Genomic DNA, 71,870 nt, shown 5'->3' on the forward strand with positions numbered 1-71,870 from the left:
AGGGTCGTTGTCCTGTTGGAAGGTGAACCTTCTCCCCAGTCTGAGAACCTGCTCCTGAGCACTCAGGATTTCATCAAGGATCTCTCTGTACTTTGCTCCGTTCATCTTTCCCTTGATCCTGACTAGTCTCCCAGTCCCTGCCGCTGAAAAACATCCCCACAGCATGATGCTGCCACCACCATGCTTCACCGTAGGGATGGTGCCAGGTTTCCTCCAGATGTGACACTTAACATTCAAGCAAAATAGTTCAATCTTGGTTTCATCAAACCAGAGAATCTTGTTTCTCATGGTCTGAGAGTCCTTTAGGTGCCTTTTGGCAAACTCCAAGCAGGCTGTCATGTGCCTTTTACTGAGGAGTGGCTTCCGTCTGGCCACTCTACCATAAAGGTCTGCTTGGTGGAGTGCTGCAGAGATGGTTGTCCTTCTAGCTCCACAGAGGAACTCTAAAGCTCTGTCAGAGTGACCATCAGGTTCTTGGTCACCTCCCTGACCAAGGCCCTTCTCCCCCGATTGCTCAGTTTGGCTGGGCGGCCAGCTCTAGGATGAGTCTTGGTGGTTCCAAACTTCTTCCATTTAAGAATGATGGAGGCCACTGGGATCTTGGGGACCTTCAATGCTGGAGAAATGTTTTGGTACCCTTCCCCAGATCTGTGCCTCGACACAATCCTGTCTCGGAGCTCTACGGACAATTCCTTCGACCTCATGGCTTGGTTTTTGCTCTGACATGTACTGCCAACTGTGGGACCTTATATAGACAGGTGTGTGCCTTTCCAAATCATGTCCAATCGATTGAATTTACCACAGGTGGACTCCAATCAAGTTGTAGAAACATCTCAAGGATGATCAATGGAAACAGGATGCACCTGAATACACCTCAATTTCGAGTCTCATAGTAAAGGGTCTGAATACTTATGTGAATAAGTTATTTCTGATTTTTATTGTTAATAAATGTGCAAACATTTCTAAAAACCTGTTTTCACTTTGTCATTATGGGGTATTGTGATGTCATTATGGGGTATTGTGATGTCATATGGGGTATTGTGATGTCATTATGGGGTATTGTGATGTCATATGGGGTATTGTGATGTCATTATGGGGTATTGTGATGTCATTATGGGGTATTGTGATGTCATTATGGGGTATTGTGATGTCATTATGGGGTATTGTGATGTCATTATGGGGTATTGTGATGTCATATGGGGTATTGTGATGTCATTATGGGGTATTGTGATGTCATTATGAGGTATTGTGATGTCATTATGGGGTATTGTGTGTAGATTGAGCAGGGAAAAAGTATTCAATCCATTTTAGAATGAAGCTGTAATATAACAAAATGTGGAAAAAGTGAAGGGGTCTGAATACTCTCCGAATGTAAGTATTCACAACCCTGAGTCAATGAGTCAATACTTTGCAGAAGCGACTTTGGCAGCGATTACAGCTGTGAGTCTTTCTGGGTAAATCTCTAAGAGTGATTACAGCTGTGAGTCTTTCTGGGTAAGTCTCTAAGAGCTTTCTACATCTGGATTTTGCAACATTTTCCCATTATTCTTTTCAAAATTCTTCAAGCTCTGTCAAATTGGTTCTTGATCATTGATAGTATTCAGGTCTTGCCATAGATTTTCAAGTAGATTTAACTTAGTGTGGGAGAAGTGGAAAAATTGTTATCGATCAATAATGGCAAACCGCATTGACAATTTAGATTGAAAGCTACTGAGGATGGTAGCTGACTCTGCAGCCACTCCTATCTGTCATATTTTTAATCTGAGCCTAGAGGAAAGTTTTTGTCCTCAGGCCTGGAGGGAAGCCAAAGTAATTCCACTACCCAAGAGTGGTAAAGCGGCCTTTACTGGTTCTAACAGCAGACCAATCAGCTGGCTGCCAGCTCTTCGCAAACTGTTGGAAAACAAATGCAAAGCTATTCCTCTGTAAACAAATTAACAACAGCTTGCTGATAGAGAAGGGCACTCAACATGCACTGCGCTAACACATATGACTGATGATTGGTTGAAAGAAATTGATAAGAACTTTGTGGGTGCTGTACTGTTACATTTCAGTGCATCCTTTGATATTATTGACCATAACTTGTTGTTGAAAAAACATATGTTATGGCTTTTCAACCTCCGCCATAATGTGGATTCATAGCTATCTATCTAATAGAACACGGAGGGTTTTCTTTAATGGAAGCTTCTCTAATGTCAAACATGTAGAGAGTGGTGTACCGCAGGGCAGCTCTCAAGGCCCTCTACTCTTTTCTAATGTCAAACATGTAGAGAGTGGTGTACCGCAGGGCAGCTCTCAAGGCCCTCTACTCTTTTCACCAATGACCTGCCACTGGCATTTAACAAAGCATGTGTGTCCATGCATGCTGATGATTCAATCATATACACCTCAGTAACCACAGCTAATGAAGTCACTGAAACTCTTAACAAAGACTTGCAGTTTGTTTTCGGAATGGGTGGTTTTAGACTTCAGCAGAATCTGGTAGTGAATGGTGTGGCTGTTGAACAAGTTGAGACTAAAATGACTTGGCGTTACCTTAGATTATAAACTGTCATGGTCAAACAAATATAGATTCAATGGTTGTAAAGATGGGGAGATGTATACCTGTAATAAAGAGATGCTCAGATTTTTTTGACACCACACTCCAAAAAGCAAGTCCTGCAGGCTCTAGTTTTTATCTCATCTTGATTATTGTCCAGTCGTGGGCTGCAAGGAAAGACCTAGTTAAGCTGCAACTGGCCCAGAACAGAGCGGCACGTCTTGATCTTCATTGTAATCAGAGGTCAGTCCTCAACAATTACAAGCATACCCATAACATAATGCAGCAACCAATATGCTTGAAAATATGGAGAGTGGTACTCATAACGCGTGGTATTCAGGACAAAAAGTGAATTGCTTTGTCACAATTTTTACAGTATTACTTTAGTGCCTTGTTTCAAACAGGATGTATGTTTTGTAATATTTTGACTGACCTTCTTTTCACTCTGTTAATTTGGTTAGTATTGTGGAGTAACTACAATGTTGTTGATCCATTCTCAGTTTTCTCCTGTCACAGCCATTACACTCTAACGGTTTATTGTCACCATTGGCCTCATGGTGAAATCCCTGAGTGGTTTCCTTCCTCTCTGGCAACTGAGTATCTTTGTAGTGGCTGGGTGTATTGATACACCCTCTAAAGTATAATTAATAACTTAATTACACTCAAAGGAATATTCAATGTCCACTTTTTATTTTATTTTGTACCCATCTACCAATAGGTGTTCTGCTTTGCCAGGCATTGGAAAACCTCCCTGGTCTTTGTGGTTGAATCTGTGCTTTGAAATTCACTGTTCGACTGAGGGACCTTACAGATATTTGTATGTGTGGGGGTACAGAGACGAGATAGTCATTAAAAAAACACTATTGTTGCACACAGAGTGAGTCCATGCAACTTATTATGTGACTTGTTAAGCGAACGTGTTCTCCAGAACTTGTACTCTTGAATTTAGACTTGCCATAACAAAAGGGGTTGAATACTTATCCACTTAAGACATTTCAACTTTTCATTTTTAATTCATTTGTAAAAATGTCTAGAAACACAATTCCACTTTGACATTATGTGGTATTGTGTGTAGGACAGTGACCCCCCCCCCCCAAAAAAAAAGAAGCAAATTAATCCATTTAAAATTCAAGCTGTAGCACAACAAAATGTGGAAAAAGTAATGTGAATCATTTCTGTATACAGGGATTAACAAGTAGAGTGAAAATGACAATTTATCATGCATCGATGCAACGCCAGAACAACAAAACTAGATGTGCTAAAGACAATTTCCCAACAGATAACACACACACACTGGATAGACCCTTCATGCATCACATGATAATAACAATCAATGAAGAGATATTTAATCAGATCTACCCCAACACATACTGTACATGAGCACAATAACTTACAGTACGTACCAGATTTAAGACCTGCAAAATGGTCGGTGAATATTGAGTATGCTTTTCTCTGTGTGCCTGGGAAAACACGTTCAGCTCTCGGCTCTTGACGTAAAAAATAATTTAATAAGAAGAATTTGACATCATTGACATTTCAACCATCTTGGCCTTGTCCTGTCTGGCCTGTCCCCTCAGTAGCCATGATGGTTCAGACAGGCCCTCTGTAACCATGATGGTTCAGACAGGCCCTCGGCAGTCATGATGGATCAAACAGGCCCTCTGTAGCCACGATGGTTCAGACAGACTCTCGGCAGCCATGATGATTCAGACAGACCCTCGGTGGTACAGACAATCTCTTCTTAATTTCTTCTTCTTAGAGAGAGTGTTGAGCCAGGAGGAAGAGAAGCTGAGACGAGGGGTCTCATTGGAGGAAGGCGAGGAGGGGGAGGAGTGGGAGGAGGGACCACCTGCCTGTGGTATGGGGTTCTCTGACCAAGGCTCAATCTGGACAGAGAAAGGAGATGGACAGATGCCTTCAACTGCAAGGTACTACAAATAAGGAAGCCTCATCTGTTTAGGCCAATAAGCTACTGATAAGGTCACGTAGGCTATTCAAGAGAGCACACCAAGAATGCATTATATGGAGACACAGAGAGATGCTTACATGTAATCGTTCAAGTTTTTTTGGAAAAACTTGTCAATAATCAACTGACTGGCTTTCTTGATGTCTATGGTATTCTCTCTGGTATGCAATCTGGTTTCCACTCAGGTTATGGATGTGTCACTGCAACCTTAAAGGTCCTCAATGATGTCACAATTTCCCTTGATTCTAAGCAATATTGTGCAGCTATTTTTATTGACTTGGCCGAAGCTTTTGATACGGTAGACCATTCCATTCTTGTGGGCCGGCTAAGGAGTATTGGTTTCTCTGAGAGGTCTTTGGTCTGGTTTGCAAACTACCTCTCTCAAAGAGTGCAGTGAATAAAGTCAGAAAATCTGTTGTCTCAGCCACTGCCTGTCACCAAGGGAGCACCCCAAGGCTCGATCCTAGGCCCCACGCTCTTCTCAATTTACATCAACAACATAGCTCAGGCAGTAGGAAGCTCTCTCCTCCATGTATATGCAGACGATACAGTCTCATGCTCAGCTGGCCCTTCCCCGGATTTTGTATTAAATGCTCTACAACAAAGCTTTCTTAGTGTCCACAAGCTTTCTCTTGACCCTCAACCTTGTTCTGAACACCTCCAAAAACAAAGGTAATGTGGTTTGGTAAGAACAATGCCCCTCCCCCCACAGGTGTGATTACTACCTCTGAGGGTTTAGAGCTTGAGGTAGTCACCTCATACAAGTACTTGGGAGTATGGCTAGACGGTACACTGTCCTTCTCTCAGCACATATCAAAGCTGCAGGCTAAGTTAAATCTAGACTTGGTTTCCTCTATCGTAAATCGCTCCTCTTTCACCCCAGCTGCCAAACTAACCCTGATTCAGATGACCCTCCTACCCAGGCTAGATTATGGAGACGTAATTTATAGATCGGCAGGTATGGGTGCTCTCGAGCGGCTTGATATTCTTTACCATTCGGCCATTAGATTTGCCACCAAAGCTCCTTATAGGACACATCACTGCACTCTATAGTCCTCTGTAAACTGGTCATCTCTTTATCCCCGTCACAAGACCAACTGGTTGATGTTTATTTATAAAACCCTCTTAGGCCTCACTCCCCCCCTATCTGAGATATCTACTGTAGCCCTCATCATCCACATACAACACATGTTCTGCCAGTCACATTCTGTTAAAGGTCCCCAAAGCACACGCATCTCTTAGTCGCTATACTTTTCAGTTCGCTGTAGCTAGCGACAGAAACGAGCTGCAAAAAAACACTCAAAAAGGGACAGTTTTATCTCAATCTCTTCATTTAAAGACTCAATCATGGACACTCTTACTGACAGTTGTGGCTGCTCTGTGTGATGCATTGTTGTCTCTACCTTCTTGCCCTTTGTGCTGTTGTCTGTGCCCAATAATGTTTGTACCCTGTTTTGTTGCTACCATGTTTTGTTGCTACCATGCTGTGTTGCTACCATGCTGTGTTGTCATATGTTACTGCCTTGCTATGTTGTTGTCTTAGGTCTCTCTTTATGTAGTGTTGTGTTGTCTCTCTTTATGTAGTGTTGTGTTGCCTCTCTTTATGTCAAATCAAATCAAATTTTATTTGTCACATACACATGGTTAGCAGATGTTAGTGCGAGTGTAGCGAAATGCTTGTGCTTCTAGTTCCGACAATGCAGTAATAACAAGTAATCTAACTAACAATTCCAAAACTACTGTCTTGTACACAGTGTAAGGGGATAAAGAATATGTACATAAGGATATATGAATGAGTGATGGTACAGAGCAGCATAGGCAAGATACAGTAGATGGTATCGAGTACAGTATGTACAAATGAGATGAGTATGTAAACAAAGTGGCATAGTATAGTATAAAGTGGCTAGTGATACATGTATTACATAAGGATACCGTCGATGATATAGAGTACAGTATATACGTATGCATATGAGATGAATAATGTAGGGTAAGTAACATTTATATAAGGTAGCATTGTTTAAAGTGGCTAGTGATATATTTACGTCATTTCCCATCAATTCCCATTATTAAAGTGGCTGGAGTTGAGTCAGTGTCAGTGTGTTGGCAGCAGCCACTCAATGTTAGTGGTGGCTGTTTAACAGTCTGATGGCCTTGAGATAGAAGCTGTTTTTCAGTCTCTCGGTCCCAGCTTTGATGCACCTGTACTGACCTCGCCTTCTGGATGATAGCGGGGTGAACAGGCAGTGGCTCGGGTGGTTGATGTCCTTGATGATCTTTATGGCCTTCCTGTGACATCGGGTGGTGTAGGTGTCCTGGAGGGCAGGTAGTTTGCCCCCGGTGATGCGTTGTGCAGACCTCACTACCCTCTGGAGAGCCTTACGGTTGAGGGCGGTGCAGTTGCCATACCAGGCGGTGATACAGCCCGCCAGGATGCTCTCGATTGTGCATCTGTAGAAGTTTGTGAGTGCTTTTGGTGACAAGCCGAATTTCTTCAGCCTCCTGAGGTTGAAGAGGCGCTGCTGCGCCTTCTTCACGATGCTGTCTGTGTGAGTGGACCAATTCAGTTTGTCTGTGATGTGTATGCCGAGGAACTTAAAACTTGCTACCCTCTCCACTACTGTTCCATCGATGTGGATAGGGGGGTGTTCCCTCTGCTGTTTCCTGAAGTCCACAATCATCTCCTTAGTTTTGTTGACGTTGAGTGTGAGGTTATTTTCCTGACACCACACTCCGAGGGCCCTCACCTCCTCCCTGTAGGCCGTCTCATCGTTGTTGGTAATCAAGCCTACCACTGTTGTGTCGTCCGCAAACTTGATGATTGAGTTGGAGGCGTGCGTGGCCACGCAGTCGTGGGTGAACAGGGAGTACAGGAGAGGGCTCAGAACGCACCCTTGTGGGGCCCCAGTGTTGAGGATCAGCGGGGAGGAGATGTTGTTGCCTACCCTCACCACCTGGGGGCGGCCCGTCAGGAAGTCCAGTACCCAGTTGCACAGGGCGGGGTCGAGACCCAGGGTCTCGAGCTTGATGACGAGCTTGGAGGGTACTATGGTGTTGAATGCCGAGCTGTAGTCGATGAACAGCATTCTCACATAGGTATTCCTCTTGTCCAGATGGGTTAGGGCAGTGTGCAGTGTGGTTGAGATTGCATCGTCTGTGGACCTATTTGGGCGGTAAGCAAATTGGAGTGGGTCTAGGGTGTCAGGTAGGGTGGAGGTGATATGGTCCTTGACTAGTCTCTCAAAGCACTTCATGATGACGGATGTGAGTGCTACGGGGCGGTAGTCGTTTAGCTCAGTTACCTTAGCTTTCTTGGGAACAGGAACAATGGTGGCCCTCTTGAAGCATGTGGGAACAGCAGACTGGTATAGGGATTGATTGAATATGTCCGTAAACACACCGGCCAGCTGGTCTGCGCATGCTCTGAGGGCGCGGCTGGGGATGCCGTCTGGGCCTGCAGCCTTGCGAGGGTTAACACGTTTAAATGTCTTACTCACCTCGGCTGCAGTGAAGGAGAGACCGCATGTTTTCGTTGCAGGCCGTGTCAGTGGCACTGTATTGTCCTCAAAGCGGGCAAAAAAGTTATTTAGTCTGCCTGGGAGCAAGACATCCTGGTCCGTGACTGGGCTGGATTTCTTCCTGTAGTCCGTGATTGACTGTAGACCCTGCCACATGCCTCTTGTGTCTGAGCCGTTGAATTGAGATTCTACTTTGTCTCTGTACTGGCGCTTAGCTTGTTTGATAGCCTTATGTAGTGTTGTGGAGTCTCTCTTTATGTAGTGTTGTGTTGTCTCTCTTTATGTAGTGTTGTCTCTCTTTATGTAGTGTTGTCTCTCTTTATGTAGTGTTGTGGAGTCTCTCTTTATGTAGTGTAGTGTTGTCTCTCTTTATGTAGTGTTGTCTCTCTTTATGTAGTGTTGTCTCTCTTGTTGTGATGTGTGTTTTGTCCTATATTTATTTATTTATTTATTTAAATCCCAGGCCTCCGTCGCCGCAGGAGGCCTTTTGTCTTTTGGTAGGGCCGTCATTGTAAATAAGAAGTCGTCCTTAACGGACTTGGCCTCGCTAAATGAAGGTTACATAAAATAAATAAATAGTGTCGATAACAAAGAAAGTTAATCATGACGTCAAACCAATTTTATGCAGCAAGGAGCGTCATGATTCAATAGACGAGCATAAGTGATTGCACATTTTTTTTTGTGAGAGCACAAGACCGTCCTGACCACAAGCTTCCAGTTGGGCTGAGATAACAGAAGAGGGTTGGGGACTTGGACCATATGGGAACCATATATAACAGAAGAGGGTTGGGGACTTGGACCATAAGGGAACCATAGATAATAGAAGAGGGTTTGGGACATGGACCATATGGGAACCATAGTTACGAGATAGCGGCAGCAACTCAACTGTGAAGACATACTAGACCAGAATGCACCATTATATCATGTTTTATTTTATTTTGTGCGATTAGGTTTTGAGTGGGATTCTTCTCACAAAACAACATTACACAAATATGGTCCCCCATTACATTCCTACCAGCGCCAGCAGCCACCCACCAGACTGACTGCCTGTCATGCCACTCTATAGCCACAAGGTGGCAGCATTAGTAGTGCTGTTGGGGGGGCTAAAATGTGCGTCAACGCTCTGCTCCCATCCCTCCTCTCCCGTTCCTGTGGTCCCGACCGAAGGGGTTAGACCCTAGAAGAGGAGGGGAGGTAACAGAGATGGATAACCAAGTGGAGGGAGTATCATGAAACTTCTCTCTCGCTGAAAGACCCGCTGTTTTGCTTTTTGTTTCCTCAGTCAGATGGTAACCAAGACAACAGAAAACAAAACAAATCTGACGACGTCATCAAAATACATCGGATCGACATTGCAAGTAGTCACAACCTCTACTACAAGCCTTGCTGCAGCAAAAATACTGTCTCATCTTAGAAAGACAAACCATGATTGCCATCTGCAGGTAGAAACATCTAGTTCAGATTGCAAGTCAAACAGCCACTAAAAACATCCGTTTGTTGACCACAAAGCGATGATTCCAAGCGGGTAATTGTTAAGGATTCTTGCCTGTCAATCGTTTCTCAGTTCCATGCTAAACAGTCAATATTCGCAGATAAAACTCCTGGACCAATTGTATTTATTTCTTTCCCAGAAGAAATACCCATCGCCAACATCCCCAAACATCCCCAAACATCCCCGAACATCCCCAAACATCCCCGAACATCCCCGAACATCCCCAAACATCCCCGAACATCCCAGGGACATGATGTGATGGTAGTTATTCATACAGTGTCCTAGAATAGGAGTGCTGATCTAGGATCAGGACCAGATAATGAGATCATCTTATTCATTATTATCCAAAATACCAAAACTGATCCCAGGTAAGCACCTCCTAAACTGAATACCCTGCCTAGTCGCCCCTCCGTGCTACACCAGACCAGTACCTTAGTATTATCAACCGGGTTGTAGTGTGAATCCTGCTGCTGTTCTCTGCTATATAAAAGCAAGGCTCTTGATGTGGGCCCACACAGTCTGGAGCATGATCACCAGAGCCAGGATGAAGAAGAAGAGCGTGACAGCCTATAGGGAGAGAGAGATGGATGGAGAGATGGAAATTATGAAAGAAAAGGGTAGAAAATGATACAAAATTGAGGAAAAAGACTTGACAATGACAGAAGGGCAGTGGGGTTGGAAGCACCATTCACAACACAGGGGCCATTCACAACACGGGGGCCATTCACAACACAGGGGGCCATTCACAACACAGGGGGCCATTCACAACACGGGGGCCATTAACAACACAGGGGCCATTCACAACACAGGGGGCAATTTGCAACACAGGGGGCCATTCACAACACAGAGGGCCAATCACAACACGGGGGACCATTCACAACACAGGGGACCATTCACAACACAGGGGGCCATTCACAACACAGGGGGCCATTCACAACACGGGGGCCATTCACAACACGGGGGCCATTCACAACACGGGGGGCCATTCACAACACGGGCCATTCACAACACGGGGGCCATTCACAACACGGGGGGCCATTCACAACACGGGGGGCCATTCACAACACGGGGGGCCATTCACAACACGGGGGACCATTCACAACACAGGGACCATTCACAACACAGGGACCATTCACAACACAGGGACCATTCACAACACAGGGACCATTCACAACACAGGGACCATTCACAACACAGGGACCATTCACAACACAGGGACCATTCACAACACAGGGACTATTCACAACACGGGGTCAAAGCTATCAGAAACCCTCCATAAGTAATACAGGTGACCGAGTGGAGGCAGTGACGGCCATGTTGACTGGAGGACTGACTGGGTGAGGAACAGGAGGAGGAGGAAGAGGTGGATGTGGAGCTGGTGGTTTGTGATTGGTTATCATGGTTGAGTTGGTGTGGAGGTGGGGGCCATACCCCCCTGGTTGCAGCTCTCTCCCCCAGCCCAACCAAGGACACAAACCCATGGGCGTCCCCCTCCATGAAGCCTCCCAATACCTGCCTGCTCTGGACAGGGCTGGTACACATCCACAGAGGTCTGGGTTGGGGCAAGATAGGGGGATACTGGGGTGGTTGAGCCTGGGGTTGGAGTAAAGCCTGGGGATGGAGTAAAGCCTGGGGTTGGAGTAAAGCCTGGGGTTGGAGTAAAGCCTGGTGTTGGAGTAAAGCCTGGGGTTGGAGTAGAGGCTGGGGCTGAGATTGGAGTAGAGACTGGGGTTGGAGTAGAGGCTGGGGTTGGAGTAGAGGCTGGGACAGGGGTTGGAGTAGAGGCTGGGGTTGGAGTAGAGAATGGGGCAGGGGTTGGAGTAGAGGCTGGGGTTGGAGTAAAGCCTGGGGTTGGAGTAGAGACTGGGCTGGAGTAGAGGCTGGGGTTGTAGTAGAGGATGGGGCTGGGGTTGGAGTAGATACTGGGTTTGGAGTACAGGGGAGGTTGGAGTAGAGACTGGGGTTAGAGTAGAGACTGAGCCTGGGGTTGGAGTTGGAGTAGAGGCTGGGGTTGGAGTAGAGACTGAGGTTGGAGTAGAGTCTGGGGTTGGAGTAGAGGCTGGGGCTCCCTAGCTAGAGGGAAGATGCTCCTTCTCCCAGCCCCAGGTACTTCAAGTGCCTCTCAGGACCAACCCTCTTTAGGGCTAACCACTGTCCAGCCATGGTTGTACCAGCTGGGGTAGAGTCTCGTGTCTCACTGGCCTCAGCCTGCTGGTCCTGGAGCTCCATGTCACCTCGTGTTCCTCCTGCCACAGCTCTGGCTTTGAATCTGGGTGATTCTTGTGTACGGGCTCCTATTCCCCATGTAGTGCACTACAACCAAGAACCCGTCTCTGACCAAAAGTAGTGCACTAAATAACGGAATAGGCCTGGGTGCAATTTGGGACACAACTGGGACATTTATAACAAGACAGTCTGTTGTCTGTGGGGACACCCTGACTCTTTACTCTGTTGTCTGTGGGGACACCCTGACTCTTTACTCTGTTGTCTGTCTGGACACTGACTCTTTACTCTGTTGTCTGTCTGGACACTGACTCTTTACTCTGTTGTCTGTCTGGACACTGACTCTTTACTCTGTTGTCTGTCTGGACACTGACTCTTTACTCTGTTGTCTGTGGGGACACCCTGACTCTTTACTCTGTTGTCTGTCTGGACACTGACTCTTTACTCTGTTGTCTATCTGGACACTGACTCTTTACTCTGTTGTCTATCTGGACACTGACTCTTTACTCTGTTGTCTGTCTGGACACTGACTCTTTACTCTGTTGTCTATCTGGACACTGACTCTTTACTCTGTTGTCTGTCTGGACACTGACTCTTTACTCTGTTGTCTGTCTGGACACTGACTCTTTACTCTGTTGTCTGTCTGGACACTGACTCTTTACTCTGTTGTCTATCTGGACACTGACTCTTTACTCTGTTGTCTATCTGGACACTGACTCTTTACTCTGTTGTCTGTCTGGACACTGACTCTTTACTCTGTTGTCTATCTGGACACTGACTCTTTACTCTGTTGTCTGTCTGGACACTGACTCTTTACTCTGTTGTCTGTCTGGACACTGACTCTTTACTCTGTTGTCTGTCTGGACACTGACTCTTTACTCTGTTGTCTGTCTGGACACTGACTCTTTACTCTGTTGTCTGTCTGGACACTGACTCTTTACTCTGTTGTCTGTCTGGACACTGACTCTTTACTCTGTTGTCTGTCTGGACACTGACTCTTTACTCTGTTGTCTGTCTGGACACTGACTCTTTACTCTGTTGTCTGTGGGGACACCCTGACTCTTTACTCTGTTGTCTGTCTGGACACTGACTCTTTACTCTGTTGTCTGTCTGGACACTGACTCTTTACTCTGTTGTCTGTCTGGACACTGACTCTTTACTCTGTTGTCTATCTGGACACTGACTCTTTACTCTGTTGTCTGTCTGGACACTGACTCTTTACTCTGTTGTCTGTGGGGACACCCTGACTCTTTACTCTGTTGTCTGTCTGGACACTGACTCTTTACTCTGTTGTCTATCTGGACACTGACTCTTTACTCTGTTGTCTGTCTGGACACTGACTCTTTACTCTGTTGTCTGTCTGGACACTGACTCTTTACTCTGTTGTCTGTCTGGACACTGACTCTTTACTCTGTTGTCTGTGGGGACACCCTGACTCTTTACTCTGTTGTCTGTCTGGACACTGACTCTTTACTCTGTTGTCTGTCTGGACACTGACTCTTTACTCTGTTGTCTGTCTGGACACTGACTCTTTACTCTGTTGTCTGTCTGGACACTGACTCTTTACTCTGTTGTCTGTGGGGACACCCTGACTCTTTACTCTGTTGTCTGTCTGGACACTGACTCTTTACTCTGTTGTCTGTCTGGACACTGACTCTTTACTCTGTTGTCTATCTGGACACTGACTCTTTACTCTGTTGTCTGTCTGGACACTGACTCTTTACTCTGTTGTCTGTCTGGACACCCTGACTCTTTACTCTGTTGTCTGTGGGGACACCCTGACTCTTTACTCTGTTGTCTGTGGGGACACCCTGACTCTTTACTCTGTTGTCTGTGGGGACACCCTGACTCTTTACTCTGTTGTCTGTCTGGACACTGACTCTTTACTCTGTTGTCTGTCTGGACACTGACTCTTTACTCTGTTGTCTGTGGGGACACCCCGACTCTTTACTCTGTTGTCTGTGGGGACACCCTGACTCTTTACTCTGTTGTCTATCTGGACATTGACTCTTTACTCTGTTGTCTATCTGGACACTGACTCTTTACTCTGTTGTCTATCTGGACACTGACTCTTTACTCTGTTGTCTATCTGGACACTGACTCTTTACTCTGTTGTCTGTCTGGACACTGACTCTTTACTCTGTTGTCTATCTGGACACTGACTCTTTACTCTGTTGTCTATCTGGACACTGACTCTTTACTCTGTTGTCTATCTGGACACTGACTCTTTACTCTGTTGTCTGTCTGGACACTGACTCTTTACTCTGTTGTCTGTGGGGACACCCTGACTCTTTACTCTGTTGTCTGTCTGGACACTGACTCTTTACTCTGTTGTCTATCTGGACACTGACTCTTTACTCTGTTGTCTATCTGGACACTGACTCTTTACTCTGTTGTCTGTCTGGACACTGACTCTTTACTCTGTTGTCTGTGGGGACACCCTGACTCTTTACTCTGTTGTCTGTCTGGACACTGACTCTTTACTCTGTTGTCTGTCTGGACACTGACTCTTTACTCTGTTGTCTATCTGGACACTGACTCTTTACTCTGTTGTCTATCTGGACACTGACTCTTTACTCTGTTGTCTATCTGGACACTGACTCTTTACTCTGTTGTCTGTCTGGACACTGACTCTTTACTCTGTTGTCTGTGGGGACACCCTGACTCTTTACTCTGTTGTCTGTCTGGACACTGACTCTTTACTCTGTTGTCTGTCTGGACACTGACTCTTTACTCTGTTGTCTATCTGGACACTGACTCTTTACTCTGTTGTCTCTCTGGACACTGACTCTTTACTCTGTTGTCTGTCTGGACACTGACTCTTTACTCTGTTGTCTGTCTGGACACTGACTCTTTACTCTGTTGTCTGTCTGGACACCCTGACTCTTTACTCTGTTGTCTGTGGGGACACCCTGACTCTTTACTCTGTTGTCTGTGGGGACACACTGACTCTTTACTCTGTTGCCTGTGGGGACACTGTGACTCTTTACTCTGTTGTCTGTGGGGACACACTGACTCTTTACTCTGTTGTCTGTGGGGACACTGTGACTCTTTACTCTGTTGTCTGTCTGGACACTGACTCTTTACTCTGTTGTCTGTCTGGACATTGACTCTTCACTCTGTTGTCTGTGGGGACACCCTGACTCTTTACCCTGTTGTCTGTGGGGACACACTGACTCTTTACTCTGTTGTCTATCTGGACACTGTGACTCTTTACTCTGTTGTCTGTCTGGACACTGACTCTTTACTCTGTTGTCTGTCTGGACACTGTGACTCTTTACTCTGTTGTCTGTGGGGACACCCTGACTCTTTACTCTGTTGTCTGTCTGGACACTGTGACTCTTTACTCTGTTGTCTGTCTGGACACTGTGACTCTTTACTCTGTTGTCTGTCTGGACACTGTGACTCTTTACTCTGTTGTCTGTGGGGACACACTGACTCTTTACTCTGTTGTCTGTGGGGACACCCTGACTCTTTACTCTGTTGTCTGTGGGGACATCCTGACTCTTTACTCTGTTGTCTGTGGGGACACCCTGACTCTTTACTCTGTTGTCTGTCTGGACACTGTGACTCTTTACTCTGTTGTCTGTGGGGACACCCTGACTCTTTACTCTGTTGTCTGTGGGGACACCCTGACTCTTTACTCTGTTGTCTGTGTGGACACCCTGACTCTTTACTCTGTTGTCTGTCTGGACACTGTGACTCTTTACTCTGTTGTCTGTGGGGACACCCTGACTCTTTACTCTGTTGTCTGTGGGGACACCCTGACTCTTTACTCTGTTGTCTGTCTGGACACTGTGACTCTTTACTCTGTTGTCTGTGGGGACACCCTGACTCTTTACTCTGTTGTCTGTGGGGACACACTGACTCTTTACTCTGTTGTCTGTGGGGACACCCTGACTCTTTACTCTGTTGTCTATCTGGACACTGTGACTCTTTACTCTGTTGTCTGTGGGGACACACTGACTCTTTACTCTGTTGTCTGTGGGGACACCCTGACTCTTCACTCTGTTGTCTGTGGGGACACCCTGACTCTTTACTCTGTTGTCTGTGGGGACACCCTGACTCTTTACTCTGTTGTCTGTGGGGACACCCTGACTCTTTACTCTGTTGTCTGTCTGGACACTGTGACTCTTTACTCTGTTGTCTGTGGGGACACCCTGACTCTTTACTCTGTTGTCTGTGGGGACACCCTGACTCTTTACTCTGTTGTCTGTGGGGACACCCTGACTTTTTACTCTGTTGTCTGTGGGGACATACTGACTCTTTACTCTGTTGTCTGTGGGGACATACTGACTCTTTACTCTGTTGTCTGTGGGGACACACTGACTCTTCACTCTGTTGTCTGTGGGGACATACTGACTCTTTACTCTGTTGTCTGTCTGGACACTGACTCTTTACTCTGTTGTCTGTGGGGACACACTGACTCTTCACTCTGTTGTCTGTGGGGACATACTGACTCTTTACTCTGTTGTCTGTGGGGACACACTGACTCTTCACTCTGTTGTCTGTGGGGACACACTGACTCTTTACTCTGTTGTCTCTCTCAAAGAGAGAAATGGTTAGGGCAACAATACAATGAAGTCCTTTGTTCTCACTTTTCTGTCAATGAATAAATCACTAAGTATTATTAATATTCTCATAACATGTCTGAAATTAATTAATAAATTAATTCATGTATGTAACATAACATGTAGCTATTACATAATGTTTCTTCCCATTGGTGAGGAAATACATGTCATGTATAGCGTACTATACCTGTTGGGTATTTAAGCCCCCTTGGTCACAGAACTCCTCTTTCTGCAGGTCTGCATCACACCCCTCTGCTTGATCCCTGACCTCCTCTGTCAGCTCTGCTGGGTCCTTCAGTCCCCAACACTCTCCCACTGTCTTCAGCTCCAACACAGGCTCTGCATCCAGGACCTGACTGGATGCTGACTCTGGTTCTAGAACTTCCAGCGGCTCTAGAACTGTCACATGTTCTGGAAATGCTACTGGTTCTAGAACTGTCTCATGTTCTGGAACTAGCTGTCGCTTTGTCACTGTCATCTGCTCTGGTTCTGTCTGTAGTTCTTCCACTAGCACTGGCTGTGGTACTGATTCTGGCTCTCGTTCTTGCACCAGTACTGGCAGTGCCATTGGTTCATGAACTGTTGCTGGTTCCAGAACGGCCTCCGGTTCTAAGTCCAGAACTGGTTCACATTCTGGTTCTGGTTCTGCCTCCTCAGGAACCTCCTCTCCCTCCTCCTCCTCCTCTACAACGAACAGAGACAATAAAACAGGTTAGGTGTGTCTTCTCTACTGCTGATGTGGAATATCCACACAGAACATCAGTAGAACACACTGATGGCCAATGGGGCTCTGGCTAAAAGATAGTGGTGCTCTATATAGGGAAAATAATGATAGTTCAGACGCAGCCATGGTACCTTTGATGAAGTCCAACTTGTACAGAGCCCTCTTCTCTGCGTTGAAGTTGACTCTGTAGTGGTCCATGTTCTCATAACCAGGCTCCAGGGTCTCCACGATGCAGGTACTGGACGCCACATTCACCCTGGCAAGGAGATGGGGATATAAATGAGGTAGGACAAACACAGAGAGAAGGACAGAGAGAGGATAGTCAGAATGTGGGACAGACAGAGAGTTTGAATGAGACGGAAACAAAATAGAAAGACTATAAAGTATTGATCAGTAGAGTGGCCTAAACCGTTCCAAACTTCTAACAAATCGTACTTCTTATTAGTTACTAATTATTAGTTACGTCTTATTAGTTATTTATCATGAGTTGCTTATTATCAGTACCAGATTAAAAATAAGACTCACTCACTTTACAATCAAGTCTTTGGCAATCTGAGAAAAAGGGAAAAAGACAAAATGATTAAAAGCAAATTAACGTAAAAGATAGATAACAACAATTCCAGTATGAAATATGTTTTCAAAGTCTTTCAATATTGTATTGTATTGTATTGTATTGCATCCATCAATATTGAGTGAATATACATCTTCAGTCACAGTATTCATGTACCCACAATAACAATCTGGACGTACCCCAACCAAAAACCCTGGACGAACGGAGTACCATGCTGAGAGCATTCACTGTCAGCAGAATGAACCCAGATGACTCGGTGACGCACCACACGTACAGGGCAAGCAGGTACGAGGTCCGTGAATCCATTAGGGACTCAAAAAGACAACAGAGACTCAAACTTGAATGGATGTTCGACAATTTAGACTCGGATGTGGCAAGGACTACAGACTATCACAGAATACATAGGCAAATTCAATGGTGTGGTTCCCACTGAAGCCTCCGTCCCAGCAGACGAGCAAAAAACACTCTATGCTCGCTTCGAGGTAGATAATACCGAGCCATCCAGGAAGAATCTCACTGCTCTGGACGACCAGGTGCTTTCATTCTCCGAGGCTGGCGTGAGGAAAACTCTAAAAAAAAGAGTGTAGACTCACAAAACCACCAGCACAGATGGAATCCCTGGCCGCGTCCTCAGGGTGTGTGCTGACCAACTGGCGGGCGTCTTCTCGGACATCTTTAACCTGTCCCCGTCTCAGGCTGTAGTCCCCATCTACTTCAAGGAGACCACCATCGTCCCAGTGCCCAAGAAAAACTAAGGTGACATGCCCAAATGACTAAATTGCACCCTTGGTGCTCAGGTTGGTCATTGCCCACATGCCAGGCATGCTGAAGGTCTGATACCAAAAGGCTCAGAGACAGGTTCTATCTACAAGCCATCAGACTGCTGAACACTTGAACTGGACTGACCACCTGTTCTGATTCTCCACATCTTAGCATACACTCACTCACTCATTCACTCACACGGACACTTTACCCCTACCCCTGTACAAATTACCTCGACTAACCTGTACCCCCGCACATTGACTCGGTACCAGTACTCCCTGTATATAGCCTCCACATTGACTCGGTACCAGTACTCCCTGTATATCGCCTCCACATTGACTCGGTACCAGTACCCCCTGTATATAGCCTCCTCATTGACTCTGTACCAGTACTCCCTGTATATAGCCTCCACATTGACTCGGTACCAGTACTCCCTGTATATATCCTCCACATTGACTCTGTACCAGTACTCCCTGTATATAGCCTCCACATTGACTCGGTACCGGTACCCCCTGTATATAGCCTCCCCATTGACTCGGTACCAGTACCCCCTGTATATAGCCTCCACATTGACTCTGTACCAGTACCCCCTGTATATAGCCTCCACATTGACTCGGTACCAGTACTCCCTGTATATAGCCTCCACATTGACTCTGTACCAGTACTCCCTGTATATAGCCTCCACATTGACTCTGTACCAGTACTCCCTGTATATAGCCTCCACATTGACTCTGTACCAGTACTCCCTGTATATAGCCTCCACATTGACTCTGTACCAGTACTCCCTGTATATAGCCTCCACATTGACTCTGTACCAGTACCCCCTGTATATAGCCTCCACATTGACTCTGTACCAGTACCCCCATATATAGCCTCCACATTGACTCTGTACCGGTACCCCCTGTATATAGCCTCCACATTGACTCGGTACCGGTACCTCCTGTATATAGCCTCCACATTGACTCTGTACCAGTACTCCCTGTATATAGCCTCCACATTGACTCTGTACCAGTACTCCTTGTATATAGCCTCCACATTGACTCTGTACCGGTACCCCCTGTATATAGCCTCCACATTGACTCTGTACCGGTACCCCCTGTATATAGTCTCCACATTGACTCTGTACCGTAACACCCTGTATATAGCCTCCACATTGACTGTACCGGTACCCCTGTATATAGCCTCCACATTGACTCTGTACCGGTACCCCTGTATATAGCCTCGGTACCATAATACCCTGTATATAGCCTCCACATTGACTCGGTACCGTAATACCCTGTATATAGCCTCCACATTGACTCGGTACCATAATACCCTGTATATAGCCTCCACATTGACTCTGTACCATAATACCCTGTATATAGCCTCCACATTGACTCTGTACCGTATTACCCTGTATATAGCCTCCACATTGTTATTTTACTTTGTTACTTGTATTTAATTTTTTTACTTGTAGTTTATTTAGTCAACTCTATTTCTTGAACAGCATTGTTGGTTAAGGGCTTGTAAGTAAGCATTTCACGGTAAGGTCTACTACACCTGTTGTAGTCAGCGCATGTAACACATACAATTTGATTTGATTCGATTTGACACACACACACACACACACACACACACACACACACACACACTACCCACACATCACAACTGCTGCTACTAGACTCTTATTATGAATGATAAATGCTCCACAATTTAAAAACATTTCCCTCAATCCCCCCCCCCCCCTTCACGTGTAAATATTGTACTATACACTGTGCCTTCCTATATTATAATTAAGCTAAAATGTTTATTCTATTCTACTGAGACATTTACTTTATGTTCCTGTTCTTATCTTTAATTATTCATTATTGTTGTTGCATTGTTCTTTAAGGAACCTACAAGGAAGCATTTCATTGGACGATGTATACCATGTGTATCCTGTACATATGACTAATAAAACTTGAAACTATCATGTTGCATCGTACTGCGTCGTGTCGTCCCGCATCGTACTGTACTGTTTGGTATCGTACTGTATCGTATGGTACAGTAGTGTATTGTATTGTACTGTACTGTATTGTATGGTATCCTACTGTATTGTATGGTATCATACTGTATCGTATGGTATCGTACTGTATTGTATGGTATCGTACTGTATCGTATGGTATCGTACTGTATTGTATAGTATGGTATCGTACTGTACTGTATGGTATCGTACTGTATTGTATTGTATGGTATCGTACTGTATTGTATGGTATCGTACTGTATAGTATTGTATGGTATCGTACTGTATTGTATGGTATCGTACTGTATAGTATTGTATGGTATCGTACTGTATTGTATTGTATGGTATCGTACTGTATTGTATGGTATGGTATAGTATTGTATGGTATCGTACTGTATTGTATTGTATGGTATAGTATTGTATGGTATCGTACTGTATTGTATGGTATCGTACTGTATTGTATGGTATCGTACTGTATTGTATGGTATTGTACTGTATTGTATTGTATGGTATCGTACTGTATTGTATGGTATCGTACTGTATAGTATTGTATGGTATCGTACTGTATTGTATTGTATGGTATCGTACTGTATTGTATGGTATGGTATAGTATTGTATGGTATCGTACTGTATTGTATTGTATGGTATAGTATTGTATGGTATCGTACTGTATTGTATGGTATCGTACTGTATTGTATGGTATCGTACTGTATTGTATGGTATCGTACTGTATTGTATGGTATCGTACTGTATTGTATGGTATGGTATAGTATTGTATGGTATCGTACTGTATTGTATGGTATCGTACTGTATTGTATGGTATCGTACTGTATTGTATGGTATCGTACTGTATAGTATTGTATGGTATCGTACTGTATTGTATTGTATGGTATCGTACTGTATTGTATGGTATCGTACTGTATTGTATGGTATCGTACTGTACTCTATTGTATTGTATTGTATGGTATCGTAATGTATTGTATTGTATGGTATAGTATTGTATGGTATCGTACTGTATTGTATGGTATCGTACTGTATTGTATGGTATCGTACTGTATTGTATGGTATCGTACTGTACTGTATGGTATGGTATCGTACTGGATTGTATTGTATGGTATAGTATTGTATGGTATCGTACTGTATTGTATGGTATCCTACTGTATTGTATGGTATCGTACTGTATTGTATGGTATCGTACTGTATTGTATGGTATTGTACTGTATTGTATTGTATTGTATGGTATCGTACTGTATTGTATGGTATTGTACTGTATTGTATGGTATCATACTGTATTTTATTGTATTGTATGGTATCGTACTGTATTGTATGGTATCGTACTGTATTGTATGGTATCGTACTGTATTGTATGGTATGGTATCGTACTGGATTGTATTGTATTGTATGGTATCGTATTGTACTGTATGGTATCGTACTGTATTGTATTGTATTGTATGGTATTGTACTGTACTGTATGGTATCATACTGTACTGTATGGTATCGTACTGTATTGTATGGTATCGTACTGTATTGTATTGTATGGTATCGTACTGTACTGTATGGTATCGTACTGTACTGTATGGTATCGTACTGTATTGTATTGTATTGTATGGTATCGTACTGTATTGTATTGTATGGTATCGTACTGTATTGTATGGTATCGTATTGTACTCTATTGTATTGTATTGTATGGTATCGTATTGTACTCTATTGTACTGTATTGTATGGTATCGTATTGTACTCTATTGTATTGTATTGTATGGTATCGTACTGTATTGTATTGTATGGTATCGTACTGTATTGTATGGTATGGTATCGTACTGTATCGTATGGTATCGTATTGTATGGTATCGTACTGTATTGTATTGTATGGTATCGTACTGTATTGTATGGTATCGTATTGTACTCTATTGTATTGTATTGTATGGTATCGTACTGTATTGTATTGTATGGTATCGTACTGTATTGTATGGTATCGTATTGTATGGTATCGTACTGTACTCTATTGTATTGTATTGTATGGTATCGTACTGTATTGTATGGTATCGTATTGTATTGTATGGTATCGTATTGTACTCTATTGTATGGTATCGTACTGTATTGTATGGTATCGTACTGTACTCTATTGTACTGTATTGTATGGTATCGTACTGTACTCTATTGTATTGTATTGTATGGTATTGTACTGTATTGTATGGTATCGTATTGTACTCTATTGTATTGTATTGTATGGTATCGTACTGTATTGTATTGTATGGTATCGTACTGTATTGTATGGTATCGTACTGTACTCTATTGTACTGTATTGTATGGTATCGTACTGTACTCTATTGTATTGTATTGTATGGTATTGTACTGTATTGTATGGTATCGTACTGTACTCTATTGTATTGTATTGTATGGTATCGTACTGTATTGTATGGTATCGTACTGTATTGTATGGTATCGTACTGTACTCTATTGTATTGTATTGTATCGTACTGTATTGTATGGTATCGTACTGTATTGTATGGTATCGTACTGTACTGTATTGTATTGTATTGTATGGTATCATACTGTATTGTATGGTATCGTACTGTATTGAATGGTATCGTACTGTACTCTATTGTATTGTATTGTATGGTATCGTACTGTATTGTATGGTATCGTACTGTACTCTATTGTATTGTATTGTATGGTATCGTATTGTATGGTATGGTATCGTATTGTATTGTATGGTATCGTACTGTACTGTATTGTATTGTATTGTATGGTATCGTACTGTATTGTATGGTATCGTACTGTATGGTATTGTATGGTATCCTACTGTATTGTATGGTATAGTATTGTATTGTATGGTATCGTACTGTATTGTATGGTATCGTACTGTATTGTATTGTATGGTATAGTATTGTATTGTATGGTATTGTACTGTATTGTATGGTATAGTATTGTATTGTATGGTATTGTACTGTATTGTATGGTATCGTATTGTATTGTATGGTATCGTATTGTATTGTATGGTATCGTACCTTCATGAAGGCAGCCATCTCAGGTTCCTGCATGGTGGTCATAGCAGTCTCTACCAGTTTGGTGCTGGTCTCTACGCTCTCTCTGTAGGATCGCACCAGCGATCGAGCGTGACCCGTCTTCTCATCCTGCTCGTACGTGACTCGCTGCTTCATGATCCTCTGTCGCTCCTCCAGGATGGCGAGCATGCGGTTAAACTTCTCACACACCGTCTGCTTCTGGGTCTTACTGTTCTCCTGTAGAAACACAGACACAAGGTCAATCTTTTCAGACGTCCTGACAACTTTAGGGGATCATTTTGGGACGTCCCTGGGATGTCGCGAGGACAAAGTTTTGTTAGCGGAGTGTTACTGATCAAAACCAAGCAGCACTTTATGGATGTACACGACAATACACCAAAGTAGAACAGACACAAAAGGCACTAACGTCAACATTCTTTATAACTGAACAACTGGAAAAGTATAACTCATAGATTGGGTCGGCAGGGTAGCCGAGCGTTGGACTAGTTGGACTAGCAAGTTCGAATCCCCCGAGCTGACAAGGTACAAATCTGTCGTTCTGCCCCTGAACAAGGCAGTTAACCCACTGTTCCTAGGCCATCATTGAAAATAAGAATTTGTTCTTAACTGACTTGCCTAGTTAAATAAAGGTAAAAAATATATATACATATATATATATATATATATATATATATTGGGCTCCCGAGTGGCACAGCGGTCTAAGGCACTGCATCACTACAGACTCTGGTTCGATTCCAGGCTGTCTCACAACCGGCCGTGATTGGGAGTCCCATAGGGCAGCGCACAATTGGCCCAGCGTCGTCTGGGTTTGGGTTTGGCCCGGGGTAGGCCGTCATTTTAAATAAGAATTTGTTCTTAACTGACTTGTCCAGTTAAATAAAAGGTTAAATAAATAAAATAAATAAATAAAAAGATTGTATTAGTTAGAGACTGAGTAGATAACAAAACTTCGGCTCACTGTTGATTTGAATCTTGATCTTGTAACTGAACAACACCAAGCAGCACTTCAAACTTTATAGGTGCAAAAAAGTCCCTGACGACACACCAGAAAAGATAGAACACGAACAACGCTAACCTCAACATTCTTGCAGGTCACTTCCAACTCATTGATGAAGGCTTGGACCTGGTCGTTCGATGCCACCAAGGAGCTAACCACCTCACTCAGCTCAGCCTGTTGAGAGAAAGGTAGAGGTTTCACAGAGGAATTACTGTAGCTACTGTGGACCACGTGTTACTGGTGAGTCAGGATCATTTTATTTTCATGTTCTACATATCTTTATGATATCATCATACATCTAAAGTGTAAAAAGTTTCACAGAAGCGAAACCTGTAACTGCCTGGTGAGTCAGGCTACTTTCTTTCCTCGTCTAATGTGATCCGGGGTGAGCCCCCAAATATGTTACAGCACAAATTAACCAATGATTGCCAAGGCACATCTCTACACCCAGGTGTCATCCCACAGAACTTGTCCAATAAGATTATTTTTCTTTGCTACAGTGTGCCCTAATGAACACTACCCAGGTGAAAGTTTCCGTATGTGATGTCATCAATGTGCGACCCATGCCTGAGGCCTTACTCACTCACCTTCTGCTGCTGGTAGACCTGTGTTAGCGGTGCCACCTGGCAGGTGTTGTGGGCACCGAACACCTTGCAGAGGGAACAGGTAGGCACCTGGCAGGTGATGCAGTAGATGTTGACCTTCTCACCGTCGTGCTCCTCACAGGTGGGCTGGCTCGCAGGCTTTGACGACTGGGATCTAGAGCTAGGAGGATTGTGGGAAGGAGATGAGGAGGAATGCCAGCCAGGATTAGGAAGCCAAAGTAAAAACTAAAATGCCTTCTAGATGTAATTTGTTGATATTCCTTTGGCATCCTTATTTTGAAACCTTCAGGAGAGCGACCCACATTCCACTCCCTCACCTGGTGGACTCCTGTTTGTAGACGTCACTAATATAGTTCACCAAGAGGAGGGTTGACCTGGCCACCCCTGTCTAATCCCATCCCTCTCTTACCAAACATCTTTACATTAAAGACCTCTGTCCTCACCTGGTGGACTCCTGTTTGTAGACGTCAATAATATTCTCTACCAGCAGGTTGCGCTGCAGCCCGTAGACACCGTGACGGTCCAACACAACTTCCCGACTGCAGGACGGACAGCGGAACCTCCCTCCAGACCCCACCTGGAACAGAGCGGGCAACACACCTTACTCAGCACGCCGTCTATAAACACACACAGCGATGCAGGAAGTAAACAGCTGTATCGGGCCGACTTCCTCCTGTTGCTCGTGGCAACGTCATATTGCCGAGTCTCAGTTTAAATATAGAACATTATATATACACTGAATGTAGAAGACATTACATCAAATCTAATTTGATTTGTCAAGTGCGCCGAATACAACAGGTGTAATGCAGGTGTAACAGGTGAAATGCTTAGTTACAAGCCCTTAACCAACAATGCAGTTTTAAGAAAATCCTTAAAAAAGTAAGAGAAAAATAACAAATAATTAAAGAGCAGCAGTAAATAACAATAGTGGAGCTATATACAGGGGGTACCGTTACAGAGTCAATGTGTTGAGGCACCGGTGCCGAGGTAATTATGTACATGTAGGTAGTTATTAAAGTAACTATGCAAAGATAATAACAGAGAGTTGCAGTAGCGTAGGGGGGGGGGGGAACACAATGCAAATAGTCTGGGTAGCCATTTGATTACCTGTTCGGGAGTCTTATGGCTTGGGGGGTAGAAGCTGTTTAGAAGCCTCTTGGACCTAGACTTGGCGTTCCGGTACCACTTGCCGTGCGGTGGCAGAGGGAACAGTCTATGTCAAGGGTGGCTGGAGTCTTTGAACATTTTTAGGGCCTTCCTCTGACATCGCCTGGTAAAGAGGTCCTGGGTGGCAGGACGCTTGGCCCCATTGATGTACTGGGCCTTATGCACTACCCTCTGTGGTGCCTTGCAGTCGGAGGCCGAGCAGTTGCCATCTCCTTTGTCTTGATCACGTTGAGGGAGAGGTTGTTGTCCTTGCACCACACGGTCAGGTCTCGGTCCTCCTCCCTATAGGCCGTCTCATCGTTGTCGGTGATCAGGCCTACCACCGTTGTGTCATCAGCAAACTTAATGATGGTGTTGGAGTCATTCCTGGCCGTGCAGTCATGAGTGAACAGGGAGTACATCAGGGGACTGAGCACGCACCCCTGAGGTGCCCCCATGTTGAGGATCAGCGTGGCGGCTGTGTTGTTGCCTACCCTTACCACCTGGGGGCGGCCCATCAAGAAGTCCAGGATCCAGTTGCAGAGAGAGGTGTTTAGTCCCAGGGTCCTTAGCTTAGTGATGAGCTTTGAGGGCACTACGTTGTTGAACGCTGATTTGTAGTCAATTAATAGCATTCTCACATAGGTGTTAATTTTGTCCAGGTGGGAAGGGCAGTGTGGAGTGCAATAGAGATTGCATCATCTGTGGATCTGTTGGTGCAGTATGTAAATTGGAGTGGGTCCAGGGTTTCTGGGACAATGATGTTGATGTGAGCATGGCTACAGATGTGAGTGCTACAGGTCGGCAGTGATTTAGGCAGGTTACCTTAGTGTTCTTGGGCACAGGGACTATGCTGGTCTGCATTAAACATGTTGGTATTACAGACTCGGACAGGGAGAGGTTGAAAATGTCAGTGAAGCCAGTTGGTCAGCGCAAGCTCGGAGAATACGTCCTGGTAATCCGTCTGGCCCTGCGGCCTTGTGAAAGTTGACCTGTTTAAAGGTCTTACTCACATCGGCTGCGGAGAGCGTGATCACACAGTCATCCGGAACAGCTGATGCTCCCATGCATGTTTCAGTGTTACTTGCCTCGAAGCGAGCATAGAAGTTATTTAGCTCATCTGGTAGGCTCGTGTCACTGAGCAGCTCTCGGCTGTGGTTCCCTTTGTAGTCTGTAATGGTTTGCAAGCCCTGCCACATCCGACGAGCATCAGAGCCGGTGTAGTGTGATTCAATCTTATTCCTGTATTGACGCTTTAACTGTTTGATGATTCGTCGGAGGGCATAGCGGGATTTCTTATAAGCTTCTGGGTTAGAGTCCCGCTCCTTGAAACTGGAAGCTTAACCCTTAAGCTCAGTGCGAATGTTGCCTGTAATCCATGGCTTCTGGTTGGGGTATGTACGTACGGTCACTGTGGGGACGACATCCTCAATGCACTTATTGATAAAGCCAGTGACTGATGTACTCCTCAACGCTATCTGAAGAATCACGGAACATGTTCCATGATGTGTGATAGTAAACCGGTCCTGTAGTTTAGCATCTGCTTCATCTTACCACTTCTTGTATAGACCAACATTTCAGTCATTTAGCAGACACTCTTATCCAGAGCGACTTACAGGAGTAATTAGGGTTAAGTGCCTTGCTTAAGGCACATCGGCAGATTTTGCCTAGTCAGCTTGAGGATTCGAACCAGCAACCTTTCGGGTTACTGGCCCAACGTCTTAACCACTAGGCTACCACCCAGTGTTCCACAGGGACGCTGGCCCCATGTTGACTCCAATGCTTCCCACAGTTATGTAATGTCAAAATGTTCCCTTAAGGTATGTTAAGTTGTCTGGATGTCCTTTGGGTGGTGGACCGTTCTTGATACACAAGGGAAACTGTTGAGCGTGAAAAACCCAGCAGCGTTGCAGTTCTTGACACAAACCGGTGCGTCTGGTACCTACTACCATACCCTGTTCAAAGGCATTTAAATATTTTGTTTTGCCCATTCACCCTCTGAATGTCACACACACACACTATCCATGTCTCAATTGTCTCAAGGCTTAAAAATCCTTCTTTAACTTGTCTCCCTTCACCTACACTCTTTGAAGTGAATTTAACAAGTGACATCAATAAGGGTGTCTTTGTGGGATGTGGTGTGGGTGAACGGATGATCTCCGCATGTGTATTTCCCACCATGAAGCATGGAGGAGGAGGTGTTATGGTGAGGGGGTGCTTTGCTGGTGACACTCTCTGTGATCTATTTAGAATTCAAGGCACACTTACCCAGCATGGCTACCACAGCATTCTGCAGCGATATGCCATCCCATCTGGTTTGGGCTTAGTGGGACTATAATTTGTTTTTCAACAGGACAATGACCCAACACACCTCCAAACTGTGTAAGGGCTATTTGACCAAGAAGAGGAGTGATGAAGTGCTGCATCAGATGACCTGGCCTCCACAATCCCCTGACCTCAACCCAATTGAGATGGTTTGGAATGAGTCAGACAGCAGAGTCAAGGAAAAGCAGCCAACAAGTGCTAAGCATATGTGGGAACTCCTTCAAGACTGTTGGAAAAGCATTCCAGGTGAAGCTGGTTGAGAGAATGCCAAAAGTGTACAAAGCTGTCACGAAGGCAAATGGAGGCTATTTGAAGAATCTCAATTATAAAATATATTTTGATTTGTTACTAACACTTTTTTTGGTTACTACATGATTCCATATGTGTTATTTCATAGTTTTGACGTCTTCACTATTATTCTACAATGTAGAATAATAGTAAAAATAAATAAAAACCCTTGAATGAGTAGGTGTTCTAAAGCTTTTGGCCGATGGTGTATATAATGTATACATACATATACACTCAGCATGATGTCCGTGCCGTGGGATTGCTTCACGTCTCAGAACATTGTTTTGTGATAGTCATGTGGCTCCAGAGACTTCTCCAGGTGTTTGTGAGAGCAGTGACTGGAACAAGGACGACCTGAAACTTGCCCACTGTTCCCGGAAAACATCAACTGATCTTCTCACTAAGTATTAAAGGGAAATAGTCTCTCCTCTCTGTAAACAACTTTCAGCTGTTCTGAAACAGCTGTTCTGACGTCAGTGAGGTATTATCGTGCATGTATCAAACATTTGAAGCCACAAATCATCATCCAGAATAATCGGATAACCAACCCTCTGTTGATCAACTGGGAGATATTGTGATTTAGTGGCAGTTGCTGAGGGCAGACTCCTTAATCGAATACCTTTAGTAGTAGAGGAGAGGAGATGGCCAGATCAGAGACAGAGTGAAAGACAGATAGAGGTTCTAGAATAGTCCTCTTGTCCTCTGCTTCTGGGTAAAACGGAAGATCACTCCTCTCAGTTCTCCTCTCTTTCATTACGGACCGACTGGGTTTGAAGAGGAGCAGTAAATTAATGTGTCTGGAAACAGGGTTGGGGAGTAGCTGTCTGTAACCAGGGGGTAGCTGTCTGTAACCAGGGAGTAGCTGTCTGTAACCGGGGAGTAACTGTCTGTAACCGGGGAGTAACTGTCTGTAACCAGGGGGTAGCTGTCTGTAACCAGGGAGTAACTGTCTGTAACCAGGGAGTAGCTGTCTGTAACCAGGGAGTAGCTGTCTGTAACCAGGGAGTAACTGTCTGTAACCAGGGAGTAACTGTCTGTAACCAGGGAGTAACTGTCTGTAACCAGGGAGTAACTGTCTGTAACCAGGGCGTAACTGTCTGTAACCGGGGAGTAACTGTCTGTAACCAGGGAGTAGCTGTCTGTAACCGGGGAGTAACTGTCTGTAACCGGGGAGTAACTGTCTGTAACCAGGGGGTAGCTGTCTGTAACCAGGGAGTAACTGTCTGTAACCAGGGAGTAGCTGTCTGTAACCAGGGAGTAGCTGTCTGTAACCAGGGAGTAACTGTCTGTAACCAGGGAGTAGCTGTCTGTAACCAGGGAGTAACTGTCTGTAACCAGGGAGTAACTGTCTGTAACCGGGGAGTAACTGTCTGTAACCGGGGAGTAACTGTCTGTAACCGGGGAGTAACTGTCTGTAACCAGGGAGTAGCTGTCTGTAACCAGGGAGTAGCTGTCTGTAACCAGGGAGTAGCTGTCTGTAACCGCGGAGTAACTGTCTGTAACCAGGGAGTAGCTGTCTGTAACCAGGGAGTAGCTGTCTGTAACCGCGGAGTAACTGTCTGTAACCGGGGAGTAACTGTCTGTAACCAGGGGGTAGCTGTCTGTAACCAGGGAGTAACTGTCTGTAACCAGGGAGTAGCTGTCTGTAACCAAGGAGTAGCTGTCTGTAACCAGGGAGTAGCTGTCTGTAACCGGGGAGTAACTGTCTGTAACCGGGGAGTAACTGTCTGTAACCAGGGGGTAGCTGTCTGTAACCAGGGAGTAACTGTCTGTAACCAGGGAGTAGCTGTCTGTAACCAGGGAGTAGCTGTCTGTAACCAGGGAGTAACTGTCTGTAACCAGGGAGTAGCTGTCTGTAACCAGGGAGTAACTGTCTGTAACCAGGGCGTAACTGTCTGTAACCGGGGAGTAACTGTCTGTAACCAGGGAGTAACTGTCTGTAACCGGGGAGTAACTGTCTGTAACCAGGGAGTAGCTGTCTGTAACCAGGGAGTAGCTGTCTGTAACCAGGGAGTAGCTGTCTGTAACTAGGGAGTAGCTGTCTGTAACCGCGGAGTAACTGTCTGTAACCAGGGGGTAGCTGTCTGTAACCAGGGAGTAACTGTCTGTAACCAGGGAGTAGCTGTCTGTAACCAAGGAGTAACTGTCTGTAACCAGGGAGTAACTGTCTGTAACCAGGGAGTAGCTGTCTGTAACCAGGGAGTAGCTGTCTGTAACCGGGGAGTAACTGTCTGTAACCGGGGAGTAACTGTCTGTAACCAGGGAGTAGCTGTCTGTAACCAGGGAGTAGCTGTCTGTAACCAGGGAGTAACTGTCTGTAACCAGGGAGTAACTGTCTGTAACCAGGGAGTAACTGTCTGTAACCAGGGGGTAGCTGTCTGTAACCAGGGGGTAGCTGTCTGTAACCAGGGAGTAGCTGTCTGTAACCAGGGAGTAGCTGTCTGTAACCAGGGAGAAGCTGTCTGTAACCAGGGAGTAACTGTCTGTAACCAGGGAGTAGCTGTCTGTAACCAGGGAGTAACTGTCTGTAACCAGGGAGTAACTGTCTGTAACCAGGGAGTAGCTGTCTGTAACCAGGGAGTAACTGTCTGTAACCAGGGAGTAGCTGTCTGTAACCAGGGAGTAACTGTCTGTAACCTGGGAGTAGCTGTCTGTAACCTGGGAGTAACTGTCTGTAACCAGGGGGTAGCTGTCTGTAACAAGGGGGTAGCTGTCTGTAACCAGGGTTGGGGAGTAACTGTCTGTAACCAGGGAGTAACTGTCTGTAACCAGGGAGTAGCTGTCTGTTACCAGGGAGTAACTGTCTGTAACCAGGGAGTAACTGTCTGTAACCAGGGAGTAACTGTCTGTAACCAGGGAGTAGCTGTCTGTAACCAGGGAGTAACTGTCTGTAACCAGGGAGTAGCTGTCTGTAACCAGGAAGTAACTGTCTGTAACCAGGGAGTAACTGTCTGTAACCAGGGAGTAGCTGTCTGTAACCAGGGGGTAGCTGTCTGTAACCAGGGAGTAGCTGTCTGTAACCAGGAAGTAGCTGTCTGTAACCAGGGAGTAGCTGTCTGTAACCAGGGAGTAACTGTCTGTAACCAGGGAGTAACTGTCTGTAACCAGGGAGTAGCTGTCTGTAACCAGGGGGTAGCTGTCTGTAACCAGGGAGTAGCTGTCTGTAACCAGGGAGTAGCTGTCTGTAACCAGGGAGTAACTGTCTGTAACCAGGGAGTAACTGTCTGGAACCAGTGTTGTTTGTGTCACTAGTGGGGCTTGGTTGAGAGGTTTTGACAGTTGAAAGCTGTATACCATTGGAGGGTTCGTCCTGCCAAACAAACTTCACAATAAAAGCACAACCATAGAGACGGTGATAGTCGCAGATAACGTTCATGATCTGATAAGTGGCTTCACCTTCACTAAGAATTCCTCTTTTGTCCATCTCTATGGCCTGGAGTCTGGGCCTAACATGGGCCTAACTAACTAAACAACAGCAGTAGAAGTAGGCCTTGGCCTCCATTATGAAGACATCTGAGACTGTCTTCACCATGGCTCAAATTAGCAGTTCATAATCCACACACCTGTTACGGATCTGTACTGCAGCACAGTGTGAGAGTGTCAGAGGTTAAACATCCCTCTCTAACCCCTGTTTGGAAATCCTGATAGGCATACTGTGTGTATCTGTGTGGATAAGAGGGTCTGAGGTAGACTGAAGAGTCTGAGGTAGACTGAAGGGTCTGAGGTAGACTGAAGGGTCTGAGGTAGACTGAAGGGTGAAGGGTCTGAGGTAGACTGAAGGGTCTGAGGTAGACTGAAGGGTGAAGGGTCTGAGGTAGACTGACAGGTGTGATGGAGGCTGAGGGGTCTGAGGTAGACTGACAGGTGTGATGGAGGCTGAAGGGTGTGATGGAGGCTGAAGGGTCTGAGGTAGACTGACAGGTGTGATGGAGGCTGAAGGGTGTGATGGAGGCTGAAGGGTCTGAGGTAGACTGACAGGTGTGATGGAGGCTGAAGGGTCTGAGGTAGACTGAAGGGTCTGAGGTAGACTGAAGCGTGTGATGGAGGCTGAGGGGTCTGAGGTAGACTGACAGGTGTGAATTCATTGTGAATTGAAGCTGGAGTTGAGTATCTCATAGTGAATTGAAGCTGGAGTTGAGTATCTCATAATGAATTGAAGCTGGAGTTGAGTATCTCATAATGAATTGAAGCTGGAGGTGAGTATCTCATAGTGAATTGAAGCTGGAGTTGAGTATCTCATAGTGAATTGAAGCTGGAGTTGAGTATCTCATAATGAATTGAAGCTGGAGTTGAGTATCTCATAGTGAATTGAAGCTGGAGTTGAGTATCTCATAATGAATTGAAGCTGGAGTTGAGTATCTCATAATGAATTGAAGCTGGAGTTGAGTATCTCATAGTGAATTGAAGCTGGAGTTGAGTATCTCATAATGAATTGAAGCTGGAGTTGAGTATCTCATAATGAATTGAAGCTGGAGTTGAGTATCTCATAATGAATTGAAGCTGGAGTTGAGTATCTCATAGTGAATTGAAGCTGGAGTTGAGTATCTCATAATGAATTGAAGCTGGAGTTGAGTATCTCATAATGAATTGAAGCTGGAGTTGAGTATCTCATAGTGAATTGAAGCTGGAGTTGAGTATCTCATAATGAATTGAAGCTGGAGTTGAGTATCTCATCCAATCTCCTTGGTTATCTCTCTCACCAGCGCTCAGAGATATGAGGATGTCAACTACAGTAATCATGTGAACACAGTTAAACATAGCCTGACTCTTCTCTCAACTGCAGGATCTATTTTGACTGCTTTCAGATCCTCTGAGCTCACAGGGAAAGGACACCGTTTTAGACACACTGAGACTTGAACGCAGTACACACTCTTCACAATACATGCTTATTTTCCCTTTCCTGTTGCAAAATGTTTTGCAACGGTGTGTTCTAATGAATATGACCGACTCCGTTTTTTTTTTAGCTCTTACCTGGTAGAGGTCGTTGGCACACTTCCTGCAGAGGTTGTGTAGGCATGGCAGGATGACCACTGGTTTGGTGAATACTTCCAGACAGATAGGACAGATGAGCTGTCTCTGTAGGTTCCCCAGACCTGCCTGCTCCCTGTCCCCGGGGTAGGAGCCCTGCTCCAGGGGGACAGACATGGTGGACGGCCTGTCTGACTGAGATCCAAAACACAAGAAGACAAATATCGGACTGACTGACTCACTGACTCAGGGGAGACAGTTAGGTCTCTGACCAGTCCCCCTCAGAAAGTATATAACTCAGGCCTGACAGTCAGGTCTCTGACCAGTCCCCATCATAAAGAATATAACTCAGGCCTGACAGTCAGGTCTCTGACCAGTCCCCCTCATAAAGAATATAACTCAGGCCTGACAGTCAGGTCTCTGACCAGTCCCCCTCAGAAAGTATATCTCAGACCAGACAGTCAGGTCTCTGACCAGTCCCCCTCAGAAAGTATATCTCAGACCAGACAGTCAGGTCTCTGACCAGTCCCCCTCATAAAGAATATATCTCAGGCCTGACAGTCAGGTCTCTGACCAGTCCCTCTCTGTCTCTGTTCTTCCTCTATCGGACCATCGTCATCACGTCGCCAACACACTGACCGTGGAGTATGTCCGGACGTGATTCTTCGACAGCGCCTCTTGAAACTCTGTCAAGAACTTCTCTCCGTCTTCTTTCTTTCTACTTGTCACACTTCCTTCCTCGGCTTTCTCAGTCATAACACTCCCCCCTCTTCCTCTGTCCAGGCCTTCTCCCTAGGTACATGTTAGTTGGTCTGCCAACCATCCACGGCAAGGACTGTGTGTGTGTGTGTTTATTCCTGAACCGTCCACTCCACTGGGATAGATAGATCTCGGGGCTGTAGCGATGGAAGGGTGAGTGTGTTTGTCAGAGGGGGTTGGGAGTGTCGTGTTACTAGCCAAACCCCCCCCCCCCCCCGCCCCCCCACACACACACACACACACACACACACAGTGGGCAGCACCCTAATGCACTCAGGCCGCATTGGTCTGTGTGTGTGTGTGTGTCTCAGGCCATATCGGTCTGTGTGTGTCTGTCTCTCAGGCCATATCGGTCTGTGTGTGTGTCTGTGTGTGTGTCAGGCCATATCAGGTGCTGGGTGGTATGCAGGCTGAGGCAGGTCATGTGATCTTTCTACAGTTACCTCCTGTCTTGCTATCAGTCATATCTACACAGACCCAGCAGTAGGCCAGTATCAGTCATGTCTACACAGACCCAGCAGTAGGCCAGCATCAGTCATGTCTACACAGACCCAGCTTTTCAGTAGTTAAAAAAAATATATTTAAAAAATTGCTATATTATATTGGTGTGTTTTGTGAGGGAATTAACACTTTTCCCAGGCGTTCAAATTATCCATTGAGATTGTATATTCTGTGCATGGCAACGGCCTTGACAACAGCCTGGATTGCAACCAACATCCTAGTGTTTTGTAAACATATTATTTTCAGAAAGGAGTCACAAATGAGACATGTCTAAGCATCAAACATTTATTTTTTTTACAACAGCACATCTGATAAATGACCTTCATTCTCTCTTTCAGACACAGTAGATGACCATGCTAAAACATAAAACTCCTACGTGCTTCCACTAAATGTACAGGAGATATCAACCATTCATTCAAAATGGCCACACCTAGTTTACACACCATTTATACTTAACTAACGGCCGTGATTGGGAGTCCCATAGGGCGGTGCACAATTGGTCCAGCGTCGTCCGGGTTACGGTTTTGGCCTGTGTAGGCCGTCATTGTAAATAAGAATTTGTTCTTACCTGACTTGCCTAGTTAAATAAATTTAAAAAAAAACGACATTCATTTACTAAAAAGAGAACAAAAATGTAATAAATACAAATAAATGTGTCATTATAATTGTATCGTTATATTTCGCACAAACTTTTTTTTTTTTTTTTTTTTAAGTTTCTAAAATAATGTTTTTTTCTTGATCCGGTATAACTTAGTATTGTATACACACTGCATTCACTCAGACAAGTTGCATGTTTAATATCGCAGAGGAGAAAGAAATAACATTTAATTTGTCAACGTCATCATGATAACAGATATTCTTATCCAGAGCGATTTACAAGTTAGTGCATTCATGTTACGGTAAGCTAGGTGGGACAACCACATCTCCGTCGTAATACAACCAATCAAATCAAAATGAGACTGCAGTGGGCGGGACATTGAAGAACAACTACAACCAATTAAAAAAAAAAATTATGTCTCACTTGATAATAGAATCTTCTTAGAAATAAATGAAAAGAAAGCAGGGAATACAAAGGAAGATGCTCTCAGACTTAGACTGGAGAGTAAAAAAATGAGCCTGGTCCCAGACCTGTTTGTTGCCAGTTAGTCTGGTCAGTTAGCCTGGTCCCAGATCTGATTGTTGCCAGTTAGCCTGGTCCCAGACCTGTTTGTAGCCAGTTAGCCTGGTCCCAGACCTGTTTGTAGCCAGTTAGCCTGGTCCCAGACCTGTTTGTTGCCAGTTAGCCTGGTCCCAGACCGGTTTGTTGCCAGTTAGCCTGGTCCCAGACCTGTTTGTTGCCAGTTAGCCTGGTCCCAGACCTGTTTGTAGCCAGTTAGCCTGGTCCCAGATCTGATTGTTGCCAGTTAGCCTGGTCCCAGATCTGTTTGTAGCCAGTTAGCCTGGTCCCAGATCTGTTTGTTGCCAGTTAGCCTGGTCCCAGACCTGTTTGTTGCCAGTTAGCCTGGTCCCAGACCTGTTTGTTGCCAGTTAGCCTGGTCCCAGACCTGTTTGTTGCCAGTTAGCCTGGTCCCAGATCTGATTGTTGCCAGTTAGCCTGGTCCCAGATCTGATTGTTGCCAGTTAGCCTGGTCCCGGATCTGATTGTTGCCAGTTAGCCTGGTCCCGGATCTGATTGTTGCCAGTTAGCCTGGTCCCAGACCTGTTTGTTCTTGCCAGTTAGCCTGGTCCCAGACCTGTTTGTTCTTGCCAGTTAGCCTGGTCCCAGACCTGTTTGTTCTTGCCAGTTAGCCTGGTCCCAGACCTGTTTGTTCTTGCCAGTTAGCCTGGTCCCAGACCTGTTTGTTCTTGCCAGTTAGCCTGGTCCCAGACCTGTTTGTTCTTGCCAGTTAGCCTGGTCCCAGACCTGTTTGTTCTTGCCAGTTAGCCTGGTCCCAGACCTGTTTGTTCTTGCCAGTTAGCCTGGTCCCAGACCTGTTTGTTCTTGCCAGTTAGCCTGGTCCCAGACCTGTTTGTTCTTGCCAGTTAGCCTGGTCCCAGACCTGTTTGTTCTTGCCAGTTAGCCTGGTCCCAGACCTGTTTGTTCTTGCCAGTTAGCCTGGTCCCAGACCTGTTTGTTCTTGCCAGTTAGCCTGGTCCCAGACCTGTTTGTTCTTGCCAGTTAGCCTGGTCCCGGACCTGTTTGTTCTTGCCAGTTAGCCTGGTCCCAGACCTGTTTTCTCTTGCCAGTTAGCCTGGTCCCAGATCTGTTTTCTCTTGCCACCATTAAAATGTCCTTATCCATTACAAGGAGATGGTATGATCACATAAACAGACCGGCACTCAGGCTATGACAAAATAAAAATGACAAGTAGATAAAAATGTTTAGATTGCCACTGAAAAAGGTGTGAGTAAATAACACAGCCTCCAAAAAAACACGAGGTAAAAACGAGGTCTAACAACAAAATACATCTAAAAACACACGGAGATTCATCATTGCATTACATCACGCTTACATACAACCACCACGCTGCTCAAAGACGATTGGCTAGAGTCTAAGGAGTAACGGAGTGCTAGTGGGAGGGGCTAAGTGTTGCAAAATTCCAGTAACTTTACCCTGAAATTCCTAGAATCCCTGAATTATTTGGAAAACCAAAGGATTTTGGGGAAAGTTACTAGAAAGAAGAAAAGACTACTGACGGTGTTTTTTAAATTTTATTTTTTAAGTCCACATCCCAAATAGCACCTTAATCCCTATGCAGTGCACTACTTTTTGATCAGGACCCATTGGACTCAGGTCAAAAGTAGTGCACTACTTAGGGAATAGGATTCCATTTTTGGGACACAACTCCGTGTTCTCCTATTCAGTTGCAGAGTCGGACTACATACAGATCTGTAGGCCAACAGACGACCACTACTTTGGATATCTTGAAATCTTATCCTCCCTTCTCCGACAACATCAGTAAAAACTTAAATAATCGAAAAAAAAAAACGAAAAAAAAAAAAACGGTTGTTTTGCGAAACTCAAAATAGACAACTTAATAAAATCCTAACATACATACATCAGTTACATTTAACATGACTTCCTCACAGAACATCTGAAAACTAAAAACACAAGCAGTTAAAAATAGATTTGTGGTAGTACCAGGTTCAGAGAGGGAGGCATTTGGAGTACACTAACACACACACACTGTAGTGTGTACACACATACACACGTGTGCGCGTTGAGGTTGTAGCAGTGGTGGTGGTAGTAGTAGTATTGGAGAGAAAACACACAGAGAGCCAGAGCAGAGGAGTGGAAGAAGTGAGGAAGAGGAGGAGAAAGTAGAGGAAGAGGGACAGCATCCGCCTGATGACATGGAGTTAAATGAATATAATTGTTCTCAGAGAAATGAATGGAAATCATTCTACTCTCCACACTATATTGTGTCCACAATAAAAGTATAAGTAGGTGTAATTTGCCAGAAGATACGGTGGCTACTGCTAGCTTAGCATGAGGACGAAAAAAAGTCAAGTTTTCCAGGAAAAAAAAAAAACGAGCAGTATTTGAATCTTCTCGATGTTCGAGCGGTGTAAGTGTAAAATTTGGAATACCATGCCATGAAAAAGTATTTTCTGATTTTCTCTATTTTTGATACCGAATGTTATCAGATCTTCAACCACAACCTAATATTAGATAAAAAAAAGGGGAACCTGAGTTTACAAATAACAACAACTGCATACAATACCACAGAAGACCAAGTATTGTTGGTGAGGTACAAAGGACACAGCTCTGCCTCAGCTGCCTTGCCATGATTGTCCAAAAATAGTGGAATTTTCATTAATAAGCAATCATTTCAAATTTAACTTACTGCTTTGAAGGATCTACTTCCTGCTTTCTGAGTCAGAAACAAGTCTAAAAAAAAATAACATTCTCTCTAAACTCCAACCCAGACAGAGAAGGTGGAAACAGCCCTTCTAAGACAACGAACAGACCAGAAATGTCTCAGACAAGTTGTTGCTGTGTGTTTAGCGGTGTTGGGGGTTAGTTGAAACAAAAGTAAAGCATTAATTTAAATTATACCACAGCATTGTTGAATACTCGTTTCTGATTAGCTAGAAGGACAATCTAGACTGTGGACATTAAAACCAGATATAAATGGGACAGTTGGAAAAGATAAACGGGGCTCACTTTGTAATCATAACGCAATTAAGCACCGACACACATGCAGCCCATACTACAAAGTTACAGAAAGCTAAACCAACAACCACACAAACGCAGGTCTATCTAGGTAGCAATTGATTTAGCTTTTTTTTTGTTTTGTTGCTTTCGACATTTTCTTTTGGAGTATCTGATGATCCAACGTGGTGTGTGATGAACAGGGATTTCTCCGTTCCCCTACTGTCGGTAGTCGTAACGCAAATGGGCGCTATGCTTTCAAATCCTGCCACGTGACATTTCGAGTTTGTCCAGCTGTTTTCAGCAATTGATATGTTTGAATTAGGTTGTCATATTAGCAGGTTTGCTAGCAACAAACTATTTAGCTACTTAGCGTCTAGCCTAGCGTTAGTGTTTGATATGCAATGTGATCTCCTCGTCATGATGAGAAGGCACTATGCCAGGATGTTTTTTTTTGGGGGGGGGGGGGGGGGATCATCAGCTCATTATCAAAATGAATGTCACTAGAAAACAGCTTAAACAAAAATGCAAAAATCCAGCTACTTTGCTGTTATTCTGGCTGCCGACGTCGTGACTGTGTTAGCCGTAGTTAGTTGTCTAGTTAACAAGCAAGAGATAAGAAGGACAGTATTGAACGACCGACTGGGTCACGTCTCTAGCAACCAAAAGATGAGAAAGCATGAATTCTCTTATAAAAAAAATAATTGACAAAAAATGTTTTTTCCTACCGATAAATGTGTGCTTTAGTATTGTTCTCTTTGGTAACTGTGGTATAAGCGGGATAGACGCCGACGTTCTGTACACCATCTTAGAAAAATGACCTCCGCAAAGAGACTCGGCTCTGCCTTGTCCTCCATTTTTTCCAAGGTAATGCGCAGAACTTCGGCGTATTCATTCCTTACTTCTACAGTACCTTATCCCTTACTTATATATATATATATATATATATACATACATACATACACACACACACAGTGGGGAGAACAAGTATTTGATACACTGCCGATTTTGCAGGTTTTCCTATTTACAAAGCACGTAGAGGTCTGTAATTTTTATCATAGGTACACTTCAACTGTGAGAGACAGAATCTAAAACTCTAAATCTATCTAAATCTATCTGAATCTAAATCTAAAAAAAAAATCCAGAAAATCACATTGTATGATTTTTAAGTAATTCATTTGCATTTTATTGCATGACATAAGTATTTGATCCCCTACCAACCAGTAAGAATTCCGGCTCTCACAGACCTGTTCGTTTTTCTTTAAGAAGCCCTCCTGTTCTCAACTCATTACCTGTATAAAAGACACCTGTCCACACACTCAATCAAACAGACTCCAACCTCTCCACAATGGCCAAGACCAGAGAGCTGTGTAAGGACATCAGGGATAAATTGTAGACCTGCACACGGCTGGGATGGGCTACAGGACAATAGGCAAGCAGCTTGGTGAGAAGGCAACAACTGTTTACGCAATTATTAGAAAATGGAAAAAGTTCAAGATGACGGTCAATCACCCTCGGTCTGGGGCTCCATGCAAGAGCTCACCTCGTGGGGCATCAATGATCATGAGGAAGGTAAGGGATCAGCCCAGAACTACACGGCAGGACCTGGCAATGACCTGAAGAGAGCTGGGACCACAGTCTCAAAGAAATCCATTAGTAACACACTACGCCGTCATGGATTAAAATCCTGCAGCGCAAGCAAGGTACTCCCTGCTCAAGCCAGCGCATGTCCAGGCCCGTCTGAAGTTTGCCAATGACCATCTGAATGATCCAGAGGAGGAATGGGAGAAGGTCATGTGGTCTGATGAGACAAAAATAGAGCTTTTTGGTCTAAACTCCACTCGCCGTGTTTGGAAGAAGAAGAAGGATGAGTACAACCCCTAGAACAACACCCCAACCATGAAGCATGGAGGTGGAAACCTCATTCTTTGGGGATGCTTTTCTGCAAAGGGGACAGGACAACTGCACCGTATTGAGGGGAGGATGGATGGGGCCATGTATCGCGAGATCTTGGCCAACAACCTCCTTCCCTCAGTAAGAGCATTGAAGATGGGTCGTGGCTGGGTCTTCCAGCATGACAACGACCCGAAACACACAGCCAGGGCAACTAAGGAGTGGCTCCGTAAGAAGCATTTCAAGGTCCTGGAGTGGCCTAGCCAGTCTCCAGACCTGAACCCAATAGAAAATCTTCGGAGGGAGCTGAAAGTCCGTATTGCCCAGCGACAGCCCCGAAACCTGAAGGATCTGGAGAAGGTCTGTATGGAGGAGTGGGCCAAAATCCCTGCTGCAGTGTGTGCCAACCTGGTCAAGAACTACAGGAAACGTATGATCTCTGTAATTGCAAACAATGTGATTTTCTGGATTTTTGTTTTAGATTCCGTCTCTCACAGTTGAAGTGTACCTATGATAAAAATGACAGACCTCTACATGCTTTGTAAGTAGGAAAACCTGCCGATTTTGCAGGTTATCAAGGTCTTGTTCTCCCCACTGTATATTACTTTGCATTTCTTTCATGAAAAAAAAAAATCTCAAAATCTGTCAGATGGAGCACACTCTACCAAAGATATGCTACTTCCTCTGACCTCCTCATCCTCCTTGCCATCTTCCTCTCTCTCTTGCCATTGTGTCCTCTACTCTCCTTCTCAGGGGCAGGATAGTGGTGTAGGGCAATGGAGTGTAGAGGGTAGGGGTACAGAGTGTAGGTTTAGGTGAGTTTAGTTGTAGCCGGTGAAGAGAGTAGGGGTACAGGGGGTTTAGTTGTATCAGGAGTAGGGGTACAGGGGGTTTAGTTGAATCTGGTGTAGAGAATGACCAGGTTGGACTGACCAGTTACTGTCCTAATGACCAGGTTACAGGGGACTGACCAGTTCAACTGTTATAATGACCAGGTTACAGGGGACTGACAGGGGGTTTAGTTGTATCTGGTGTAGAGAGTAGGGGTACAGGGGGTTTAGTTGTATCAGGAGTAGGGGTACAGGGGGTTTAGTTGTAGCAGGAGTAGGGGTACAGGGGGTTTAGTTGTAGCCGGTGAAGAGAGTAGGGGTACAGGGGGTTTAGTTGTATCAGGAGTAGGGGTACAGGGGGTTTAGTTGTATCTGGTGTAGAGTAGGGGTACAGGGGGTTTAGTTGTATCAGGAGTAGGGGTACAGGGGGCTTAGTTGTATCAGGAGTAGGGGTACAGGGGGTTTAGTTGTATCAGGAGTAGGGGTACAGGGGGTTCAGTTGTATCTGGTGTAGAGTAGGGGTACAGGGGGTTTAGTTGTATCAGGAGTAGGGGTACAGGGGGCTTAGTTGTATCCGGTGTCGGTCCGGTAGGAGGAGTGGTTGTCTGACGTCAGCCTGGTGGTCTCTGTTCCAGACGGCTGCATCATGATGGGGTCACCACCAACGTCTGGGGGGGGGGGGGGGGGGGGGGGGGGGGGGGGGAACAACACACACACACAGATGTTACAAATCTAAATAACTGTGTGATTGGTGGCAGCTTCAACCACATGACCAACCCACAGGCCCAGGTGACCACAGTTCAACTGCTGTAATAATGACCAGGTTACGGGGGACTGACCAGTTACTGTCCTAATGACCAGGCTGGACTGACCAGTTACTGTCCTAATGACCAGGTTACAGGGGACTGACCAGTTAAACTGTCCTAATGACCAGGTTACAGGGGACTGAAGAGTTACTGTCCTAATGACCAGGTTGGACTGACCAGTTACTGTCCTAATGACCAGGTTGGACTGACCAGTTACTGTCCTAATGACCAGGTTACAGGGGCCTGACCAGTTCAACTGTTATAATGACCAGGTTACAGGGGACTGACCAGTTACTGTCCTAATGACCAGGTTGGTTGGACTGACCAGTTACTGTCCTAATGACCAGGTTACAGGGGACTGACCAGTTACTGTCCTAATGACCAGGTTACAGGGGCCTGACCAGTTACTGTCCTAATGACCAGGTTACAGGGGCCTGACCAGTTACTGTCCTAATGACCAGGTTACAGGGGACTGACCAGTTCAACTGTCCTAATGACCAGGTTGGACTGACCAGTTACTGTCCTAATGACCAGGTTACAGGGGACTGACCAGTTACTGTCCTAATGACCAGGTTGGACTGACCAGTTACTGTCCTAATGACCAGGTTTCAGGGGACTGACCAGTCACTGTCCTAATGACCAGGTTACAGGGGACTGACCAGTTCAACTGTTATAATGACCAGGTTACAGGGGACTGACCAGTTCAACTGTCCTAATGACCAGGTTGGACTGACCAGTTACTGTCCTAATGACCAAGTTGGACTGACCAGTTCAACTGTCCTAATGACCAGGTTACAGGGGACTGACCAGTTAAACTGTCCTAATGACCAGGTTGGACTGACCAGTTACTGTCCTAATGACCAGGTTGGACTGACCAGTTACTGTCCTAATGACCAGGTTACAGGGGACTGACCAGTTCAACTGTCCTAATGACCAGGTTACAGGGGCCTGACCAGTTCAACTGTCCTAATGACCAGGTTGGACTGACCAGTTACTGTCCTAATGACCAGGTTGGACTGACCAGTTACTGTCCTAATGACCAGGTTACAGGGGACTGACCAGTTACTGTCCTAATGACCAGGTTACAGGGGACTGACCAGTTACTGTCCAAATGACCAGGTTACAGGGGCCTGACCAGTTACTGTCCTAATGACCAGGTTACAGGGGCCTGACCAGTTACTGTCCTAATGACCAGGTTACAGGGGCCTGACCAGTTACTGTCCTTATGACCAGGTTGGACTGACCAGTTACTGTCCTAATGACCAGGTTACAGGGGCCTGACCAGTTCAACTGTTATAATGACCAGGTTACAGGGGACTGACCAGTTCAACTGTCCTAATGACCAGGTTACAGGGGACTGACCAGTTACTGTCCTAATGACCAGGTTGGACTGACCAGTTACTGTCCTAATGACCAGGTTGGACTGACCAGTTACTGTCCTAATGACCAGGTTACAGGGGACTGACCAGTTAAACTGTCCTAATGACTAGGTTACAGGGGACTGACCAGTTAAACTGTCCTAATGACCAGGTTACAGGGGACTGACCAGTTACTGTCCTAATGACCAGGTTACAGGGGCCTGACCAGTTACTGTCCTAATGACCAGGTTACAGGGGCCTGACCAGTTACTGTCCTTATGACCAGGTTGGACTGACCAGTTACTGTCCTAATGACCAGGTTACAGGGGACTGACCAGTTCAACTGTCCCAATGACCAGGTTACAGGGGACTGACCAGTTACTGTCCTAATGACCAGGTTACAGGGGACTGACCAGTTCAACTGTCCTAATGACCAGGTTACAGGAGACTGACCAGTTAAACTGTCCTAATGACCAGGTTACAGGGGACTGACCAGTTCAACTGTCCTAATGACCAGGTTACAGGGGACTGACCAGTTACTGTCCTAATGACCAGGTTACAGGGGACTGACCAGTTACTGTCCTAATGACCAGGTTACAGGGGACTGACCAGTTACTGTCCTAATGACCAGGTTGGACTGACCAGTTACTGTTATAATGACCAGGTTACAGGGGACTGACCAGTTACTGTCCTAATGACCAGGTTGGACTGACCAGTTACTGTTATAATGACCAGGTTACAGGGGACTGACCAGTTACTGTCCTAATGACCAGGTTGCAGGAGACTGACCAGTTACTGTCCTAATGACCAGACAGAGGACTGACCCGTTAAACTGTCCTAATGACCAGGTTGGACTGACCAGTTAAACTGTCCTAATGACCAGGTTACAGGAGACTGACCAGTTACTGTCCTAATGACCAGGTTACAGGGGACTGACCAGTTACTGTCCTCATAACCAGGTTGGACTAACCAGTTAAACTGTCCTAATGACCAGGTTACAGGGGACTGACCAGTTCAACTGTTATAATGACCAGGTTACAGGAGACTGACCAGTTAAACTGTCCCAATGACCAGGTTACAGGGGACTGACCAGTTCAACTGTTATAATGACCAGGTTATAGGAGACTGACCAGTTAAACTGTCCCAATGACCAGGTTGGACTGACCAGTTACTGTCCTAATGACCAGGTCGAACTGACCAGTTAAACTGTCCCAATGACCAGGTTGGACTGACCAGTTACTGTCCCAATGACCAGGTTACAGGGGACTGACCAGTTACTGTCCTAATGACCAGGTTACAGGGGACTGACCAGTTACTGTCCTAATGACCAGGTTACAGGGGCCTGACCAGTTCAACTGTCCTAATGACCAGGTTGGACTGACCAGTTACTGTCCTAATGACCAGGTTACAGGGGACTGACCAGTTCAACTGTTATAATGACCAGGTTACAGGGGACTGACCAGTTACTGTCCTAATGACCAGGTTACAGGGGCCTGACCAGTTACTGTCCTTATGACCAGGTTGGACTGACCAGTTACTGTCCTAATGACCAGGTTACAGGAGACTGACAAGTTAAACTGTCCCAATGACCAGGTTACAGGGGACTGACCAGTTACTGTCCTAATGACCAGGTTACAGGAGACTGACCAGTTAAACTGTCCTAATGACCAGGTTACAGGGGACTGACCAGTTCAACTGTTATAATGACCAGGTTACAGGGGACTGACCAGTTCAACTGTCCTAATGACCAGGTTACAGGGGACTGACCAGTTACTGCCCTAATGACCAGGTTACAGGGGACTGACCAGTTACTGTCCTAATGACCAGGTTACAGGGGACTGACCAGTTACTGTCCTAATGACCAGGTTACAGGAGACTGACCAGTTACTGTCCTAATGACCAGGTTACAGGAGACTGACCAGTTACTGTCCTAATGACCAGACACAGAGGACTGACCAGTTAAACTGTCCTAATAACCAGGTTACAGGGGACTGACCAGTTAAACTGTCCCAATGACCAGGTTACAGGGGACTGACCAGTTCAACTGTCCTAATGACCAGGTTACAGGAGACTGACCAGTTACTGTCCTAATGACCAGGTTACAGGGGACTGACCAGTTACTGTCCTAATGACCAGGTTACAGGAGACTGACCAGTTACTGTCCTAATGACCAGGTTACAGGGGACTGACCAGTTACTGTCCTAATGACCAGGTTACAGGGGACTGACCAGTTACTGTCCTAATGACCAGGTTGGACTGACCAGTTAAACTGTCCTAATGACCAGGTTACAGGGGACTGACCAGTTAAACTGTTATAATGACCAGGTTACAGGAGACTGACCAGTTAAACTGTCCCAATGACCAGGTTACAGGCGACTGACCAGTTCAACTGTTATAATGACCAGGTTACAGGGGACTGACCAGTTAAACTTATAATGACCAGGTTACAGGAGACTGACCAGTTAAACTGTCCCAATGACCAGGTTACAGGGGACTGACCAGTTAAACTTATAATGACCAGGTTACAGGAGACTGACCAGTTAAACTGTCCCAATGACCAGGTTGGACTGACCAGTTACTGTCCTAATGACCAGGTTGAACTGACCAGTTACTGTCCTAATGACCAGGTTGGACTGACCAGTTACTGTCCTAATGACCAGGTTGGACTGACCAGTTACTATCCTAATGACCAGGTTGGACTGACCAGTTACTGTCCTAATGACCAGGTTACAGGGGACTGACCAGTTACTGTCCTAATGACCAGACTGGACTGACCAGTTACTGTCCTAATGACCAGGTTGGACTGACCAGTTACTGTCCTAATGACCAGGTTACAGGGGACTGACCAGTTAAACTGTCCTAACGACCAGGTTACAGGGGCCTGACCAGTTAAACTGTCCTAACGACCAGGTTACATGGGCCTGACCAGTTACTGTCCTAATGACCAGGTTACAGGGGCCTGACCAGTTCAACTGTTATAATGACCAGGTTGGACTGGCCAGTTAAACTGTTCTAATGACCAGGTTACAGGGGACTGACCAGTTAAACTGTCCTTATGACCAGTTTCCTGCCTGGGATCAAATCCTCTCTATCCTTCTCTTCATTTAACCAAGTGAAAATCCACTCTACTTAACTCCTCACCTCTCTTACCTCTAGTTCTATTGATTGATTGGATTGATTAAACACCTCACCTCTCTTACCACTAGTTCTATTGATTGATTGATTAAACTCCTCACCTCTCTTACCACTAGTTATATTGATTGATTGATTGATTAATTAAACACCTCACCTCTTACCACTAGTTCTATTGATTGATTGATTGATTTGATTGATTAAACACATCACCTCTTACCACTAGTTCTATTGATTGATTGATTGATTTGATTGATTAAACACCTCACCTCTCTTACCACTAGTTCTATTGATTGATTGATTAATTAAACTCCTCACCTCTCTTACCTCTAGTTCTATTGATTGATTGATTAAACTCCACCTCTCTTACCACTAGTTCTATTGATTGATTGATTGATTTGATTGATTAAACTCCTCACCTCTCTTACCACTAGTTCTATTGATTGATTGATTGATTTATTAATTAAACACTTCACCTCTCTTACCTCTAGTTCTATTGGTTGACTGATTAAACTCCTCACCTCTCTCGTCAGACTGCATCTGTGCCTCCAGGTCTTCAGGGGAGACGTAGAACTCTGGTTCCTGGTCCATGGGAGGCCGCGGTTTACACTTCCCACAGCAGCAGTTACAGCAGCAGCACAGACAGCAGCAGAAGTAGCAGCCAGTCGCCAAGCCACAGAAGATGAACAGGCCCTGCAGACAGAGGAGACCGTCAGGGAGAGGTCAGAGGTGAGACGCACAAACTGATGACTTAAAGATCAATTTTTTAATTTTTTTTTTTTTTTGAGAGGTGAAATTTACCGGTGACTAATCATAACCCCCACGTCCATCACTACATTTACTGGGGTATCATTTGGGTATCTAAGCTGAGGGTCTAACTAGCGTGGACGACCCCCTCATTAATTCCATCTTCTTGACAGAGGCACACACACACACCCTCCACCACCACACACACACACAGAGATACGTTGTCTTACCTTAGCCCACCAGGAGGAGAGGACAAAGTAAGTGTTGACGTTCTCCTCTCCAAACTGCTCGGCCACGTACAGTCCCAGGGATCCGTACTTGTCATAGATGTTCCTCTTGGTACAGTCGTTCAGGATGGCGTGGGCGTTGTTGATTTCCTTAAACTTATCAGCAGCCTCGGGGTTGTCTGGGTTCTTGTCTGGGTGGAACTTCAGGGCCAGTTTCCTGATTGGACGGAGAACAGGTGTGGTTATGAGAGAGACAATGACAGAATGACGAAACAAATAGAATTTGTTAGCGTGTTTTAGCCAAACGTAAAACAATCACTTCTGTCCCCTATTTCAATGTTCAGCCCTCATATGCACTACATCTGTTGCCCTCTAGTGGACAGTGATAACGAAGTCTAGTGGACAGTGATAACAGGAAGTCTAGTGAAGTGTGATAACAGGAAGTCTATTGGACAGTGATAATGAAGTCTATTGGACAGTGATAACAGGAAGTCTATTGGACCGTGATAACAGGAAGTCTAGTGGGCAGTGATAACAGGAAGTCTAGTGGGCAGTGATAACAGGAAGTCTATTGGACAGTGATAATGAAGTCGTGGGCAGTGATAACAGGAAGTCTAGTGGAGTGTGATAACAGGAAGTCTATTGGACCGTGATAACAGGAAGTCTAGTGGGCAGTGATAACAAGAAGTCTAGTGGGAAGTGATAACAGGAAGTATAGTGGGCAGTGATAACAGGAAGTCTAGTGGGCAGTGATAACAGGAAGTCTATTGGACAGTGATAATGAAGTCGTGGGCAGTGATAACAGGAAGTCTAGTGGAGTGTGATAACAGGAAGTCTAGTGGACAGTGATAACAGGAAGTCTATTGGGCCGTGATAACAGGAAGTCTATTGGACTGTGATAACAGGAAGTCTATTGGACCGTGATAACAGGAAGTCTAGTGGACCGTGATAACAGGAAGTCTAGTGGGCAGTGATAACAGGAAGTCTAGTGGGCAGTGATAACAGGAAGTCTAGTGGGCAGTGATAACAGGAAGTCTAGTGGAGTGTGATAACAGGAAGTCTAGTGGACAGTGATAACAGGAAGTCTAGTGGGCAGTGATAACAGGAAGTCTAGTGGGCAGTGATAACAGGAAGTCTAGTGGGCAGTGATAACAGGAAGTCTAGTGGGCAGTGATAACAGGAAGTCTATTGGACAGTGATAATGAAGTCGTGGGCAGTGATAACAGGAAGTCTAGTGGAGTGTGATAACAGGAAGTCTAGTGGACAGTGATAACAGGAAGTCTAGTGGACAGTGATAACAGGAAGTCTATTGGACAGTGATAACAGGAAGCCTAGTGGACTGTGTCTCATAGTGAACGGTGATAACAGGAAGGAAGTCACTCCCTCCTCATGGGTCGCATTACCTACATCAAATTAGCTTCTAGACCACAAACCCAGTCTGCAACATTAGTCAGACAATTACTTTGTGACTGCCACCGTTGAGGTTCTGCCCGGTGGGATTCAGGAGTGTGATTTAGTGTCTACAACTGGCTCCATTACAGCTGAGCTGACACCCAAGAGGAAGAGAGATGCCTCCCGAGTGGTGCAGTGATCTAAGACACTGCATTGCAGTGCTAGCTGTGCCACTAGAGATTCTGGGTTCGAGTCCAGGCTCTGTCGCAGCCAGCCACGACCGGGACACCCATGGGGCGGTGCACAATTGACCCATTTTATGGAATGGTCTGCCTATCCATGTGAGAGACGCAGACTCGGTCTCAACCTTTAAGTCTTTACTGAAGACTCATCTCTTCAGTGGGTCATATGATTGAGTGTAGTCTGTCCCATGAGTGTGAAGGTGAACGGAAAGGCTCTGGAGCAACGAACCACCCTTGCTGTCTCTGCCTGGCCGGTTCCCCTCTCCACTGGGATTCTCTGCCTCTAACCATATTACAGGGGCTCTGGCTTACTGGTGCTTACTGGTGCTCTTCCATGCCGTCCCTAGGAGGGTTGAGTCACTGATGTGATCTTCCTGTCCGGGTTGTGCCGTGGCAGAGATCTTCGTGGGCTATACTCGGCCTTGTCTCAGTATGGTAAGTTGGTGCTTGAAGATATCCCTCTAGTGGTGTGGGGGCTGTGCTTTGGAAAAGTGGGTGGGGTTATATCCTTCCTGTTTGGCCCTGTCCGGGGGTGTCCTCAGTGGAGCCACAGTGTCTCCTGACCCCTGCTGTCTCAGCTTCCAGTATTTATGCTGCAGTAGTTTATGTGTCGGGGGGGCTAGGGTCAGTCTGTTGTATCTGGAATACTTCTCCTGTCCTATCCGGTGTCCTGTGTGAATTTCAGTATGCTCTCTCTAATTCTCTCTCTTTCTTTCTCTCGGAGGACCTGAGCCCTAGGACCATGCCTCAGGACTACCTGGCATGATGACTCCTTGCTGTCCTCAGTCCACCTGGCCGTGCTGCTGCTCCAGTTTCAACTGTTCTGCCTGCGGCTATGGAACCCTGACCTGTTCACCGGACGTGCTACCTGTCCCAGACCTGCTGTTTTCAACTCTCTAGAGAGAGCAGGAGCGGTAAAGATACTCTGAATGATCGGCTATGAAAAGCCAACTGGCATTTACTCCTGAGGTGCTGACTTGCTGCACCCTCAACAACCACTGTGATTATTATTATTTGACCATGCTGGTCATTTATGAACATTTGAACATCTTGGCCATGTTCTGTTTTAATCTCCACCCGGCACAGCCAGAAGAGGACTGGCCACCCCTCAGAGCCTGGTTCATCTCTAGGTTTCTTCCTAGGTTGTGGCCTTTCTAGGGAGTTTTTCCTAGCCACCGTGCTTCTACACCTGCGTTGCTTGCTGTTTGGGGTTTTAGGCTGGGTTTCTGTACAGCACTTTGATATATCAGCTGATGTAAGAAGGGCTTTATAAATACATTTGATGACCCCCCCAGGACCAGGTAGAGTTCAGGTGTTGTCTACTAATAGCGTGTTGTGTAGTGGTGTATAGTGTTACCTGTAGGACTTCTTGATGTCCTGGTGTAGTGTTACCTGTAGGACATCTTGATGTCCTGGTATAGTGTTACCTGTAGGACTTCTTGATGTCCTGGTATAGTGTTACCTGTAGGACTTCTTGATGTCCTGGTATAGTGTTACCTGTAGGACATCTTGATGTCCTGGTATAGTGTTACCTGTAGGACTTCTTGATGTCCTGGTATAGTGGTGTATAGTGTTACCTGTAGGACTTCTTGATGTCCTGGTGTAGTGTTACCTGTAGGACATCTTGATGTCCTGGTATAGTGTTACCTGTAGGACTTCTTGATGTCCTGGTATAGTGGTGTATAGTGTTACCTGTAGGACTTCTTGATGTCCTGGTGTAGTGGTGTATAGTGTTACCTGTAGGACTTCTTGATGTCCTGGTATAGTGGTGTATAGTGTTACCTGTAGGACTTATTGATGTCCTGGTATAGTGGTGTATAGTGTTACCTGTAGGACTTATTGATGTCCTGGTATAGTGTTACCTGTAGGACTTCTTGATGTCCTGGTATAGTGTTACCTGTAGGACATCTTGATGTCCTGGTGTAGTGGTGTATAGTGTTACCTGTAGGACATCTTGATGTCCTGGTGTAGTGGTGTATAGTGTTACCTGTAGGACTTCTTGATGTCCTGGTATAGTGTTACCTGTAGGACATCTTGATGTCCTGGTGTAGTGGTGTATAGTGTTACCTGTAGGACATCTTGATGTCCTGGTGTAGTGGTGTATAGTGTTACCTGTAGGACATCTTGATGTCCTGGTGTAGTGGTGTATAGTGTTACCTGTAGGACATCTTGATGTCCTGGTGTAGTGGTGTATAGTGTTACCTGTAGGACATCTTGATGTCCTGGTATAGTGGTGTATAGTGTTACCTGTAGGACTTCTTGATGTCCTGGTATAGTGGTGTATAGTGTTACCTGTAGGACTTCTTGATGTCCTGGTATAGTGTTACCTGTAGGACATCTTGATGTCCTGGTATAGTGTTACCTGTAGGACATCTTGATGTCCTGGTATAGTGGTGTATAGTGTTACCTGTAGGACTTCTTGATGTCCTGGTATAGTGGTGTATAGTGTTACCTGTAGGACTTCTTGATGTCCTGGTGTAGTGTTACCTGTAGGACTTCTTGATGTCCTGGTGTAGTGTTACCTGTAGGACTTCTTGATGTCCTGGTGTAGTGTTACCTGTAGGACATCTTGATGTCCTGGTGTAGTGTTACCTGTAGGACATCTTGATGTCCTGGTATAGTGGTGTATAGTGTTACCTGTAGGACTTCTTGATGTCCTGGTGTAGTGGTGTATAGTGTTACCTGTAGGACTTCTTGATGTCCTGGTGTAGTGTTACCTGTAGGACTTCTTGATGTCCTGGTGTAGTGTTACCTGTAGGACTTCTTGATGTCCTGGTGTAGTGGTGTATAGTGTTACCTGTATGACTTCTTGATGTCCTGGTGTAGTGGTGTATAGTGTTACCTGTAGGACTTCTTGATGTCCTGGTATAGTGTTACCTGTATGACTTCTTGATGTCCTGGTATAGTGGTGTGTAGTGTTACCTGTAGGACTTCTTGATGTCCTGGTGTAGTGGTGTGTAGTGTTACCTGTAGGACTTCTTGATGTCCTGGTATAGTGTTACCTGTAGGACTTCTTGATGTCCTGGTATAGTGTTACCTGTAGGACTTCTTGATGTCCTGGTGTAGTGTTACCTGTAGGACATCTTGATGTCCTGGTGTAGTGTTACCTGTAGGACTTCTTGATGTCCTGGTGTAGTGGTGTATAGTGTTACCTGTAGGACTTCTTGATGTCCTGGTGTAGTGGTGTATAGTGTTACCTGTAGGACTTCTTGATGTCCTGGTATAGTGTTACCTGTAGGACTTCTTGATGTCCTGGTATAGTGGTGTATAGTGTTACCTGTAGGACTTCTTGATGTCCTGGTATAGTGGTGTATAGTGTTACCTGTAGGACTTCTTGATGTCCTGGTATAGTGTTACCTGTAGGACTTCTTGATGTCCTGGTGTAGTGGTGTATAGTGTTACCTGTAGGACTTCTTGATGTCCTGGTATAGTGGTGTATAGTGTTACCTGTAGGACTTATTGATGTCCTGGTGTAGTGGTGTATAGTGTTACCTGTAGGACTTCTTGATGTCCTGGTATAGTGTTACCTGTAGGACTTCTTGATGTCCTGGTATAGTGGTGTATAGTGTTACCTGTAGGACTTCTTGATGTCCTGGTGTAGTGTTACCTGTAGGACATCTTGATGTCCTGGTATAGTGTTACCTGTAGGACTTCTTGATGTCCTGGTATAGTGTTACCTGTAGGACTTCTTGATGTCCTGGTATAGTGTTACCTGTAGGACATCTTGATGTCCTGGTATAGTGTTACCTGTAGGACTTCTTGATGTCCTGGTATAGTGGTGTATAGTGTTACCTGTAGGACTTATTGATGTCCTGGTATAGTGGTGTATAGTGTTACCTGTAGGACTTCTTGATGTCCTGGTGTAGTGTTGTATAGTGTTACCTGTAGGACTTCTTGATGTCCTGGTATAGTGGTGTGTAGTGTTACCTGTATGACTTCTTGATGTCCTGGTATAGTGGTGTGTAGTGTTACCTGTATGACTTCTTGATGTCCTGGTGTAGTGGTGTATAGTGTTACCTGTAGGACTTCTTGATGTCCTGGTATAGTGGTGTATAGTGTTACCTGTAGGACTTCTTGATGTCCTGGTATAGTGTTACCTGTAGGACTTCTTGATGTCCTGGTATAGTGTTACCTGTAGGACTTCTTGATGTCCTGGTGTAGTGTTACCTGTAGGACTTCTTGATGTCCTGGTATAGTGTTACCTGTAGGACTTCTTGATGTCCTGGTATAGTGTTACCTGTAGGACTTCTTGATGTCCTGGTATAGTGGTGTGTAGTGTTACCTGTATGACTTCTTGATGTCCTGGTGTAGTGGTGTATAGTGTTACCTGTAGGACTTATTGATGTCCTGGTATAGTGTTACCTGTAGGACTTCTTGATGTCCTGGTATAGTGTTACCTGTAGGACTTCTTGATGTCCTGGTATAGTGGTGTGTAGTGTTACCTGTATGACTTCTTGATGTCCTGGTGTAGTGGTGTATAGTGTTACCTGTAGGACTTATTGATGTCCTGGTATAGTGTTACCTGTAGGACTTCTTGATGTCCTGGTATAGTGTTACCTGTAGGACTTCTTGATGTCCTCCGGCGAGGCGTTCTTGTCGATCCCCAGGACCAGGTAGAGCGAGTCTCCTGACGTAGACAGAGACCGCTGTCTCTGCGCCTCAGCTGCCATGACGACCACTCTTTCAGTCTCTCTCTCTCACACACACTCTCCCTTGTTTGCTCACAACCTCACCAGTCTAAGAGAGGGGGAGAGAGAAGGGAGAGAAGAGAGAGAGAGAGAGAGAGGGGGTGAGAGAAGGGAGAGAGAAGAGAAGAGAGGTGGAAAGAAGGAGGAGAGGTTTGCTAATTAATAAAACATTTAAAAAACAGAAATCACATTTCCAAAAGTATTCAGACCGTTTACTCAGTACTTTGTTGAAGCACCTTTGGCAGCGATTACAGACTCGAGTCTTCTTGGGTATGACGCTACAAGCTTGGCACACCTGTATTTGGGGAGATGGCCGGGCGGCCACCTCTAGGAACAGTCTTGGTGGTTCCAAACTTCTTCCATTTAAGAATGATGGAGGCCACTGTGTTCTTGGGGACCTTCAATGCTGAAGACATTTTTTTAAATGTATACCCTTGTTCTGACATGCACCGTCAACTATGGGACCTTATATAGACAGGTGTGTGCCTTTCCAAATCATGTCCAATCATTTGAATTTACCACAGATGGACTCCAATCAAGTTGTAGAAACATCTCAAGGATGATCAATGGAAAAAGGATGCACCAGGAGCTCTCATAGCAAAGGGTCTGAATACTTTATAGAGAGAGAGAGAGAGAGAGAGAGAGACAGAGAGAGAGAGACAGAGAGAGAGAGACAGAGAGAGACAGAGAGAGACAGAGAGAGAGAGACAGAGAGAGAGACAGAGAGAGAGACAGAGAGAGAGACAGACAGAGAGACAGAGAGAGAGACAGAGAGAGAGACAGAGAGAGAGAGAGAGACAGAGAGAGAGAGAGACAGAGAGAGAGAGAGACAGAGAGAGAGACAGAGAGAGAGAGACAGAGAGAGAGAGACAGAGAGAGAGAGACAGAGAGAGAGATTATGGAGCAGAGCAGAAGCTATGGCTTTCGAAGATGTACTATGAGCTGGTGGTGTGAGAGTGTGTGTGTCAAGTCTCTCCAGAAACTGGTCAAATCCATCTAAAACAGTGGGCTGGGAGGGGACAGGCTACTCTACTCCTCTTTAGTCAGATCTTACGCAGCCTATTAGCCAATAGACAGAGTGTTTACTCTCCCTCTGGGTCATTTTAGAGGCAGTCCAGACTCCATGACCATCTCCCTCTGGGTCATTTTAGAGGCAGTCCAGACACCATGACCCTCTCCCTCTGGGTCATTTTAGAGGCAGTCCAGACTCCATGACCCTCTCCCTCTGGGTCATTTTAGAGGCAGTCCAGACACCATGACCCTCTCCCTCTGGGTCATTTTAGAGGCAGTCCAGACACCATGACCCTCTCCCTCTGGGTCATTTTAGAGGCAGTCCAGACTCCATGACCCTCTCCCTCTGGGTCATTTTAGAGGCAGTCCAGACACCATGACCCTCTCCCTCTGGGTCATTTTAGAGGCAGTCCAGACACCATGACCCTCTCCCTCTGGTTCATTTTAGAGGCAGTCCAGACTCCATGACCCTCTCCCTCTGGGTCATTTTAGAGGCAGTCCAGACTCCATGACCCTCTCCCTCTGGGTCATTTTAGAGGCAGTCCAGACTCCATGACCCTCTCCCTCTGGGTCATTTTAGAGGCAGTCCAGACTCCATGACCCTCCCCCTCTGGGTCATTTTAGAGGCAGTCCAGACTCCATGACACTCTCCCTCTGGGTCATTTTAGAGGCAGTCCAGACACCATGACCCTCTCCCTCTGGGTCATTTTAGAGGCAGTCCAGACACCATGACCCTCTCCCTCTAGGTCATTTTAGAGGCAGTCCAGACACCATGACCCTCTCCCTCTGGGTCATTTTCAGGTTATTCACAGCCTCACCTTGCCTGCCTGCCCTGACAGGGCCACTGCACAAAAATAACCCCAAGAGGCAGGCACAGGCAGTAAGCAGGCAGTCATGCAGGCAGTAAGCAGGCAGTCAGGCAGGCACCCACGCAGCAGGACATACCACTGGTTGAGGATAATCTGCTCATTTCCTTTGACAGCCCTGTGGGATTAACCAGGGGTAGAGCCAGAGCCAGCAGTCCTAAACTCCGACTGATCTGGGCTCAGTTTTTTAATATTCCTCCATGATTGGCTCTCTATTCCTCCTTCAGGTTAGGCTATGGGGAGGGTAACTGGTCCTAGATCAGTGAGTAAAAGCCAGTGGGTGGGGCCCATAGTGTTAGGGGGAAGGGAAGGGTTAAAGTGCGGCACACACAACCTCACGTGACACCTGGGCAGAAGGCTGGCTCCTTTAGGTCACTATTATCTGACAGGAGGAGGAGGGAACATTAGGTCACTATTATCTGACAGGAGGAGGAGGGAACATTAGGTCACTTATCTGACTGGAGGAGGATGAGGAAGAGGGAACATTAGGTCACTATTATCTGACAGGAGGAGGATGAGGAGGAAGAGGAGGAGGGAACATTAGGTCACTATTATCTGACTGGAGGAGGAAGAGGAGGATGAGGAAGAGGGAACATTAGGTCACCATTATCTGACTGGAGGAGGAAGAGGAGGAGGAGGAAAAGGAGGGAACATTAGGTCACCATTATCTGACTGGAGGAGGAAGAGGAAGATGAGGAAGAGGGAACATTAGGTCAGTATTATCTGACTGGAGGAGGAAGAGGAGGATGAGGAAGAGGGAACATTAGGTCACTATTATCTGACAGGAGGAGGAGGATGAGGAGGAAGAGGAGGAGGGAACATTAGGTCACTATTATCTGACTGGAGGAGGAAGAGGAGGATGAGGAAGAGGGAACATTAGGTCACCATTATCTGACTGGAGGAGGAAGAGGAGGAGGAGGAAGAGGAGGGAACATTAGGTCACTATTATCTGACTGGAGGAGGAAGAGGAGGATGAGGAAGAGGGAACATTAGGTCACTATTATCTGACAGGAGGAGGAGGGAACATTAGGTCACTTATCTGACTGGAGGAGGAAGAGGAGGATGAGGAGGAGGGAACATTAGGTCACTATTATCTGACTGGAGGAGGAAGAGGAGGATGAGGAGGAGGGAACATTAGGTCAGTATTATCTGACTGGGGGAAGAGGAGGAAGAGGGGACATTAGATCAGTATTATCTGACTGGAGGAAGAGGAGGAGGAAGAGGAGGAGGAAGAGGGGACATTAGGTCAGTATTATCTGACTGGAGGAAGAGGAGGAGGAAGAGGGGACATTAGGTCAGTATTATCTGACTGGAGGAAGAGGAGACATTAGATCAGTATTATTAAACAGTGAGTCACCGGCTGCCGTTTCCTCCAGGACTACACCGAATAATGATGTCATATACTGGCAGTGTGTACACACACACTCTATAGGCAGGGCTAACCTATATGATGTAAACACAGCACCTCCTCTAAAAACAGTGTTGTGGTAGGGCTAGGGAAGGATAAGGGTAGGGAAGGATGAGGGTAGGGTAGGGCTAGGGAAGGATGAGGGTAGGGAAGGATGAGGGTAGGGTAGGGCAGGATGAGGCTAGGGAAGGATGAGGGTAGACTCACTAGTTACCAGTAGACTAGGGCTGCATTCCAAACACTTAAAAAACACACACCCTCTCCCCCTCAATCTCCCCCTCAACCCTCAAATTAAGTATACACTTCTAATGACGTCTGACGAGTGGACACTGGCAGGGCAAGGGGAGAGGTGAGCATGAATTCATTTTAAAATGGGCCGGTCTTGGCTGGAAATGTGTCACTCGTTTGTCCCACAATTGTGTTGTTTTCAGTCGTCATGGAACCAGCGGTAGAGGTTGTGTGTGATTTATATGCGACACAGTCAATTATGCTTGTATTTCATATCTTGGGCCTCGAAGACAACGCGCATCCGCAGGCATCGAATGTTAGCCATCCGACTATATCCGGTAAAATGACAATGTATAAAGTGTGACATCAGGGAAAGTTGTGCGCAAGCTAACGTTTCCAAAAGCTAAACCAAACAAAAACATCCTTTTTATGATACGCGTTTGAGCCGTCATGTGCATTAAATAGCACAATTTCTAACTTATTTACATGTGTTTTGTTTTTTTACTTTCGCTTGTATGTTGACTTCTCAATACTAACATTGTTTTTACGTTTTGGCTGACTTTTCTTAGCAGATAATACAGTCGTCGCCAATTGAATTATGGGTCGTTTCAGGCGCAGGAGTGAACATAATTGTAACTCGATCAAAAACGAGGACTGAGGGGCTTACGTTGCCAACTTCCCTTGTTCGGCTAACCATTTGGACCGACGACAAATTGTTGTCGCAGGAATTACCCCCAAGGGCACAAGGCGAGGGTAAGTGGAGGACGGTGTGTCTCTAATGAGTTTGTAAACACAGCCAAGATCTCAGAACTTGAGGGAAGGCCAAGGGTGGTAATATAATCTACAGGGTACAACGACTTTATGGCACCTAGGCAAGTCAGTTCAATTGTTATACAACGACTGACCTAGGAACAGTGGGCCTTGTCCAGGGGCAGAACGACCGATTTTTGTCAGCTCGGGGATTCTCTAACTCTCTAACCACTAGGCTACCTGCCACACCTTGGGTTGCGCTCAATTGAGAATTTTGAAATTGACTCCCAACATAAATTGAAATTCAAATTGAATTGGCCACCCCCCCCCCCTGTATCCTGTTAACTGCTTCAATTAAAAAACAAAATGTATGCTCTGGTTTCCTGCTGTTGAACGTCTCTCTCTTCAGGTGAGCCGCGTGTGTGTGTCTCCTCAACATGAATCAGATAAGGTCCCGGCTGTGCACGTGACACCATCATCATCACCGCCTAGCCCGGCTTTTTGAGTGTTTCCATAGCTACGGAGCCTTCCAGGGAGCCTGTCTCCAGGACGATCTACAGTGGAAAGAGCAGTTGGTAACTAGTCCTACACGGTGTATTTCCCATCTGGTGAACCTATAGGATGAACCACCTCTAGAGAGTCCATGTCTGACACTAGAACCACAGTGATGATCTGGTGAACCTATAGGATGAACCACCTCTAGAGAGTCCATGTCTGACACTAGAACCATAGTGATGATCTGGTGAACCTATAGGATGAACCACCTCTAGAGAGTCCATGTCTGACACTAGAACCACAGTGATCATCTGGTGAACCTATAGGATGGCCACCTCTAGAGAGTCCATGTCTGACACTAGAACCACAGTGATGATCTGGTGAACCTATAGGATGGCCACCTCTAGAGAGTCCATGTCTGACACTAGAACCACAGTGATGATCTGGTGAACCTATAGGATGAACCACCTCTAGAGAGTCCATGTCTGACACTAGAACCACAGTGATGATCTGGTGAACCTATAGGATGGCCACCTCTAGAGAGTCCATGTCTGACACTAGAACCACAGTGAGGATCTGGTGAACCTATAGGATGGCCACCTCTAGAGAGTCCATGTCTGACACTAGAACCACAGTGATGATCTGGTGAACCTATAGGATGGCCACCTCTAGAGAGTCCATGTTTGACACTAGAACCACAGTGATGATCTGGTGAACCTATAGGATGGCCACCTCTAGAGAGTCCATGTCTGACACTAGAACCACGGTGATGATCTGGTGAACCTATAGGATGAACCACCTCTAGAGAGTCCATGTCTGACACTAGAACCACAGTTCTCATCTGGTGAACCTATAGGATGGCCACCTCTAGAGAGTCCATGTCTGACACTAGAACCACAGTGATGATCTGGTGAACCTATAGGATGGCCACCTCTAGAGAGTCCATGTCTGACACTAGAACCACAGTGATGATCTGGTGAACCTATAGGATGGCCACCTCTAGAGAGTCCATGTCTGACACTAGAACCACAGTTCTCATCTGGTGAACCTATAGGATGGCCACCTCTAGAGAGTCCATGTCTGACACTAGAACCACAGTGATGATCTTTTGACTGGGTGCATAGAGGACAGTGTTTCATTGAGGACAGTGTTTTGTGGCCAAGGGGAGGGGGGGGCTGGCCAAGGGGAGGCGGGGCGGGGGCTGGCCAAGGGGAGGGGGGGGGCTGGCCAAGGGGAGGGGGGGGGCTGGCCAAGGGGAGGGGGGGGCTGGCCAAGGGGAGGGGGGGCTGGCCAAGGGGAGGGGGGGGCAGGCCAAGGGGAGGCGGGGCAGGCCAAGGGGAGGCGGGGCGGGCCAAGGGGAGGCGGGGCGGGCCAAGGGGAGGCCAGGTGCATTAGAAACACGTGGCATGTCTGTGCCACATTACTTACAGCCTGCAGCAATTCATTTACATGGATAGGTGTGTATTGTTAATCATGCCACAAAGGGAACTCAATGTGTTTTCCTGTGATAAGGGCTCAGAGTAGTGGAGTGGGCTGCTAATCACAGATGGCAGTGACTGTCTGAGGTAATAGTGACGATGGAAAAAACCGCCTCAGTATAACGACTGGTCCGGGCTATATGAACCATGAGCCCAGAACCGCGGGGGCCACCGAGTAGGAGCGGCGGTCTGAAACACTGCATCTCAGTGCTAGAGGCATCACTACAGACACCCTGGTTCGAATCCTGGCTGTATCCCAACCGGGGCCGTGATTGGGAGTCCCATAGGGCGGCGCTCAATTGGCCTAGCGTCGTCCGGGTTTGGCCGGGGGTAGGCCGTCATTGTAAATAAGAATTTATTCTTAACTGACTTGCCTAGTTAAATAAAGGTTACACACACACACACACACACACACACACACACACACACACACACACACCCTATGAGAGTTGTATTAACACAGCAGGCTATAACCAGGTAATTAATTGTATTACCACTAATAGAGCTTCATTGAGTTGATTATCTTTCAAATGGCCTCTCAGTTTCATAATGGAGACAGAACAGCGTGGCCCAGGCTGTAGACAGAACAGCATGGTCCAGGCTGTAGACAGAACAGCGTGACCCAGGCTGTAGACAGAACAGCGTGACCCAGGCTGTAGACAGAACAGCGTGGCCCAGGCTGTAGACAGAACAGCGTAGCCCAGACTGTAGACAGAACAGCGTAGCCCAGACTGTAGACAGAACAGCGTGGCCCAGGCTGTAGACAGAACAGCGTGGCCCAGGCTGTAGACAGAACAGCGTAGCCCAGACTGTAGACAGAACAGCGTAGCCCAGACTGTTTACAGAACAACAGACAGAGGCTTTACGTGAGAAATGGTACTCTAGTTATGACCAGAGAGCCCTGTGAGCCCTGGTGAGCCCTGGTGGGCCCTGGCCAACAGTAGTACACTACACAGGGAACATTAGGGATGCAGAGAGACTGCCAGGCAGCTAGCATGGTGGGCCCTGGCCAACAGTAGTACAGGAATGCAGAGAGAGTGCCAGGCAGCTAGCATGGTGGGCCCTGGTGGGCCCTGGCCAACAGTAGTACAGGAATGCAGAGAGAGTGCCAGGCAGCTAGCATGGTGGGCCCTGGTGGGCCCTGGCCAACAGTAGTACACTACACAGGGAACATTAGGGATGCAGAGAGACTGCCAGGCAGCTAGCATGGTGGGCCCTGGCCAACAGTAGTACAGGAATGCAGAGAGAGTGCCAGGCAGCTAGCATGGTGGGCCCTGGTGGGCCCTGGCCAACAGTAGTACAGGAATGCAGAGAGAGTGCCAGGCAGCTAGCATGGTGGGCCCCGGTGGGCCCTGGCCTAAATAGTGAGCGGATGATTGGCTCTCCCTTTCATTACGTTCATCTGTCCCACAGCCAAGATCTTCCTCCCTGTGTACAGCCAATGGTAGCAAGGTTAAAGGTTAAAGGTTACAGGAGCTACAAGCTCAGAGGGTAAACATAGCTGCTGATAACTCCCTCTCTCTGTAACTCAACATGTTGGCAGAGACCTCTGAAACTAAAACATCCAATTAACTAGCCAACTGTTTAGGTGCCAACCAGCCAGTGTGTGTGTGTGTGTCTCGAATGGCAGCCTACTCCCTGTATAGTGCACTACCCATAGGGCCCTCGCCAAATGTAGTGCACTACCCATAGGGCCCTCGCAAAATGTAGTGCACTACCCATAGGGCCCTCGCAAAATGTAGTGCACTACCCATAGGGCCCTCGCCAAATGTAGTGCACTACCCATTAGAGCCCTGACCAAATGTAGTGCACTGCCCATTAGGCCCTGGCCAAATGTAGTGCACTGCCCATTAGGGCCCTGGCCAAATGTAGTGCACTACCCATAGGGCCCTGGCCAAATGTAGTGCACTACCCATAGGGCCCTGGCCAAATGTATTTCACTACCCATAGGGCCCTCGCCAAATGTAGTGCACTACCCATAGGGCCCTCGCAAAATGTAGTGCACTACCCATAGGGCCCTCGCCAAATGTAGTGCACTACCCATTAGAGCCCTGACCAAATGTAGTGCACTGCCCATTAGGCCCTGGCCAAATGTAGTGCACTGCCCATTAGGGCCCTGGCCAAATGTAGTGCACTACCCATAGGGCCCTGGCCAAATGTAGTGCACTACCCATAGGGCCCTGGCCAAATGTATTTCACTACCCATAGGGCCCTCGCCAAATGTAGTGCACTACCCATAGGGCCCTCGCTAAAAGAAGTGCACGGAACAGAATAGGGTGCCATCTGGGACGCTGTGTGTGCGTGCAGCGCTCTGCGGTGGCGTGCGGCGCTCTTCTGTGGCGTGCGGCGCTCTGCGGTGGCGTGCGGCGCTCTGCGGTGGCGTGTGGCGCTCTTCTGTAATGCTTCTATGCTGATTTACTAAACCCGCAGTGGGCCCCTGTCCACATGTGGAAGCAGCAGCTTCGGGTCAGTCAGGTGGTTATACGACATATGTGTTTTGTTACACAAGCCACAAAAACAATAAAAGAGAAATTAAATGTAGAGAAAGAGATACCGACAGAGAGAGAAAGATAGAGACATACAGAGAGATGGCGAGAGAGAGCGCAAGGGGAGAGTGAGAGGAGACAGAGAGAGTGACAGAGAGAGACAGAGACAGAGAGAGACAGAGAGAGAGAGAGAGAGAGAGGTAGAGAGAGGTAGAGAGAGGTAGAGAGAGAGAGAGAGAGAGAGAGAGACAGGGAGAGAGTGAGAGTGAAAGAGAAAATGGAAGTAAAGTTAACAGTATAGTGTGTCATCATTAGGACATTAACATCCCAGTCAAATGGTCTGAATAAACAGCATGCTAACTTTAAGTATACCTGCTGTTTAGACCCTAGCTGAGAAGCTAACCAGTAGCCACAAAGCTAACCAGTAGCCACAAAGCTAACCAGTAGCCACAAAGCTAACCAGCAGCCACAAAGCTAACCAGCAGCCACAAAGCTAACCAGGAGCCACAAAGCTAACCAGGAGCCACAAAGCTAACCAGGAGCCACAAAGCTAACCAGGAGCCACAAAGCTAACCAGGAGCCACAAAGCTAACCAGTAACCACAAACATACATCTGTGATCTTTAAAACAGTTTCCTAAGGAGACGAGGACATGGAGGGAGGATTTGTCTCAGTTAACATTGAAATGAATACAGTAACTAAAATGGTCATCTCCACATCTTGCCCGAAGCAGAAATACTGTCAATAGCACAAGTCTTAGGCCAACACACAATGCACTTGTTGACACTATAGCTGGGTCTTGTTGCTACCTCAAATAAAAAAAAGGTTGGCCATATTTGCATCCGGGCTGTGACCTGCCTAATAACAAAGCATACATCTGATTTATGACATCCTCTATAGTCACAAGCCTGTCTTCAATGGTGACAGAATGGAGAAACTCCCTTGAGGCTGTGCAAGTCATTTATTTTACCTTTTTTGTTTAAAAAAAGGAAAGTCAGTTTAAGAACAAATTCTTATTTTCAATGACAGCCAAGGAACAGTGGGTTAACTGCCTTGTTCAGGGGCAGAACGACAGATTTTTACCTTGTCAGCTCGGGGATTCGGTCTTGCAACCTTTCGGTTACTAGTCCAACTCTAACCACTAGGCTACCCTGCCTCTAACCACTAGGCTACCCTGCCACCCCAGATGGTCAGAATGTTTTTGCGTTCTAGAAATCGTGGGAGAAGGCGGCAAATCCAAATCCAGACACATGAGGCTACACGTGACGCAAAAATTGAGAGGTAGATTATTTCTATTATATAAGTGGATTGATGAGATACATTGTTGTACCCATGTGGTGGAATCAGGGCTGATTTGAACGATGCGAGCACGGGGCGAGGGAACTGAACAGGGAGGGACTAAAGTTGGGGAATGCTGTACTTTATAAAACAGGTTGGTAGTTCAGCAACAAAAGTGATAAGTACACAACTATGGGGCAAAACAGACGGGGTTGGCTTAGACTGTTGACAACATGTCAACTATATTTAGTCTCCAATGTTTATTGAAAACCAAAATACATTTGCACAATGAGCACTTTAGGTAAAGCCCGCCTGATCTCAGCTCACTGGTCACCATAGCAGCACCCACCCGTAGCACGCGCTCCATCAGGTATATCTCACTGGTCAACCCCAAAGCCAATTACTCCTTTGGTCGCCTTTCCTTCCAGTTCTCTGCTGCCTATGACTGGGACGAACTGCAAAAATCACTGAAGCAGGAGACCCATATCTCCCTCACTAACTTTAAGCACCAGCTGTCAGAGCAGCTCACAGATCACTGCACATAGCCCATCTGTAAATAGCCCATCCAACTACCTCATCCCCATACTGTATTTATTTTTTTATCTTGCTCCTTTGCACCCCAGTATCTCTACTTGAACATTCATCTTCTGCACATCTACCATTCCAGTGTTTAATTGCTATATTGTAATTACTTGGCCACCATGGCCTATTTATTGCCTTACCTCCCTTAACCCCCCCCTTTGTTCACAGACACATTATTACTGTTAGTCACGTCTGTGGATGTCTCAGTTTATGTCTCAGTTGTTGAATCTTGTTATGTTCATACACATATTTACAGATTGTTAGGTTTGCTGAAAATAAACGCAGGTGACAGTGAGAGGATTTTTTTTTGTTTTTTGCTGAGTTTATGACCATAACCCTTGATCATGATCATGACTCTTGTGTTGTTAAGAGCCCTGTCACTCAATCTGTACATTAACACACGTCGCTCGCGGTATGGTTTTGGAAGCATATGGACCTTATCGTTTATATCAACCAGACAGCATTCCCCCCCCCCCCCAAAAAAAAACACAAAACAAAGGTTAAATTGATACACACCTTTGATAGGGTTAGTGTTCCCATACGGACATATCTCCATGTCACTGTGCTTGTTTATGGAAGACAAGAGGCAACAACCTGTGCTAATTAGCTATCTAGCGTGCTCCAAATACCTGTGTGTAAACCAACCCAGGAAGGGCAGCGTAAGTGTAGTTTTGTCAGATGGAGTCACTGATAGCTGTATGGATCTGTGCAAAAACTGCTACAGTATCTTGAAATTTGAAGGATTCTTTCTTGCTGATGAAAGAGCCATACGTTTCGAAAAGCTGTATTGAAAGCGATGGATTATTGACGTTTCTGAAACGTTAAAACACAGCGTCCGGATTGAAGTTGACTTGGTAATCGTGGGCGCAGCTAATAGCTGAAAACTGCATGGAGAAGGCAGAATGGCGTCTAGAGTTTGAGAGCGAACATGACCCAAGCATGGCATGCTAACATGGCTAACTAACAAGCACCAGCTGATTCAGTTAGTTAGCCTTCCAGATTCATTTTACAGCGGCCGAGCAGGGCTAGCTAATTTGAACCCAGATCTGATTTGCTTAGTCAGTTAGTTAGCTGGCTCCCTGCAGCTAGTTGGGGCTAAAGAACATACCTAAGGAACCTTTGACAACATTCTCAGTCTTTTTTAATAAGGTCTGACTTCGGCCCATGTCCAGCCAGGGAATCTCCAGGGAAGAAGAACCCAGGGAAACCACGCCCCCTCAGATGGTTTGCTTACGTAGCAGGTTATGGGGAATTGACGTAGCAGGTTATGGGGAATTGACGTAGCAGGTTATGGGGAATTGACGTAGCAGGTTATGGGGAATTGACGTAGCAGGTTATGGGGAATTGACGTAGCAGGTTATGGGAATGAGGTTAAGTTTACGAAAAGGGTTCAGGTTCTGTTACAGTCAATGCTACAGGGCTCCCAAGTGGCACAGAGGTCAAAGGCACTGGATCCCAGTTCAAGAGGCGTTTACTGCAGTTAATCTTTATTTAACTAGTCAGTTAAGAACAAATTCTTATTTTACAATGGACGACGCTGGGCCACACATTGCTTGTGGTTTCCTTGGAACCAATGAATGTCACATGGTTCTAGCTATAAAATACGTAAAATAATACATTTGACATGTGACAAACATCGACGACAACCAGCTAGTTTACTATGTCACCGGTCAGATTTAATTAAAAAAAATACAGATTTGTTCAACTCTCCGGGGTCCTTGGTTAGGTGGCTATCCTCAAATAGAATAATGTTTAGTTCTCTAGCTAACGTCATCTGTAAAAAATAAAAAATAAATAGAATAGGTGGTTTGCTAATGCATCGTGGCCTGGTTTTTAAATCCAACTAAATTACCAACAACCTCCCAGAAAATAAAGATCGGAGGACTGAAACGGTAAAGCGGATAATCTCTTGCTACCGCATCAAAAGAACACAGCAGCTATATAGATTTAGCAGCTTCTAGTTAGCATGCTAGCTACCTTCAGACACTATTCATAGCTAACTGTTAACTAGCATGGCCATGGGATACGAAATGTGCTATCAAATGCAGTTCTTACCGTATATTTGTGCACCGCTGATGTCCGATTTGTGGTATTGAAAAGGTTGCTAACTATAATACTTGCATCCCAAAGCAGCAGTTCATGCTAGTTTGTTTGGCTTTGACAATCATTCAAAAAAAACATGTCGTCAAACTAGCAAGCTAAACTAGAAACACCACTGTCTGTCTGTATGTCTATCTCATAGAGATCTATAAAATAACTAGAAGGAAAACTTGTCATAAACTCTCTACGTTCCAGTATGGGTTGGGATGAAAATGGCAGCCATCTTGGTCAGGGAGAAATCCAAACCAGCCTAATTGGAATGAATGGCATGTAAAAGTAGAGGCATAATCCAGATTTTTACTTATGCAGGAAAGTAAAAGTAAAGGATGTGATATATTGCGTAATAGAATTGTCAACCTAAAATATTGTCATATATATTGTAATAAATATAGTTTATACAGGGTTTTATACCAACTTTCAGAATAAATATCCTAAAGTGTATATAAACAGACCATACATTTTCATGGAAAGCTGTGAGTGATATTATTATGATACAATATATATTAACAACTTGTAGAAGTCCTGTCATCAAATGATTTCAGCCGGTGTATGGCTGTGGACTGAATGCATTGTTTGAATGGAGTATTGGCAGTTAATTTGAAACATGTATGGAATCATTCCTCTAAAGCTGTCTGGCTAGCTAACAAACATACAGTGCAGGTACCTTCTTCAAATTCATTATTTTACACAATATCTTATCACAGGACTGGCATGGTTGACCAACTCCCTGACCAAAATGGCTGACAATATCTTTAAAGAAGGTTCCATGCCATTCTAGTAGTATAAAGCTATAGCCAATCCCTCCGACGTCTTGCTCTCGATGGTTTGTCGCAAACTGACGTGCGCGCACCCTGGTGTTAAAAAGTAGGCGGTACGAGGGAATCCGTTCCGAGTGACGTAATCACGAAAACATTAAGAGGTTTCATCCAAAACCTTTCTAGAACATACCTGGCCTACCCTTCTACATTTCTACTTACTAGAAGTCAATTATTACAAGTCTTGGACATGTCTTCGGATTAGATTTAGGAACAATGTATCAATGGGTCTAACCTCCTGACATTGTTTGAGAAGTTATCTTATTTACCAAATCCTTCATGTTTAAACGTGAAGTTAAGATCTTTTTTTTAAATTACACTCATATAACAATACAAACTGAAATCCACGAGCATACAACATATGAATGTATAAGAGCAACAGCATTTAAAAAATACTAATGTCCTGCGGTCTTAAAGTGACTCATTAATCAAATTTTAATCAACATATGAGATTGGTGACCTCATGTATGGATATATAGACTTCTGTCTAGTCTCTTCTATCAAACAGGTAGGCCTACCTAATTTCTAAAACAGGAAGAAATAGGCTCCAACACAAAGCCCTCTTGTTAGTAAAGTCTAATTCAAATGAATACGGTTCAAATTAATTAGGCTATGCCTACTCGAATTTGCCTACTTTCAGCACCACGAGCTGTCCATTTCCGACTGATTGTGCCGCAGCTGCTGCTTCACGTTTCAGCACTCTGTAAGGTACTCGTATCACGGTTATTGCGAGGTCAATAACTCTGATAAATATATAATGGGCAAGAAACAAATTGTTTTAGAAAATAATATTATAGTAGTAGCAAGCTATTAAAGTTGACCTCCGTTCCTCATCTTCTGAAAAAAGAAAAGGAGAACCGTACACGCTGGGAGCTCAGATGCAGACATTTACGAGTAACAAAAATCACAATAATCACAAGAATGGCTTCAGATCCAAGTCTAGGTTAAGACCGACGGGAGAAATGGTCTTTAAATTAAAGATCCAGGGATCCTCTCGTTTTAACAGTACATTTTCGGTCACCACCTCTCCTACGGAGGGTGACACGTTCGATTCCGACATAACGTAGGGACGAAATCAAGTGGTTCGCTTCCAAAAAGTGATCCGCAGCTGGGTATTTCGGGTTTTTGCACATAATGGTGATAAGATGCTCCGAGATTCGTACTTTTAATTCGCGCTTTGTTTTACCCACATTTTTACCACAAGCACAAGTTATAAGATAAATAACTGCCTTAGTGGAGCACGTGATAACACCTTGGATTGGGATCTGTTTCCCTGTTTGAACGATCTACATTTATAGGCGCCATTGTATTGAGCACAGCCGTTACACTTGTCGTTTCCATCCAGTAGAGGTAGACGTTGTACGGGGATATTTTGGGGTGGTAAATCAGAGTTTACCAATTGATCTCTTAGATTTCTGCCCCGCCAGAATACAACCAAGGGAGGGTCAGAAAACACATTACCGAACGTGCGAATGTTTGTGAACGATTCCCTTAATTTGTTCAGAACACTTTGAATAGCGAGTAGTTTGAACGCAAGAATGCTTATTTTTGCGAGACTGCCCCTGAAAGAGATGTCTCGATTTGTTTTGAATTTTGTCAATGTCAGTATTGATCTGACCATATTTTGTACCCCCTCTCCTTGGATTTTCTTTGCGTCTCAGACATATTTCTGACAAAATCGGATTGTTTTTTTTGCACAGATCTGGGGAAGGGTACCAAAAAAATTCTGCAGCATTGAAGATCCCCAAGAACACAGTGGCCTCCATCATTCTTAAATGGAAGAAGTTTGGAACCACCAAGACTCTTCATAAAGCTGGCTGCCCGGCCAAACTGACCAATCCGGGTGAAGGGCCTTGGTCAGGGAGGTGACCAATAACGCGATGGTATCCTTCCCCAGATCTGTGCCTCGACACAATCCTGTCTCGGAGCTCTACGGACAATTCCTTCAACCGCATGGCTTAGTTTTTGACATGCACTGTGAACTGTTGGAACTTATATAGACAGGTGTTTGCCTCTCCAAATCATGTCCAATCAATTGAATTTACCACAGATGAACTCCAATTAAATTGTAGAAATATTTAAAGGATGATCAATGGAAACAGGATGCACCTGAGCTCCGTTTCTGTTTGGGTACAGCCCAGTGTTTTTGTATACGTGTTTGTTTTGGGTGTATTAAAAAAATATATATATATATATATATATTGTGTATTACTGCGCCTGTCTCCAAAATCCTTTATACCAGCGTGACACTGGATTAGAAGATCTCATGTGTCTGACACGTCCCTCCTTTCTCTTTGTTACTGCAGTACAGCACCACACAACCGCTAGTCTGCAGGGAGCGGGAACTGAACAAAATGTTCTGCATTTCTCTAATGCATCTTATTAATAATTTTTTTAAAAGCAGCCAATGAATCAATCACTTTGAATTGCATCTGTATTCAATGCATTGACTTCTAGATAAAGATGTAAAAGAATGAAAATAACAAATGCCTTTTGTTTCTTATTGAAAAGCAATACACAATTGATGGCAAAAAAAAAAAAAAGTGACCCCTTGTCCATTTTGTATTGAAAAAAAGCTTTATTTAAAAAGAATACATTTACAACAGCTATACTGATTAGGGGGTTCAGCTTGTTATAACAAGCTTGTTCAGCTTGTTATCTGAGTGAGATAATATGCGCAAACAGTAATTGCTTGACGTTTTAAACTCCTCTCTCTTTTGATATAATCCATACATTTCCCATTATACCAAATGTGTAATTAATCTATAGAAGACAGTACACAATGGTGTGGATCGTTGTGATGTGCCAAATGCTAATAGCTGTGAGATATGATTTATTTAAGGGATGATTCATAGTATTACAGAGAGCCGGTTTCACAGACAGACATCTGTTTTTACTCTGTGACAGGTTATGGAGGGAGGGAGGGAGAGAGAGGGAGGGGGAGAGAGAGAGAGAGAGAGAGAGAGAGAGGGAGGGAGGGAGGGAGAGAGGGAGAGAGAGAGAGAGGGAGGGAGGGATTGAGGGAGGGAGAGAGGGAGAGAGGGAGAGAGAGAGGGAGGGAGGGAGGGAGGGAGGGAGAGAGGGAAAGAGGGAGGGAGGGAGAGAGGGAGAGAGGGAGAGAGGGAGAGAGAGAGAGAGAGAGGGATGGAGGGAGAGAGGGAGGGAGAGGGAGGGAGAGATGGAGAGAGAGAGAGAGAGGGAGGGAGGGAGGGAGGGAGGGAGGGAGGGAGGGAGGGAGAGGGAGGGAGAGATGGAGAGAGAGAGAGAGAGAGAGAGAGAGAGAGGGAGGGAGGGAGGGAGGGAGAGAGGGAAAGAGGGAGGGAGGGAGAGAGGGAAAGAGGGAGGGAGGGAGAGAGGGAGAGAGAGAGAGAGAGAGAGAGGGAGGGAGGGAGGGAGGGAGGGAGGGAGGGAGAGAGGGAAAGAGAGAGGGAGGGAGAGATGGAGAGAGAGAGAGAGAGAGGGAGGGAGGGAGGGAGGGAGGGAGGGAGAGAGGGAAAGAGGGAGGGAGGGAGAGAGGGAGAGAGAGAGAGAGAGAGGGAGGGAGAGGGAGAGAGGGTCAAAGTTGAATGTATCTAAAACAGAAACACAATGATTAAACACGTTTTTTTTTTCTTCTAAAAGTAGTTGAACAGTCTTCCTTGAAAGAGACATACAGTGTATTCAGACAGTATTCAGACAGTATTCAGACAGTATTCAGACAGTATTCAGACAGTATTCAGACAGTATACAGACAGTTCAGACAGTATACAGACAGTATTCAGACAGTATTCAGACAGTATTCAGACAGTATTCAGACAGTATACAGACAGTATTCAGACAGTATACAGACAGTATTCAGACAGTATACAGACAGTATTCAGACAGTATTCAGACAGTATTCAGACAGTATACAGACAGTATTCAGACAGTATTCAGACAGTATTCAGACAGTATACAGACAGTATTCAGACAGTATTCAGACAGTA

General features: G+C 45.5%; 2 protein-coding genes and 2 long non-coding RNA genes across 6 annotated transcripts; all 4 read right to left on the reverse strand.

The window, feature by feature from the left end:
* Positions 1-3,608: 3,608 nt before the first annotated feature.
* LOC110531276 (E3 ubiquitin-protein ligase TRIM63) lies at positions 3,609-34,597 on the reverse strand. 2 transcript variants are annotated; one of them, XM_036988976.1, is made up of 11 exons: positions 34,339-34,597; positions 33,703-33,894; positions 25,416-25,549; positions 24,955-25,132; positions 24,446-24,541; positions 23,353-23,586; positions 17,560-17,582; positions 17,162-17,286; positions 16,494-16,990; positions 9,944-10,079; positions 3,609-4,425 (listed from the first exon to the last, which is right to left on the reverse strand). In XM_036988976.1, the coding sequence occupies exons 1-10, from the start codon at positions 34,453-34,455 to the stop codon at positions 9,993-9,995; spliced, it is 1,683 nt and encodes a 560-aa protein (XP_036844871.1). In that variant the 5' UTR covers positions 34,456-34,597; the 3' UTR covers positions 3,609-4,425; positions 9,944-9,992. The 2 variants fall into 2 exon arrangements, with proteins under 2 accessions (XP_036844871.1, XP_036844872.1); XM_036988977.1 differs by lacking the exon at positions 33,703-33,894.
* A 631-nt stretch (positions 34,598-35,228) lies between these two features.
* On the reverse strand, positions 35,229-36,286 carry LOC118966120. Its single transcript, XR_005053379.1, has 2 exons — positions 36,225-36,286; positions 35,229-36,087 (listed from the first exon to the last, which is right to left on the reverse strand). It is a non-coding gene; the product is annotated as an uncharacterized LOC118966120 (long non-coding RNA).
* Positions 36,287-41,505: 5,219 nt separating this feature from the next.
* Positions 41,506-67,263, reverse strand: LOC110532829 (dnaJ homolog subfamily C member 5). Its single transcript, XM_021616990.2, has 5 exons — positions 67,046-67,263; positions 54,279-54,458; positions 48,091-48,304; positions 47,635-47,806; positions 41,506-42,485 (listed from the first exon to the last, which is right to left on the reverse strand). The coding sequence occupies exons 2-5, from the start codon at positions 54,389-54,391 to the stop codon at positions 42,382-42,384; spliced, it is 603 nt and encodes a 200-aa protein (XP_021472665.1). The 5' UTR covers positions 54,392-54,458; positions 67,046-67,263; the 3' UTR covers positions 41,506-42,381.
* Positions 51,328-52,974, reverse strand: LOC118966121. Of its 2 annotated transcripts, none has more exons than XR_005053381.1 (3): positions 52,724-52,974; positions 52,359-52,518; positions 51,328-52,278 (listed from the first exon to the last, which is right to left on the reverse strand). It is a non-coding gene; the product is annotated as an uncharacterized LOC118966121 (long non-coding RNA). The 2 variants fall into 2 exon arrangements; XR_005053380.1 differs by having other exon boundaries at positions 51,328-52,048; positions 52,129-52,278; positions 52,359-52,974.
* Positions 67,264-71,870: the final 4,607 nt, after the last annotated feature.

The sequence above is a fragment of the Oncorhynchus mykiss genome, chromosome 9 (genome assembly GCF_013265735.2).
Source record: "Oncorhynchus mykiss isolate Arlee chromosome 9, USDA_OmykA_1.1, whole genome shotgun sequence".
Taxonomy (NCBI): Eukaryota; Metazoa; Chordata; class Actinopteri; order Salmoniformes; family Salmonidae; genus Oncorhynchus; species Oncorhynchus mykiss.

Excerpts from the sequence above, each read along its gene's own strand:
- LOC110532829 (XM_021616990.2), bottom strand. The coding sequence starts at position 54,391 with ATGGCAGCTGAGGCGCAGAGACAGCGGTCTCTGTCTACGTCAGGAGAC. Across the intron at positions 47,807-48,090 it reads TCTCCTCCTGGTGGGCTAAG|GGCCTGTTCATCTTCTGTGG; the intron begins GTAAGACAACGT and ends CTCTGTCTGCAG. Across the intron at positions 42,486-47,634 it reads GATGCAGTCTGACGAGAGAG|ACGTTGGTGGTGACCCCATC; the intron begins GTGAGGAGTTTA and ends CCCCCCCCCCAG.
- LOC110531276 (XM_036988976.1), bottom strand. The coding sequence starts at position 34,455 with ATGACTGAGAAAGCCGAGGAAGGAAGTGTGACAAGTAGAAAGAAAGAA. Across the intron at positions 17,583-23,352 it reads AGATGGCTGCCTTCATGAAG|ATTGCCAAAGACTTGATTGT; the intron begins GTACGATACCAT and ends CCTTTTTCTCAG. Across the intron at positions 16,991-17,161 it reads CAAGTTGGACTTCATCAAAG|AGGAGGAGGAGGAGGGAGAG; the intron begins GTACCATGGCTG and ends TGTTCGTTGTAG.